At 46.0% G+C, this 71589-nt stretch overlaps 6 protein-coding genes across 6 annotated transcripts; all 6 read right to left on the reverse strand.

Annotated features, from left to right (window-relative positions):
- Positions 1–5732: 5732 nt before the first annotated feature.
- LOC120395398 (olfactory receptor 51G2-like) lies at positions 5733–6668 on the reverse strand. The gene has a single exon (XM_039519762.1). It carries the CDS (start codon positions 6666–6668, stop codon positions 5733–5735), a length of 936 nt encoding a protein of 311 aa, XP_039375696.1.
- A 12463-nt stretch (positions 6669–19131) lies between these two features.
- On the reverse strand, positions 19132–20067 carry LOC120395395 (olfactory receptor 51G2-like). The gene has a single exon (XM_039519759.1). The coding sequence runs from the start codon at positions 20065–20067 to the stop codon at positions 19132–19134; it is 936 nt and encodes a 311-aa protein (XP_039375693.1).
- A 14865-nt stretch (positions 20068–34932) lies between these two features.
- On the reverse strand, positions 34933–35868 carry LOC120395390 (olfactory receptor 51G2-like). The gene has a single exon (XM_039519755.1). The coding sequence runs from the start codon at positions 35866–35868 to the stop codon at positions 34933–34935; it is 936 nt and encodes a 311-aa protein (XP_039375689.1).
- Positions 35869–46215: 10347 nt separating this feature from the next.
- Positions 46216–47154, reverse strand: LOC120395389 (olfactory receptor 51G2-like). Its single transcript, XM_039519754.1, has one exon. The coding sequence runs from the start codon at positions 47152–47154 to the stop codon at positions 46216–46218; it is 939 nt and encodes a 312-aa protein (XP_039375688.1).
- Positions 47155–58809: 11655 nt separating this feature from the next.
- LOC120395392 (olfactory receptor 51G2-like) lies at positions 58810–59745 on the reverse strand. Its single transcript, XM_039519757.1, has one exon. It carries the CDS (start codon positions 59743–59745, stop codon positions 58810–58812), a length of 936 nt encoding a protein of 311 aa, XP_039375691.1.
- A 7442-nt stretch (positions 59746–67187) lies between these two features.
- On the reverse strand, positions 67188–68123 carry LOC120395397 (olfactory receptor 51G2-like). The gene has a single exon (XM_039519761.1). The coding sequence runs from the start codon at positions 68121–68123 to the stop codon at positions 67188–67190; it is 936 nt and encodes a 311-aa protein (XP_039375695.1).
- Positions 68124–71589: the final 3466 nt, after the last annotated feature.

A 71589-nucleotide genomic window follows, 5' to 3' on the forward strand; every position in this document is an offset into this window, starting at 1 on the left:
TTAGGTATGTCTCTGTTTACAGCATCAGCCCTTTCCTTGCCAGCTTCTGTGAGCAGGGCCTGCCTCTGGCTCACAGCTTCACTTTGCTTTATGTTAGCAAAGTCCTGACCATTACTTTAGTTCAGGCCTTACGCCTCATACAGGGCCTCTGATAAGGGTTTATGTTTCAGGGCCTCCTCTTACTAAACTCTCCTCATACGGAAGGTGTTCCATATCCTAATCATTCTTGTTGCCCTTTTCTGAACCTTTTCCAATTCCAATATATCTTTTTTGAGATGGGGAGACCACATTTGCACACAATATTCAAGATGTGGGGGGACCATTGATTTATATAGAGGCAACATGATATTTTCTGTCCTATTATCTATCCCTTTCTTAATTATTCCCAGCATTCTGTTTGCTTTTTTGACTGCTGCTGCACATTGAGTGGATGTTTTCAGAGAACTATCCACAATGACTCCAAGATCTCTTTATTGAGTAGTAACAGGTAATTTAGATCTTGCTGAAATAAATTAATAAGAAGAATAAGAATATAGAACCACATTTCTCCCCCCGGCAGCCTTCTTTCCTGTATTACAAACCCAGGGTGCAGGCCAGAGAAGGGCGATTCCACAAGACTCCATAGATGGAAATTTCCTTTGATTGTTCCAGGAGGGGTGGTCCCTTCCCTTTTCCTTGAATAATGAAAAGGGGGACTGAGGATCCAGGGATCCCCTTAGTTAGGCACAGATCTCAGTGATCCACCGGTAGCTAGACCCCCCCACCCACAATCTCTGGGCCTTCACAACTGGTCTAGGAACCTCTTCAGCTCCCTGCTAGCACAAGTTCATCAGAGATGTGCTACCAGGGCCTGTCACAATAGCAATTTGTAATGATGCTGCCTTTTATGGGACACGACTGAGAGTGTCAGTTCAGGACAAATTGCTTAGAGCAGGGCAGTCACAGCCCAAGGCTGGGAGTCCTTTATTACTAAGGCACCAAACCAGCCAAACAGAGAGGGCTTCGGACTCATCCCACTGGCTAACCAGAAGTCATAAAAGCAATTCCTTCAGACACTCCAGCTTCCCTGTATCACCACCAGCACCACTCCTTGTGGGGATGAATGGTTATGAAAACCAATACCCCAGTAAAAAAAAAAAAAAAAAAGCTTCTCTTAATCCCAAAGAACCAAACCAAGCCAATATACAAGTCAGATCTTACCCACAAATCACACTGTTGCCAATCCTTTAGAATCTAAAAGCTACAGGTTTATGTATAGAAAGTAAGAAATATAAATGAGAGTTAAAATGGGTCAAATGGAATTAATTACATTCAGTAATGGCAAAGTTCTTGGTTCAGGGTTGTATCAGTGATGGAATAAACTGCAGGTTCAAATCAAGTCTCTGGAGTACATCCCCAGCTGGGATGGATCATTCAGTCCTTTGTTCAGAGCTTCAGTTTGCAACAAGTTTCCTCCAGAAGTAAGAAGCAGGATTGAAGACAAGATGGAGGAGATGCAGCAGCATTTTATAGTCTCTTGCCATGTGGCCTCTGCTTTCTTTGTTCCAAAGACAAGCTACCCAGCACATGGAATGGAAAAACCTTAGAGTTCTGTCCATAGGCATGTCCCTGCATGCCTTGCTGAGTCACAGGGTCTATCTGCCTTGTCTCAATGGGTCAGTTGTACAGCTGATGGTCCTTAATGGGCCATCCAGCAGGCTAGGCAGTGCTGATGCCAGATTGTCTGGGGTATCACCCAGAAGCACAGCACAAGTTTGAAATACAGACAGTATAGAGCTAATACTTATAACTTTAAATGCAAAATGATACATGCATGCAGAGAGCATAATCATAACCAGCAAATCACAACCTTTTCATAGACACTTCACATGGCAACCTTTGTACAATATTTGCTGCAAATGTATAACAGTGGTAGCAACAATGACCTATACGGTCACAGTTTCTGTCAATAACATCACACCACTGCCTGCATGATCTGCTGAAGGGGCATTGAACAGGGTGGAGGGGGCTGCACAGAGATGGAGAGGGCTGGTTAGAGTAGCTGACGGGCACAATACCTCAGCCATAGACTGGTCACGAGGTTTCATGCCGAGAGTGCAGCCATAGACTCCGTCAGTGCAACCATTATTTATGCTATGAGGGAGAGGCAGATCAAAAGCCTCCAATTTCTCTTGGGGATCCCAGGCAGCTGCAGCTGGGCAGCATCATGGCAGCTGAGCTTTCAGAGAAAAGTGATCCATTTTCTATGAAAAGTCATCCAAAAAAAATAATGAATAAAAATAAAACATTTTAGTTTAGGTCATAATTTGTCATGGTGGGGGGAAACTCTCTGTTTTTCAGCCCAGCTCTGGCTCAAACAATGAGCCTCTATCTCTCGTATTGCAGGACTACACCCCTAGGTGGCAGCAGTAGCCCCCCCATCAGGCTCCCAAAGAGAGCAACCCCTGGACCTCTGTTAGGGTGGCTATGCCATTTCTATAACACAGGAAGCCCCTGGAAAAGGCTTGTCTTTAGCAGACCATACATGAGTGGAATAATTTAAAAGCCGAAGAACGGACATATTGGATCAGATCAATTTTCCATCCAGTCCAGTGTCCTGTCTTCTGACAGTGGCCAGTGCAGGTATTTCAGAGGGAATTAACAGAACAGGGCAGTTATCGAGTGATCCTGTGACAGATTTCTGTTACCAGTCTGCCAGTGGCATCAGTTGATCAGGCTGATGCCTCAGGATCGTTTGGGGAGGAGATGACATAACACACCAAGTGTCTAAATTTTAATGCTTTATTAATAAAATAATAAAATCACGACACAGAGTGCTGGGAACACTCCCACATCACTCAGGGGTAGAAGGAAAGTGTTAGTGCCCCAAGCCCTAACCCACTTTCATACTCGCACACACACGGCCCAGACTGGCCAAGTTTGGGTGCAATATCAGAAGAAGGGGGAGGAAGGGTGGACGAGGGGGCTGTCCTGGGCCCAGGCCGTCCAAGGATCCACTGTGCTCTCCGAATTGCTCTAGCTCTCAGGAGGGTTTTAAGTCCTGAGCTTCTTTGGGGGTGTTCCATTTCACGACCTCTGTTCCTGGTGCTCTTTGTGCCAGTCCAAGCCGCTTTCTGTGGTCTCTTTCCCTTTCCCCAAACACCCCGGCTTGGCACCGCTCCCTCTCTTGTCGTCCCATCTGTGTTTTCAGATTCTGCAGCCCTGGGCTTTGTTTTCTTCTTTGCTGGCCTTGCTGTCTTGCAGGTGCACGTCTGTGCAGTGGGATTTTTTCTCATGGCTGCTCAGGCAACTTTCAAGCCCCCGTCTTTCTTAGCTCACAGCCAAATACCAGCTGTGAGCTACAACCTTGGGCTGGCTGAAGTGTTGAATTAACTCGTTCTCTGATCTCTTCTTCTTCCCCCACCCCTTCTCGGCCTCTCGTACCCTGTAAAGGAAACTTCCACTCCCCACTCGCACACCTTTGACCCTCCCCAAAATGCTTTGTGATGCTTGCAACAGCGTTAGCAATATACAGTGCTGATCTGCCTTCCCAGGGGACACCTTGAGGGGAGGGGGCCATTGGGTTGTGACAATCCATTCCCTGCATCTCCTCCCAGATTCTGGCAGTCAGGGGTTTAGAGGCTGCTTCCCTGACCATCTTGACTAATAACTATTGATGGACCAATCATCCATGAAATTATCTAATTTTTTTTGACCCGTTATATTTTTGGATTTCACAACATTCCTTGTTAATGAGTTCCTCAGGCTGACTGTGCATTGTGTGAAAAAGTACTTTCTTTTGTTTTTTTTAAACATGCTGCCTACTAACTTCACTGGGTGACCCCTGGTTCTTGTGAAGGAGTAAATAACACTTCCTTATTCACTTTCTCCACTCCACTCATGATCTTAAAGACCTCTATCATATCCCACCAAATCCCACACCCCATGGTGAAAGGAGCCCCGGACTATCTGGAGCCTCCCCTGCTCCAATCTGCTCCGTGCCTCCTCTCCTGAGACCTCAAGCCACGCCATGGGAAAAGCTTGTTTCTTCCCAAAGAACCTCAGTTGTTTATATGTGCCATGCAGGTTCCAGGGCAGCTGAGGAGGTGGTTGTGATGCTACCCCCATATGTTTATGATATAGTTATGATGCATCTTGTACAAAACATGTCTTGTGAGGTGTCTGTGGAAAAATTATGGTTTGCAGAATATGATGATCCTATTTGTGTGTATGTGTCCTTTTTGTATCTGAAGTTATGAATATTGACTATGTATCTGTATTTCAAATATAGTTACAGTGGGTGACACCCACTAGGAAAAATGCTTCCAGTCAGGACAGGTGGTTATAAAGAGCCTATTCAGGGAATCGTTTGCTGAAGCCCCAGAGAGAAAGAGTAAAGTCACAGAAACTGCTTGGGAAATGGGATATTGTCTCTTTAATTCCTCTATAGCAGTGGAAAACAGTCTGCTACCAGGGTGGGTGTGGTTGAGACCCATTCCTATGGCCTGGTGCCCATTTAATTTGGGCTTGAGTAGGGACTGGGAGTGGCTGGCTCACTACAAAACCAATTTTCCCTCTCTTGGTATTGACACCTCCTCATCAGTTATTGGGATTGGACCATATCCACCCTGACTGAATTGGCCTTGTCATTACTGGTTCTCCACTTGTAAGGTAACGCCCTTCTCTTTATGTGCCAGTATATTTATGCTTGTTTCTGTAATTTTCACTCCATGCATCTGAAGAAATGGTTTTTTACCCACGAAAGCTTATGCCCAAATAATTCTGTTAGTCTTTAAGGTGCCACTGGACTCCTCATTGTTTTTTATGGCAGTGGACAAGCACTTTCACAGGGATGAAATACCAGCTACTAACAGGCTCTTTATTATAGTAGGGAAAGGTATAACAAGAACCAGTGGCTGTAAACTGAAGCCAGATAAATTACATTTGGAAATGAGGCACACATTTTTAAACACAACTGTGCTTAACCAGTGGAACAAACGCCCAAGTGAGATGGTGGACTTTCCTGATCCCTCCAGACAAGTCCTGCACGCATTCCTGTAAGAGACGCTTTAGAGGAACACACGTGATGCGTTAGTCAAACACAAGTCATTGGGCTCAATACAGGGGTTACTGGGTGAAATTCTCCAGCCTGTGCTATACAGGAGTCAGACTAGATCGGTGGTTCTCAATCTTTTTTGATCACACCCCCTTCTTTGTGTCTGTAAGAGTTTATGCCCTCTTAATACATATACTCGTTCTTATTATACCTTTCCCTACTATAATAAAGAGCCTGTTGAATAGCCCTGTCCACAGCTGCTGCAGCGCCAATGGATCACACAGCACCCAGAGCGCTAAGGAAGGGATTTTTAACCAGAAACGGGACAGTGACAGGCCAGGTGTAATGGGAAACAGCATCCACATCCCTTCTCTTTATTGACTCTATAGGCAGGAATTCTGAGGTTAGAGAAGCCACTGATACAGCTCTTTATGGGCCAAAATCCCACTGGCCCCACAGCTCTCCACAAACACAGTCACTTTGTAAATGCTGCTGCCTTCCTTCTACCAGTGCAGTAGCCTCCCTCACCAACCCCTCTTCCATTGCTCCAGGCCTTAGATCCTGTCAAACTTCTCTCTCCACAGTGGAGATCATTAGCCCATTCCATCTTGGATGTATGGGTCCGGGATGGAATAGGGGGCGTATGTTTTACACGGCCCATGTCAACAGTGCTGGAGTTAGCTGATGAACTCACTGTTCACTTAAGGAACACCCTGATTATCCTCGCACGAAGGTGTTTGCTTTTCACGCTGTACACGATTGGGTTCATCAGGGGTGGAACCAGCACGTAGATGTAGCCTAGGAAAATCTGAAGCAAGTGAGAAGAGCTGTTCCCAAACCTGTGTATCACAGTCAAGCCGATATGTGGTAAGTAGAAGAGCACAATGGCGCACAGGTGGGAGACACAGGTGTTCAGGGCCCTGAGGCACTCCGCGTGGGATGCAACACTCAGCACAGTTTTGAGGATCATCACATAGGAGACAAAGATGAGCAATGAGTCCAACCCCACCGCTAAGAGTTTAATAGACAAGCCATAGATGATGTTGACTGTGATGTCAGAACAAGCCATCTTCATAACATCCTGGTGCAGGCAGTAGGAATGGGACAGGACATTGGCTCGACAGTATCGGAACCGTTTCAGGAGAAAGGGGAGTGGGAATATTAGGACCACGGATCTTAGCACAACCACCAGTCCCATCTTAGCTATTCTCATTGGGGTTAAGATGGAAGCATATCTTAGTGGATTAGAGATCGCAATGAAGCGGTCAAAGGCCATCAAGAAGAGAACGGAAGATTCAATGTATGAAAGAGAGTCGATGAAGAAGAGCTGGGTGAAACAGGCATTGAGGCTGATCTCCCTTGAGTTAAATAATAATATCCCCAATGTTGTAGGCATGGTGGATACTGATAAGCCAAGGTCTGTGATGACCAACATGGAAAGGAAAATGTACATGGGCTCATGGAGGGTTCGATCTGTTTTTATAATGAACAGAATGACTGAATTTCCTACTATTGAAATAACATACATTAGGCAGAATGGGACAGAGACCCAGAGATGGACGTCTTCCTGCCCAGGTATCCCGGTGAGCAGAAACACTGCAGAGTTGAATTTGGTGTCATTGACACCTGACATAATGTCCTGGGCAGATCCAAGGTGTTTTGAACTTTCCTTCCTGAAAGGAAAAAAAAACAGGAGACTAGATGATATTTAATGAAACATCTTTCTTCTCTCAGTACAAGTCTAGAGGTTCCTAGGAGCTCAAGGAAGATTAGGAAAAACATAGTATTGGATATACACCACTGATAGGAAGACAGGCACTGCCAGACTGGATCAGACCTGCAGTCCATCTAGCCCAGTATCCAGTGGCCAGTTCCAGATGCTGCAGAGGTAGGTGGAAGAAGCCCCAAACAGGCAGCTATGAGATAACTTGCTCCAAGGGAAAATTTCTTCCTGACATCCACAAGTTAGACATATTTTGTGGTATAAATCAGGAAGGTTTAGAGCCCTCCCAAGACTTTTTAAAAACAATCTTCACTAATGTAATTGAATTTTCTAGTTACCCATATAAACATTCCGTCCCTCTTTGAATCTTGCTAAATTCTTGCCCCCCCGATACCTTGTGCCTGGGATTTCCGCAGCACCTCTTCAGCACTGTGTGATTTTGCAATTGTGACCTTCCCACAGACACCCATTCTGGCCTTCCACTTCTGAGTGTGGTCCATTGTATGATGACATGAACCTAAAGAAATGGCCGGTTGAAAACGGTCTTTGCATCTGTGTGTCCTTGACTGAAGATGTTTATAAATGTGTTTAATATTTTATATATAAAATGTATATATAAATTTCTCCACTCCTGACACTTCAAAATTATGCCACTGCCTCTTTGCAGTACATGAGATAAATTCTTATTGCCATTTTCTTAATTCAATAATATTGACTCCAAGTGAGTCACTCCAGATCTACGTGTGTAAATTCAGTCAGAACCGGGTTCTATTTATTTTCCCTTACCAGATGCTCCCAGAGATATACTCTAACCCCAAGAATACCTCCAAGAGAAGCTGAAGTGTTTCCTTGGACAAAGGTGACTGAAGCCAGAGAGTCTGATCATCCTACAGCCTTCTTTTCATCCTCACAGGACCTGCATCCTCTCACCATGAGGCATTTTTAGATATCTGGAAAGTTAACAGAGAGTTAATTCAGCCAGGCCTGGAAGGGGATGGTATTACAAATGGGTGAATAGTGAAAACACTAGGTTTACACTAATATCCAGCTGAGTCTGCAAATTATCCGAGCAATGCTCCTGTAAGAGGTGACGGGTGTAAGTTACATAGAACCACTATTATACTCCCCTTTACTAAACCTCAGCTCTACTCTTTGCGGAAACATAGACCAGCGGTTCTGTTCTCTCAGGAATTTTTGGAAAGTCTTGCACGGGTACTGCAGAGGGATTGTGTTCATGACTCTAAATGTAAGTGTTAGAAACAGCTACTGATCAGTTACCAAGAGACAGTATCATACAACTAGTCACTAGAAATGATTTCATAGCATAAATCCTTTGCAAATAGTATGTGGAGAACTTCTGATATACTTTCATAAGCAAAAGCCGTTAAGCAGTAATGTTACCACTGCTCCTTCCTGTAGAGATTCTAACAACTCTGCTGCTGGCTTTCAATATACAACAATGTCATGAAATATTGGTTTGTAATATTATATTACAATGAAAAGTTTTGCCATAACATTTACACATCTGTACTTTAGCACACACGTGTCAACACATTCTTTCCCCTCTGATCGTCTTTCAGAGATGATTTCTCAAGTTACAGTGGGACTTAAAATGTAGCGTCTCTCATCGGGATTTCTTCAGAACCTGAAAAGATCCCATTGTCTCAGCCCTCATTCAGTCGCTTGTCAGCAAAGAAAAGTCTAGTAGCTCCTCTGTCCCTGGGTTAATAGCTGACTGGTTCTCCTCAGGTTCTGTTCTGTCAGTCTGTAGCCTGTATCCAGAGTGGTAACAGGCATTGGGGTCAGGGTAGAAAATAGCCATTCCCTGAGTTCTCACTTTCTAGTACATAGTAACCTCAGCACTTATTATTCAGGCATGATGAGGGTTTGCAGTTAGTGCCTTTCAAGGTCAAATGCATGAGTATTCATGGAACTGGAACTTCATTTCACACAGGAAAGTCGTCTATTATGCTCTCTTGCTCTCTCTCTCTTTGACTGTCTCTGCCCTGTATTCATAAAATCCGTAGGACCCAGAAACGGCATTGTGACAGACATGGAGCTGAGCTGCCATAATGAATGTGTCTGTTAAACCCAGTTCTTGGGATGCTTGCTGTAGAGCTACATTGGGTTAACTATTGGGATGTTTATGTTATGGCTGTATTGGGTGAAACCTGCACGGCTCATCTTAGTTTAGTAGCAGGATCCTGGGAAACAAGCAGGAAGGGAAGCAACACCTCAAGACAAGCCATCGCTCAGTCAACACTTCAGGGAGGTCAAGAGACAACACTGGAGCTACAAGCTGGGAAGAGCCTATTTCCGGGCTCCAGCCACATTACACAGCTTGTTTTGCCAGTGTTGGTAGCCCGTGCAGAGGTGGGGCAGCTGCTGCTGAGAAGCTCTTCAGACTGACACACACAGACACCACTAGGGATGTCTGAAGGCCCCTGGCCTGCCTGGGTCCCCACCAGAGTGGGAGGGTTTGGGGGTCAGAGACGTGTACAGATTCTTCTTTGAAAACCCTCTTATTCTCCCATGTTACACATTATTTCTACTGTTCAGATTAAGAGTATTTTGGTTCAAGAAGGCTGGCTGGTCTCTCATCTCACCACTAGTCACAGACTCCCAAAGGGAAGAACCACAGGTGCCAAACCCACTGTGAACTCCTGGGCAAGCACAATAGACTCACACTGTGTGGTAGTCCAGGGCCCAGTCTGAGGGTGGGAGTATTGCAGGATTCCACCCCATGAGAGGGCAGGGTCTGAGTCCTGACACTTGGAGACCAGAGCACACGGCACCTCTGTGGTCTGTGATAACAAGTCTGATAGGGCATATGCTAATTTTCTGACTGGCTTAGGGGTCTAGAATCTCCTCAGAGCTACAGGGCACCTCTAGAAATGCGACCCCTGGAGAAATCCTGACTTGGGGCATCGGGGATTTAACAGTCCGAGCTCGCTTTAAAAACCAGATATCTGTGTAGCTTGAATAACCCACTGTGGAGCATGGGCAGATGTATGGGAGGGGTTCACAAGCTACCTAGCACTGCCTGCCCCCAGCCCCATTACTGAGTCATCCCGACAGCCGACCTGAGTCCTCTGCCTCTGCACAGAACATCTGAAAATGGAAACAGCCTGTACCCTTTCCACTTCACTGCGCATTTTAATGATAGTGAAACCTGCCAACGTACCCAATTCCTGCTAGAAGGGAAGCCACTGACACCAGAGATCTTCACCCTAAAGGACAATCAGTCATCAGAGAGGTAGCACAGGCGGCAGGCAGTATCCGTTCAGACAGGGAGGCAATTGACTTTATGAAGCATGTTTGCACATTCCCTTGGGGGCCACTTGGCCATCAGGGAACCTCAGCTGCTTGGCTTAGTTGGCACCAGCTCTAACCACCATAACAGCCAATGACAAACTGGAGGAGGCCAAATCACAGGAGACGAGAGGTGATGCTACCGAATTGGACTGCAGCAGAAACCGAGGTACAGGCTCTATTCCTGGACTCGGGGCTTGTCATATCTGTTTGCATGGTTCCAATTAGTCACATGGCTACCACGATGCTGTCACAGCTGTGATTTTGCTAAAATAAAATAAAATAGAATAATAAATAATAGAATAATATAGGACCCATTTTCTACCTGGCAGCCCCCTTTTCTGCATCACAAACCCAGGGTGCAGGCCAGGGGTGCAGATTCCACATGGATCTGTACATGGAAATTTCCCTTGGATAGTTCCAGGATGTGGATTCTTCTCTCTGAGGAATGAAAAGGGACCCAGGATCCAAAGTTATGCACAGATCTCAGTGATTCACTGGTACCTAGGCCCACCCACCATCTCTGTAACTCCACAACTGCTCTAAGACCCTCTCCAGCTCCCTGCTAGCACAGGTTCATCAGAGATGTGCTACCAGGGCCTGTCACAGAAGCCACTGCCCATGGGATCTGCTGAAGGGGCCTTGTACAGGGTGGGAGGTGTAGCCTGATTTGGGGTGGGTTAGTAGGGACAGTGGAATTTATCCACTTAATTTAGTTTTATTTAATAATTAATTTTCTAATTAATTAGTAATATTAATAATAATTAAAAAATATTAATAATATGGGTATGGCTCGCCAATATGTGTGATCAGAAGATAAAGTTCGTCTTGAATCAGGCTTCACAGAATTTATACAAGGAGATTGGGGTATCTGACAGGAAATTCCACTGAGACAAAATTAGTCAATCAAGACCTTTTATTTAAAATCAATGAAACAAGAAGTAAATGCAAAATGTTAAAAGCAGTTTGAGATTACAAAGTTACAAAATATCACAGTTCTTTAAGAGATATAAATCTATGATAATACACAGTTCTAAATTCACTCTGTGCAGTAGCACTAGAGTGTTCACACCTCTGATAGATAGAGGAAGTGATGAAAAATGGTTATGAACTTTAACCCTATAATGCTTAGACGTAAAGCAGAAATTAAAGTCCTTTTTATACTTACAGCTTTGAAAAGAAATAACCCCACGACTTATCAGTAGTTTGACAGCTTTCGTAGGTGTAGGCAGGTTGAGGCGATGGAAGATAGAAAGATGTATCGCCTGCCTATACATCTGGTCCTTTGAACATTCTTTCCCCCATGGAAATGTTAGGGTACCTATCCCTCATAGGCCAACTAGATATGCGTATGAGTGACAGATATGTACGCAGTCTGTGGTGTACGTGTGAGATTTGTGGGCAGAAATCCCCCACTTTTCACCCTATCTAGGTGAAAGGTTAGCAGACATTCAAAAGTTCCTCAGACATTTACGTGGGTCTGTATTCTATTATTACTTTTCTGAGTAAGGGTCTTAAAGGTTGCTTTCAGCGTCACGCAGGAAATTGGCCAGGGTGTCTGGCCTGGATGTCTATAGGTATCTTGCATTACAGCTTATTATAAAAATTCTATTAATCTATGCAGCCTACACACTTTTATCAAAAAGACATTTTATACAGACCAACAGATTAATCCTCAGGGCTACAGAGGAGCTGCACAGAGATGGGAGGGCTGGTTAGAGAAGCTGATGGGCACAATACCCCAACCACAGACTGTTCGGGAAATTTTGACCTTTCCAGACCCAGAGTGCAGCCAGAGACTCTGTCAGTGCCACCTTCATTTATGTTATGAAGAAGTGAGAGATGAAAAACCTCCTGTTTCTCTTGGGGATCCAGGCAGCTGCAGCTGGGCAGCATCATGTCAGCTGAGCTTTCAGAGAAAAATGATCCATTTTCTGTGAAAACTCACCCCAAAAAATGGATGAAAAGGAAACATTTTAGTTTGCTCAACATTTTTCATGGAGGGAAAATCTCTCTGTTTTCCAGCCCAGCTCTGGGTCAAACCATGAGCCTCTGTCCCTCGTGCTACTGGACCACACCCCTAGTTGGCAGCACTAGCCTGCAATCAGCCTTCCACAGTGAGCAGCACCTGGACATCTGCTGGGGTGGATACGCCAGTTCTATAACAGAGGGAGTCCCTGGAAATGGCCTGTCAGCAGCAGCCCATCCATCAGTGGAACAATTAAAGTATATAATAACGGCCTTGTTGTGTTGGACAAATGGTTTGTCCTGCCCAGTGCAGATACTTCTGAGGGAATGAAGAGAACATGGAATTATCAAGGGATCCATCCCCTCCGTCTCCTCCATTTTGGCTAATTGATAGACCTTTCCTCCATGAACTTATGTTATTCTTTTTTGGACCAGTTATATGTTTGGCCTTCACAACATCCCTTGGCAATGAGTCCACAGGCTGACTGTGCATTGTATGATAAAGTACTTTCTTTTGTGTGTTTTAAACCTTCTGCCTATTAACTTAATTGGGTGACCCCTGATTATTGTGTAGGTGAAAATAACACTTCCTTATTCATTTTCTCCACACCGCTCATGATTTTACACACCTCTATCATATCCCCACTTTGTCATCCCTTTTCCAAGATGAACAGTCCCAGTCTTTTTAATCTCTTCATCTGGAAGTTGCTCCGTGTCCGTAAACATTTTTGTTACCCTTTCTCTGTACTTTTTCCAATTCACATATAGTATATATATTTTTTGAAATGGGGGAATCAAAACAGCACACAGTATTCTAGATGTGAGTGTGCCATGGATTTAACTATCCCTTTCCTAATGGTTCCCAACATGAATGGTGGGTGGAGCCCCCCTTTGGGGAGGGAGGTCCCCTTGGCCCCACACCTTCTGCCAGAAGCTCTCCCCCACCACAGCTGGAGCACTGAACCTCCCCATCCTGGAGAACCCAGAGCCTCCCCACCACCCATGGCTGTAGTCCTGATTTCCCCTCCTACACTTCGTGGATGGAGGAGCCTTGGGCTGGAAAGAGCCTCCCCAGCCTTGCCGCGCCTCTGCTTCTGAGACCCCAATCTGCCCCACGGGGAAAGTATGTCTCTTTCTGAAGAACCTGAACATTTTAAATGTGCCATGCATATTCCAAGACAGCTGAGGAGGCAGTTATGACACTGCCCCCAGTATTCAGCATAGTGGTATCATTATGATATGATTATGATATCATTATAATGCATCTTGTACAAAATGTGTCTTGTGAGGTGCCTATAGAAATGTTATGATTGGCAAAATATGATAACACTATATTTATGCACATATTATTTTTGTATCAGAAGTCATGAATATTGACTATGTACCTGTATTTCAAATGTAGCTACGCCTGGGCAAAATGCTTCCTGTCAAGACAGCTGGTTGTGAGGGGCCTATTCAGAGTAATGGGACATTAAGGGAAACAATAGGCCTGAGGAGCAGCTTATCCCCCTACCCGGTCACCCTTCCTGAGATCGCTCCAGGCAGCCTATGGATAATGGCTGCTATGACTCAGCAGCGCATGCAAGGACATGTGACCAAACCACATGACACTAAACTCCATTTTGGTATGTGTATTTTTCCAATATATAACGTAGAGTGTGAGATCATCTCTTGGCCTCACTCCCCAGACAAGAGAACTCCTGGAAACACCTGAGGAACAAAGACTGAATGGAGGGAAGTGCTGGTCCCAGCCTAAAGGGATTTCTAGCCTGCGTATGGAAACTTGGTGGACAGCTTGTTTCATCAGTCCGGGTGAGAAATTGGTAATTCACATCCAGCCTATCTAGTATGTTAGGCTTAGTTTGTGTTTTTTTGTTTATTTGCTAGGTAATCTACTTTGATCTGTTTGCTATCACTTATAATTTCTTAAAATCCATCTTTTTGTAGATTTTTTTATGCTTAATCTTTACCACCATGTTTTGGGTACAGTGTCTGGGAAAATCTCAAGTCTATGTACAAAGGCTGTCGCATATCTTCCCCGCAGCAGGGGGAAAGTGACCTCTATTAATGAGCTTACGCTGTACAGACACCAGTGCAGAGCAAGACGATACAATTCTGGGTTTATACTCAAGAAAGGGAGCAAGGTGGAGAAGCTGGGAAATTGGCTGTTGTCTCCTGCCTGTCTTTGAGAGGCTTAGGTAAAGCACTCAGGCAGCTCAGCTGGTTTTATGGCACTAACTGCTGTCGTGTTGGGTGATACCAAGGCTTGCAGAGGCTGGCTGTGTCACCAGCAGAGCAGTGTATGATTGGCCAGCCCAGCTGGAGGATTGAGGGGCACAGCAGTTCCCACAGCTCCCAGACTGCACCGTGAGGGTGACAACTTGTCACAGTGGAAAGTGTTATACAGCTTCCTCTGTTCGTCAGTAATCTCCTTGAACCTGGGAAGCTAAGTACCACATACTGCATCCTCTGCCATCTTGGAACCTGCATGGTGCATAATAATAAGCAAAAACTTCCCTGTGTAAATCCCGCAACTGGTGGCCAGCATCCACAGCTGCACCACTGGAGTCTTAGCCTGTCCTGGCCTGTCCTCCGACTATGGTTCTCAATATTCTCTTAGCTTTCTTGGACTGCTGCTGCACATTGAGCAGATGTTTTCAGAGACCATCCACAGTGACTCCAAGTTCTTTTTCCTGAGTGGTAACAACTAATATGGAAACATCCTTTTGTATGTAAAGTGGGGATTAAGTTTTCCAGTGTGCATTACTTTGCATTTATCAACACCGAAATTCGTCTGTCATTCACCCAGTCACTGAGTTTTGTGAGATGCCTTTGTAACTCTTTAAGTTCTGCTTTGAATTTCCCATCTCCCAGCCTTTCACCCTTGCTGAAATGTAAACCTAGAATTATGCCATCTTCTGCTGCACAGGCATTAATGCAAACTCATGAATATAGGTAGCATTACCATAGAAGTGCGAAATATATGCAACAGCCTTTGTTTACAGAGCTGTGATTTTCCCAGACACTTCACACAAAACACACTGATTATGATAGAATATAAAACAAGTGTATTAAATACAGAAAGATAGATGGTGCATGATTATAGGTGACAGCAAACATCAAATCAGGTTAACTAGCAAATAAACAAATCTTCAAATGAAGCCTAATAAACTAGTTAGATTGGATATGAATTAGCAATTTATCTCCCTGACTGATGATACAAGCGGTCCACCAAGTTTCCATACGCAGGCTATAAATCCCTATAGCCTGGGGCCAGCACTTCCCTCTGTTCAGTCTTTGTTCCTCAGGTGTTTCCAGGAGTTCTGCTGTGTGGAGAGGTAGGTCAACAGATGATGTCACTCAACACTTTATAAAGTTTTTCCATATGGCAAGAACCCTTTGTTCTAAGCTAAGTACCCAGACCAGTTTGTGGCGAAATACAGGTACCAAAATGGAGTTCAGTGTCATGTGGTCTGATCACATGCCCATGCATGCCCTGCTGAGTCACAGCAGCCATTACTCAGAGGCTCACTGAAACGTTCACTGGAAGGCGAAGCTCTTCCATGGTCAATTATCTTTGTTGATGAGCCATCAGCACTGTCTAGCGTCTTCATTTTTGTACCTGAGACCATTGCTCCTTGTTATGTCATCTGCCACCACTGAGAACCACGGTCTTGAGTGGATCATTATCTTGGATGAAACTTGAACAAGTTGCTCCTCTGAATGCTGACAGGCAAGAAGAATTGGGATTGTCACAGTAACATTGGGATATATGGTCACTTTATACTAGGTCCTTTTATGTCCTGGGGAGGAATCTCGCAATACTCCCACTTTTCGAGCTGGGAACAACATCCCACCTATGAAACTTTGGAAACCAAAGTGCTCAGCAGTGTCCTTGTTTCAGGGCCAAGCTGTGGAGTTGACTTTTGCATTAAAACTGCTTTCTCCCAGCCAGATTGTCTAAGATGAGTCTCCCATGGCCATTGCTCCATTGCTTGTCGGTTAGACCAATTCAGCCTCTATGGTTTGCAAACGCCGCTCCGGTGATTGTGCTGAAACTCCCGTTGACCCCATGACACTCCAACACTCCCCTCAGAAATCCACTACCTACCCCTCACTGTCACCCCCGAGCACCCCCACATTTGCCACAGACACCAAGGTGCTGGAGTCACGGGGCTTCCCAGAAGCAGCTGTCACAGGAGGCTGTGGTAAGAGGCCATTTATAGACAAATGTCAAAGTTGTTGTTCTTTGGGACACTGATTCGTCCTGATCTTGGGGTCTCAGAGTATCTGAGCACCTTGAATGTATTCATCCTCCCGCCACTGCTGTGAGGCAGGGCAGTGCTACTACCCACCTGTGCAGAGGCTCAGAGACAGCCCATGGCTTGCCCACAGGCACTTAGCAAGGAAATCAAACCCAGATCTATTGAGTCTCAGTGCAGTGCCCAGAGAACAGGACCAACCTGCAGACAGCGGGGATGGCAAGGAGCCAGTTACAGTGGTTTGATTTGCTGGCCTGTTCTCCCCCTGCCTCAGGGGCTGGGGTGACCTCTGCCCGTTGGTAACAGCTTCCAGGAGCACAGCCCATTCTGGCCAAATCCATGCAGATAGGGACCACCCCAGAGTTCCCATTTGGGTACTGAAGTAACCTTGCATCACCCTTACCTTCCTTATAAAGTCCTTGCATTGAATTAATCTCAGCCTGGGATACTTAAAACAAGATTCCCCTTTGCGGGGTTGCATTTATTCAGTCTTCTCCAAAGCACAAGGTCTCCTACCCTCCAACGTGACCAGTCTCCTTTACTCATGAATACTCTATAATTCTTGTTGCTGGTGCCTGCATTGCTTCAGACTTTCCACTTCCCCTGGGGCTCTGCCTCCTGGCCACGCCAGAGCTGGGCCATGGTAAGAGCTTCTGTGATGTTCTCTGATCAAAATATGACCATATATCTAGAGATCACTTTGGAATCACTGTTATATATTTGATACAAATCTTGTACAACATGTGACATGTAAGATTTTGATGAAAAAGTTATGATTTGCTGGTTATTGTTGTGCTATCTGCATTTTGTATTTGAAGGTTAGCTCTATACTCTCCAGCCCCACTTCCTCCTTTACTCACAAGTCCTCCGCTCCCCCTCCCCGACCTCCTTGCTGAGGTCTGCACTGGTTTAGGCTTGTTGGATCCCCTGCTCCACCTTTTCCCCTGAGGCCCTGCCCTCTGCCCAAACTTCAATCACCTTGACATTTTCTGAGAGAGCAATGCAGCAATGCACAGACAATCCAGGAAGTTTTTGGAGAGTGCTGGGGACAACTTCCTGGTACAAGTGACAGAGGAACCAACCAGGGGCTGTTCTCCCCTCGATCTGCTGCTTACAAACAGGGAAGCATTGGTAGAGGAAGTAGAAGTGGGTGGCAACCTAGGCAGCAGTGACCATAATATGGATGAGTTCAGTATCCTGACAAAAGGAAGAAAGGAGAGTAGCAAAATACGGATCCTGGACTTCAGAAAAGCAGACTTTGACTCCCTTAGGGAAATGATGGGCAGGATCCCCAGGGAAGCTAATATGAGGGGGCAAGGAATCCAGGAGGGCTGACTGTATTTTAAAGAAGCCTTATTGACGGTGCAGGAACAAACCACTGTGAAGTGCAGAAAGAATAGCAAATATGGCAGGCAACTAGTTCTGCTTAACAGTGAAATCTTCAGTGAGCTTAAACTCAAAAAGGAAGCTTACAAGAAGTGGAAATTTGGACAGATGGCTAGGGACGAGTATAAAAATATTGCTAGATAATGCAGAGGTGTAATCAGGAAGGCCAAGGCATCATTGGAGTTGCAGCTAGCAAGGGATGTGAAAGGTAACAAGAAGGGTTTTTACAGGTATGTTAGCAAAAAGGTCAGGGAAAATATGGGACCCTTACTGAATGGGGTAGGCAAGCTAGTGACAGGTGAAGAAATAACTGGGCCACCCATCCCCTGTGGAGTATCTGGGGCACCTCACAGTGGTTCTAGCTCCCTGGGAAGCTTTTATCATAGCCCGGCTGTGGCTTCTGGCCTGGACAGTGGTTGGAGCCTCAGGTAATGAGGAGGAGCAAGTGGTGGGGTCTTGGAGGAAGAGGTGGGGCACAGGAAGGGGCCTTGGAGGAGCAGGGGGTTGGGCCTCAAGGGGGAAGAAGAGTAGAAGGGTTGGGTCACAGATGGGATGGGTCTCTTGCATGTGTCCTGCTTTTACCTTTTGAAAGGGGTTAACCTACAATCAGTGGGCTGGGCTGGGATCGGAGAGAGCTGTGCCTCTTTTGGGGAGATGAGGACTGTTTCCACTCCTTGACATTCCTGGGGCAGAATAAACCGAGGGGAGGAGGAGGGAATCTGAGCCTGAGTCTCTTGCCAGGACTCCTGTGTGTTAGATCCTCCCTCACACACGCAGCTCTGCCCTGCCGCTGTGGAAAGTGGGTTCAGCAGGTGCACGGGTGCAGATTCATCAATGGGGAGTGGGGGCTGCGTGAATGGCTCCTCCTGGGACTCAGTCACAAGCCCCTGGCTGAGGGCGTAGGGGAAGGGTGGGTGTTCGTGCCCCTTGAATAGCCCCTGTCCATAGCAGCTGCAGCCCACGTGGATCACGCAGCATCCAGAGCGCTCAGGAAATACCAGAACTGTGACTCCACAACAGCTCTGCAGCTTTTTTTCATGGCCCGTGGATATTTAACCAGAGACAGGACAGTGCCCAGGCAGGTTTAATGGGAAACAACATCCACATCCCTTCTCTTTATTGACAGCATCAACAGGAATTCAGAGTTTGGATCAGCCACCAGTATGGCCCTTTATTAGCCAACATCCCACTGGTCTCCCGGCTCTCCATGAACACAGTCAATTTATAAATGGTGCTGCCTGCCTTGGTCTCCTTTCCCCATGCACTGTCCTCCCTCACCAGTGTTTGGGGGCAGCCCCACTCCCATTGTTCCAGGCCTTAGACCCCATCTGACCCTCTCTCTACAGAGTGGAGATCAGTAGCTCATGTTGTCTTGGATTTAAGTGTCCAGGATGCAATAGGTGACCCATGTCACCAGCACTGGAGCCAGGCGATGAATTGACCCTTCACTTGATGAACATCCTGATTATCCTCGCACGAAGGTGTTTGTTTTTCACGCTGTACACGATTGGGTTCATCAGGGGTGGGGCCAGCAGGTAGACGTAGCCCAGGAGAATCTGAAGCAAGTGAGAAGAGCTATTCCCAAATCTATGTATCACAGACAAGCCAATCTCTGGTATGTAGAAGAGCAGTACGGCGAACAAGTGGGAGACGCAGGTATTCAGGGCCCTGAGGCTCTCCGCGTGGGATGTGACACTCAGCACAGTTTTGAGGATCATCACATAAGAGAGAAAGATGAGCAATGAATCCAACCCCACCGTTAAGAGATTACTAGACAAGCCATAGATTCTATTGACTGTGATATCTGAACAAGCCAGCTTCATGACTTCCTGATGTACGCAGAAGGAATGGGAGAGAACATTAGCTCGACAGTATTGGAACCGCTTCAGCAGAAAAGGAAGTGGTAATACTACGACCACCCCTCTTAGCACACACAGCAGTCCCATTTTGGCTAACCTCGGTGGAGTTAAGATGGAAGCATATCTCAGTGGGTTACAGATTGCGATGAAGCGGTCAAAGGCCATCAACAAGAGGAAGGAGGATTCCATTACTTGAAGCAAGTGGATGAAGAACAGCTGGGCAAAACAGGCATCGAGGCTGATCTCCCTAGAGTTAAACAAGAATATGCCCAGTGTCGTCGGCATGGTTGATATTGATATGCCAAGGTCTGTGACAGCCAACATGGAAAGAAAAATGTACATGGGCTCATGAAGGGTTCGATCTGTTTTTATAATAAATAGAATGACTGAATTTCCTAATATTGAAATAACATACATTAAGCAGAAGGGGATAGAGATCCAGCGATGTACGTCTTCCTTTCCAGGTATCCCAGTGAGCAGGAACACTGAAGAGTTGAATTTGGTGTCATTGACAGATGACATAATGTACTGGGCAGGTCTGAGGAGTTTTGAACTTTCCTTCCTGAAAGGGAAAAAAACAGGAGACTAAATGATATTTAAAAAGATACATTTCTGCTTTCGGTGCACGTCTAGAGACTCCCAGGAGCTGAAGGAAAATCAGCCGAAACATAGTCTTGGATTTACACCAACAACAGGAAGATAGGCACTGCCAGACTGGATCAGACCTACAGTCCATCTAGCCCAGTATCCAGTGACCAGTTCCAGATGCTGCAGAAGAGGGTTGGAAGAAGCCCTGAAATAGACAGCTGTGAGATAAACTGCTCCCAGGGAAAACATCTCCATGACAGCCACTAGTTAGACATATGTAATGGTGTAAATCAGGAAGGTTTAGAGCCCTTCCAAGACTTTTTAAAACAATCCTCACTACTATAATTGGATTTTCTGGTTGCCCATATAAACATCCCGTCCCTCTTTGAATCCTACTAAACTCTTGGCACCCTTGATATCTTGTGGCCGGGAGTTCTGCAGCCTACTTGAACACTGTGTGATTTTGCAATTATGACCTTCCCACAGACACCCTTTCTGGCCCTCCAATTCTGAGTGTGGCGCATTGTATCATGAAATGAGTCTAAACACATGGCCAGTTCATGGTGAAAATGGTTCTGTACCTGTGTGTCCTGGAGTGAAGCTATATATTTATATATATACATAATTTTCTACACTGCCTTGCAGTACATGAGATAAATTCTTATTGCCATTTTCTTAATTGAATAGTATTGACTTTAACGGCATCACTACAGCTCTACATGTGTAAATTCAATCAGAACTGGGCTCTATTTACTTTCCCTTACCAGATGCTCCCAGTGATACACTCTGACCCCCAAGAATCCCTCCAAGAGAAGCGTAAGTGTTTCCCTGGTCAAAGTAGACTGACTCCAGAGAGTTTGCTCATCCTATAGGTGTCTCTTCACCCTCCCAGGACCTGCATCCTCTCCCCATGCAAGTCTTTGTCGATATTTGGCAAGTTACAAGGTAACATAGAGAGTTACTTCAGCTGGCCAGGGTAGGGGACGGCATCACAAATGGGTGAATAGTGCAAATCTAGTGTTTGTACTAATATCCAGTTGAGTGTGCAATTTACTTGAGCAATGCTCCTGTAAGAGGTGATGGGCCCAAGTTACATTCAACCACTATTACACTCCCCTTTCCTATACCTCAGCTCGACTCTTTGCTGAAACACACAGCAGAGCAGGGCTGTTTTTAAGCATAAGCAGCACTGGAAAATTTGGGGCACATCTGGGTCTTAGTGTCCACATTACTGCCTCTTCCTATCCCTGTTCTGACCCTTCCTGCAGACTCCCACCACAGCTGCAGCCTGGTGAGTCTTCCTCTGGACAGGATCTAGTACCTAAAAGAAAAAAAGCCTCCAGCCTGCCAGACCTACTAGCACAACACTGAAACAGTTAAAGAGCCCTTCAAGGGGTAATGAAGCCATTTAACAGGCATTTGCCATAGACTGTCTGGTTCTGAGTTTACTGACAAAACCAGTAGTGCGTTACTGTAGTATTTACTCAGAACATATTAGTCTACAGGACCTTAGTTTAAAATTTGCGTTAAAAATATTTCATTAGTGTGTTCTTGAAGATTATATAATCAGATCTCTCAAAAATCCTTGCATAGATTTTTAGATGCACAGTCTGAGGATTCATCTTTAGCCTTAAATGCTTGAATCTTCAGACATACAGTTTTTTCAATAAATCCTTCAAAAGACCCACCTTATCTAAAATGAACATGAGCCTGGGCTGCTGTTGGGCATAGGGGTACCAGTTAACAATACTGCATAGAGCCCCATATATCCTAAGGACGGCCCTGCACCAACGGTTCTGTTCTCCCAGGAATTTTTGCAAAAACTTGCACAAGTCTTCAAGAGTGATTGAAAGCATGACCAGGAATGTAAGCGTTAGAAACTGCTTCTTGTCTGTTACTAAGAGACAGTATCATACAACTATTCACTGAAAATGATTTCATAGCATAAACCCTTTGCCAACAGTATGTGGAGTGCTTCTGAGATATTTCCAAAGCAAAAGCCATTAAGCAGTAAAGTTACCACTGCTTCTGCCTGTAGAGATGCCAACAACTCTGCTACTGGCTTTCAACATACGGGCATGTCATGAAAGTTTGGTTCATAATATTTGTATTACAATGAAACGGTTCGGCATAACATTTACATATCTGTACTTTGGTACACACATGTCAACCCATCCTTTCCCCTCTGATCTGCTTTCAGAGATGATTTCTCAGGTTACAGTGGAACTTACAATGTGGCATCTCTCAGCGGGATTTCTTCAGAACCTGAAAAGATCCCAGCGTCTCACCCCTCATTCAGTCACTTGTCAGCAAACCAAAGTCTAGTAGATCCTCTTTCCCTGGGTTAATAGCTGACTGGTTCTCCTCAGGTTCTGTTCTGTCAGTCTGTAGCCTGTATCCAGAGTGGTAACAGCCATTGGGATCAGTATAGAAAATATTCATTCCCTGAGCTCTCACTCTCTACTACATAGTAACTCCAGCACTTGTTATTCAGCTACGATGTGGATTTGCAGAAAGCGGATTTCAAAGTCATATGCATGAGTATTCATGGAAATGGAACTTCATATCACACAGGAAAGTAATCTGTTGAAATCTCTCTCTCTCTCTCTCTCTGACAGTCTAGCTACAGTTTTTATAAAATACTTAGCCCCCGGGAATGGCATTGGGACAGACATGGAGCTGAGCTGCCATAATGTTCAACCCAGTTCTTGGGATGTTTGCTGTAGAGCTACATTGGTTAACTATTGGGATGTTTATGTTATGGCTGTATTGGGTGAAACCTTCATGGCTCATCTTAGTTTAGTAGCAAGATGCTGGAAAACAAGCAAGAAGGGAAGCAACAGCTCAATAAAGCCATCGCTCAGTCAGCACTTCAGGGAGGTGGAGAGACAACACTGGAGCTACAAGTTGGGAAAAGCCTATTTCTGGGATCCAGCCACATCACACAGCTTGTTTTGGCAGCCCTCAGAGGCTTTCCAGAAGTGGAAAAGCTGTGGATGGGAAGCTCTTCAGACTGACAGGCACAGACAGCACCGGGGAAGTCTGAAGGCCCTCGAACTACCTGGGTCCTCGTCAGAGTGGGAGGGTTTGGAGGTCAGAGACATGTACAGACTCTTCTTTGAAAACCCTCTTATTCTCTAAGATTAAATTACACATTATTTCTACTGTTCAGATTAAACAGTATTTTGGTTCAAGGAGGCTGACTGGTCACTCGTCTCACCACTACTCACAGAATCCCAGAGGGAAAGAACCTCAGGTGCCAAACCCACTGCGAACTGCTGGGCAAGCACAATCGACCCACAGTGTGCAGTAGCCCAGGGCCCAGTCTGATGTGGGAGGGTCGTGGGATTCCACCCCATGAGAGGCAGGGTCTTATGTCTGACATGTGTCACTCGGAGACCAGAGAGGGGGCAGAGATCCCGGCAGCACTGTAGCTCTGCGGAGGACCCCTCAGCCAGTCAGGAAATTAACATACGCCCTATCAGACCCATTACTACAGACCACGGCAGCTCTGAATTCCTGTGTTCACAATCAAGCCAGAGAATAAAATAGCTGAAAATGCATTTGCTGATTAAATTTCCAGTATTAAATAAACCTGAGGCAATTTGTGAACTAGTCACTGATATTCTGTGGGGTCTCCTCTCACTCAGCCCCTGGCAGGATTGGACCCATAGCACTCTGCGCTTCTAGAAATGGTACCCCCTGATAAATCCTGACTCGGGGCATTGGGGATTTATAACTCCAAGCTCTCTTTGAAAGTCAGTTTTCCGTAAAGCTTTAATACCGCACTGTGGGGCCCAGGCAGATGTAGGGGAGGGGTTCCCAAGCTACCTAGCGCTGCCTGCCCTCCAGCCCCATCACTGAGTCACACCGACGGCCCAGCTGAGTCCTCTGCCGCTGCACAGAACATCTGCAAATGGAAACAGCTTTCAGCCTTTCCCCTTCACTTTGCATTTTAGAGATGGTGAAACCTGCCAACGTACCCAATTCCTGCTAGACGTGGAGCCGCTGACATGAGAAGGCTTCACTCTAAAGGACAAGGAGTCATCGGAGACACCATTCCTTACCATTAATGGACATAACCTCCATGAATTTATCCAGTTCTCTTTTAAACTCAGTTATAATCCTAGCCTTCACAACCTCCTCAGGCAAGGAGTTCCACAAGTTGACTGCGGAGCTGTGTGAAGAAGAACTTCCTATTTGTTTTAAACCTGTTGCCCATTAATTTCATTTGGTGGCCACCAGTTCTTATAGTTCTTATAACAGGCTCTGTTAACTTTCCCTTATCAGATGCTACAGGTGATACACTCTGACTCTCCAAGAATCCCTCCAAGGGAAGCTGAAGTGTTTCCCTGGACAAAGTAGACTGAATCCAGCGAGTCTGATCATCCTACAGGATTCATCCTCACAGGACCTGCATCATCTCCCCATGCAGGTATTTGTAGATGTTTGGCAAGTTACAAGCTAACCCAGAGAGTTACTTCAACTGGGCGGAGGAGGGGATGGCATCACAAATGGATAAATAGTGCAAAAGCTACATTTGCATTAATATCCAGTTGAGTGTGCAAATTATTTGAGCAATGCTCCTGTAAGAGGTGATGGGTGTAAGTTAACACAATCACTACTACACACTCCTTTCCTATATCTTTGCTGAAACAGAGACCAGCGGTTCTGTTTTGTCAGGAACTTTTGGAAACACTTGCACAAGTCTTCAAGAGTGATTGGATGCACAATCCAAAATGTAAGTGTTAGAAACAGCCTCTGATCTTTTACTAAGAGATAGTATCATACAACTATTCACTGAAAATGATTTCATAGCATAAACCCTTTGCAAACAGTATGTGAAATCTGATATACTTTCAAACGCAAAAGCCATTAAGCAGTAAAGTTACCACTGCTCCTTCCTGTAGAGATTTCAACAACTCTGCTGCTGACTTTCAACATAAAATCATGTCATGAAAGTTTGGTTTGTAATAGCTGTATTACAATTAAAAGTTTTGGCATAACATTTACACATCTGTTCTTTGGTACACACATGTCAACCCATTCTTTTCCCTCTGGTCTTCTTTCAGAGATGATTTCTCAGGTTACAGTGGGACTTAAAATGTAGCGTATCTCTTTTGGATTTCATCACAACCTGAAAACATCTCAGGGTCTCAGCCCTCATTCAGTCACTTGTCAGCAAACAAAATTTTAGTAGCTCCTCTGTCCCTGGGTTAATAGCTGACTGGTTCTCCTCCGGTTCTGTTCTGTCAGTCTGTAGCCTGTATCCGGAGTGGTAACAGGCATTGGGGTCAGTATAGAAAATATCCATTCCCCGAGCTCTCACTCTCTAGTACATAGTAACCTCAGCACCTGGCATTCAGGCACACTGAGGGTTTGCAGAAAGTGAATTTCAAGGTCAAATGCAACAAAGAGTCCTGTGGCACCTTATAGACTAACAGGATTCTTTTTGTTTTTTACAGAACCAAACTAACATGGCCACCCCTCTGATACTTGAAGGTCAAATGCATGAGTATTCATGGAATGGAACTTCATTTCACACATGAAAGTCTTCTCTCTCTCTCTCTCTTGCTCTCTCTCCCCCTCTGAGTGTCTACGTCCTCTATTCATAAAATCCATAGCACCCAGGAATGGTATTGGGACAGACATGAAGCTGAGCTGCTATAACGAATGTGTATGTTAAACCCAATTCTGGGGATGTTTGCTGTATAACTATATTGGGTTAACATTTGGGAGCTTTATGTTATGGCTGTATTGGGTGAAACCAGTCAGAGTAATAGGAGGCTGTTAGAAAAGCCAGTAAGAAAAGCCATCTGTCAGTGAGCATTTCAAGGAGACTGAGGGACACTAGAGCTACAAGCTGGGAAAAACCTATTTCTGGGCTCCAGCCACGTTACACAGCTTTTTCACCAGTGATCGGAGTCTGTCCACAGGTGGCGTAGCTATTGGTGAGAAGCTCTTTGGACTGACAGGCACAAACACCGCTGGAGATGTCTGAAAGCCCTCTTCCTGCCAGGGTCCCTGTCAGAGTGGGAGTATTTGGGGTCAGAGATGTGTATAGACTGTTGTTTGAAAACCCTCTTATTCTCCCATGTTAGGCTTTTATTCCTACTATTCATATTAACTGTATTTTGGGTCCAGAAGGCTGGGTGGTCACTCCCCTCACTACTAGTCACAGAATCCCAGAGGGAAGAACCGCAGGTGACGAACCCACTCGGACCTGATGGATAAGCACAATCGACCCACAGTGTGCTGTAGCCCAGGGTCCAGTCTGAGGGTGGGAAGAAAATGGGATTCCACCCCATGAGAGGGAAAGTTAAGAGGCCTGACATCTGGCACTGGGAGACCAGAGATGGGGCAGAGATGCTGGCAATCCTGTAACTCGGAGTGGTATCAACAGGGCTGACATACTGGAGCTATCAGCTAGTCAGGAAATAGAAATATGCTCTATCGGACCTGTTACCACAGAGCAATCAGCTCTGAATTCCTGCCTTCACAATCGAGCCAGAGAATAAAACCTTTGAAAATGCATTTGCTGGTTAAATTCCCATGACCAAATAGTTCCCAAATTTGGGAACTAGTCACTGATATACTGTGGGGTCTCCTCTACCTAATCTCCTGGCAGTATCACGTCCGGAACACAAGAAACCTCGAGAAATGGGACCCCTTGAGAAATCTTGACTCAGGGCATCAAGTTTCTAACACTCTGAGCTCGCTTTAAAAGTCACATTTCTGTGTAGCTTGAACAACCCACCATGGAGCATGGGCAGATGTAGGGGAGGGGTTCCCAAGCTACCTAGTGCTGTCTGTCCTCCAGCCCATCATTGAGTCACCCCAACCACCCAGCTGAGTCCTCCGCCACTGCACAGAACATCTGCAAATGGAAACAGATCGCAGACTTTCCCCTTCACTGCACATTTTAAAGTTAGTGAAACCTGCCAACATACCCAGTTCCTGCTAGAAGGGAAGCCACTGACACCAGAGGTCTTCACCATAAAGGACAAGGAGTCATTGCAGAGGTTGCACAGGCAGCAGGCAGTCTCTGTTCAGACAGGGAGGCAGGTGTCTTTATGAAGCCTGTCTGCACATTCCCTTGGGGGCCACTTGGCCATCAGGGGACCTCAGCTGCTTAGCATAATGTGCACTAACTTTAACCCCAACACGGCCAAGGCAAACTGCAGGAGGCCAAATCACAGGGGATGTGTGGTGATCCTACCTAATTGGACTGCAGCCCAGCTCTCCTGCAGGCTCTATTACTGGAGTCTGGGATCGTCATCACTATTTCAATGGTTCTGATTAGTCACATGGCTACCTCGGGGGCATCCAAGTGGTAACGCTGATGCTGTCCCAGCTGTGATCTTGCTGAAATAAAAAAAAAGATAATAATAATATAGGTCCAGATTTTTCCCCAACAGCCCCCTTTCCTGCATTACAAAGCCCGGGTGCAGGCCAGGGAAGGGAGATTCCACAAGACTCTGTTGTACAGGGTGGAGAGGCCTGCGCAGAGACTGAAGGCTGTTTATACAAGTGGATGGACACAATACGCCAGGCATATGCTGGTGAGGAGGTTTCGACCTTTCCATACCCAGAGTGCAGCCATAGACTCCGTCAGTGCAACATTCATTTACATTATGAGGAAGAGGCAGATGAAAAACTTCCAATTTCTCTTGGGCATCCAGGCAGCTGCAGCTGGGCAGAATCATGGCAACCAAGCTGTCAGCGAAAAATGATCCATTTTCTATGAAAACTCACCCCCAAAAATGGATGAAAACAAAAAATTTCAATTTGGGTCAACATTTTTGATGGGGTTGGGGGAATCTCTCTTTTCCAGCACAGCTCTAGCTCAACCTATGAGCGTCTTTCCCTCATGCTACAGGACCACTTCCCTAAGTGGCAACTCCAGCCTTCCCATCAGCCTCCCACACTGAGCCTGCCCTGGACATCTGGCAGGGTGTCTATGCCATCTCTGTAGCAGAGGGAAGCCTTGTAAAAGGTTTGTCTACAGCATCCCATCCATCAGGGGAATAATTTAAGCACATAAAAATGGCCATATTGGAATAATGGTCCATCTAGCCCAGTGTCCTGTCTTCTGACAGTGGGCAGCACAGATACTTCAGTGGGAATGAACAAAACAGGGCAATTATCGAGTGATCCATCCCCTGTTGTCTGTTCCCAGCTTCTGGAAACCAAAATTTAGAGACACCCGGAGAATGGAGCTGCGTTCAAAACCATCTTGTCTAATACCTATTGAAGGACCTCTCCTCATCAACTTATCTGATTTTTTTTTGGACCAGCTATACTTTTGACCTTCACAACATCCCTTGGCAATGAGTGTGTTGTGTGAAAAAATACTTTGTATAATTTGTGTTAAACCTGCTGCCTTTAACTTCATTTGGTGACCCGTGGTTCTTGTGAAGGGGTAAATAGCACTTCCTTATTCACTTCCTCCACACCACTCATGGTTTTGTAGACCTCCATCATATCACCCCTTAGTCATCTCTTTTTCAAGATGAAATGTCTCAGTTTTATTAATCTCTCCTTATATGGCAGCCATTCCATACCCCTAATAATTTTTGTAGCCCTTTTCTGAACTTTTTCCAATTCCAATATATCTTTTTTTGTGATGGGAGGACCACATCTGTACATAGTAATCAAGACGTGGGCATACCTTGGATTTATATAGAGGCAACATGATATTTTCTTTAATCTTTATCCCTTTCTTAATGATTCCCAACATTCTGTTCGCTTTTTTGACTGCTGCAACACATTGAGTGGATGTTCTCAGAGAACTATCCACAGTGACTCCAAGATCTCTTTTTTGAGTGGTACCAACTAATTTAAATCCCATCATTTTCTATGTATAGTTGGGATTATGTTTTCCAATGTGCATTTCTTTTCACTTATCAATACTGAATTTCATCTGCCCTTTTCTTGACCCATCACCCAGTTTTGTGAGATCCCTTTGTAACTCTTCGTAATCTGCTTTGGACTTAAGTATACTGCGTAGTTTTGTCTCATCAGCAAATATTGCCACCTCAAGTTTTACCTCTTTTTCCAGTTCATCAGTCATTGGGTACCTGATGCACAGCTCAGGAGGTCTCCTCTTTTCTCAGATATGAGACATGCCCACACTGGGTAAGCAGGGCTATGCACATTCTTAATAGAAAGGGGCTTGTCCCAAGCACAGCTTCAAATGCCTGCTGCTAACTTTCTTGGACCCAAACAACCCCCCCCCCCCACAGATCCAGCTGTCCCCAAACTTGTTGATGATGGAAATCTGGATGCAGGGTGTGAGGTCTATCTCCAGTGCTAGAGTGGCTCTCGGTGCTCATGGAGTGGGTGGAGGGTCAGGATCAGACTGAGAGGCAGCCCAGCAGGGCTCTGTTCAGCCAGGCAACGATCTCCAGATCCTTTGCTCTCGGAGGGCACGTCCCAATTCCCCTTCTTGGTGCTGAGCTGCAGGAGGGGCCCAGAACTCCCTCATCAAAGCGGGCTGTGCTGATGACAGACCCCATCACCAAGGGGTGATGGGAAGAGTTCATGTTCTCCACCGTGTGCCCCAAATCGTCGTTATGAGGCACACAGAGCTGAAATTTCTCTAAGACACTTAGCTCTGGTTACAATTCTTGCGGCGTCCAAGCGGCTCTTATTTATCAGTACCACACCCTATGTGGTAGGGCAGTGCTACTAACACCACTGGGCAGACCCGAAGGCCAGAAGGCACCATTGTGATCACCTAGTCTGACAGCCTGCATAGTACATGCCAGAGACCTGCCCCACAATAACTCCCAGAGCAGAGCTGTTAGAACAACCTCCTGCCTTGATTTAACAATTGTCAGCGATGGAGAATCTACCTCAGCCCTTGGTAAATTGTTCCATTGGGTAATTACCCTCATTGTTAAAAATAAAATAAAAATTACACCTTAGTTTGAGTCTGAATTTGTCTAGCTTCAGCTTCCCAGCATTGGATCCTGTTATAACTTTTTCTGCTAGACTGAAGAGCCCATTGTTAGATGATTGTTCCTCATGCAGGTACTTACAGACTGTGGTCAAGTCACCCTTAACCTTCTCTTCATTAAACTAAATAGATTGAGATCCCTCAGTCTATCACAATAAGGCAGGATTTCTAATCCTTTGATCGTTCTCATGGCTCTTCTCTGAACCCTCTCCAATTTTTCAACTTCCTTCTTGAACTCTAGCTCCAGAACTGGCCACAATATCCCAGCAGTGGTCACATGAGTCTCAAATAAAGAGGTGAAATAACTTCTCTGCTCCTATTCAAGATCTCCATCATTGTACGTCCTGGATTGTATAAGGTTTTTTGGCCGCAGCCTCACACTGGGAGCTCTTGTTCAGCTGATTATCCACTATGATGCCCCAGGTCTTTTTCAGAGTCACTGCTTCCCCGGGATTGGGTTCCCCATCTGGTAAGAATGGCCTGCATCCCTTGTTCCTAGCTGTAAACCTTTACATTGAGCCGTATTAAAACACATGTTGCTGAGGCACAGAGGGACTAAGTGAGTTGCCCAAGGTCACAGAAGAAGTCCGTGGAAGAGCCTAGAACTGAAGCCAGTTCTTCTGAGCCCCAGGACAGCACTTTAACCCCGATCCATCCTTCATCTCTTGGCTGGGGAGGAGGCAGCTGGCAGCTCAGCATGCTGAGATTACAAGAAACTCAGGGAATTAAACTCCTGTGACAACACTACACAGGAACCCAAGAACAATTCCTTTTCCTGATGATAAGGCTGAGTCATGCTTTCTCCTGAATCTGCTGAGGGACAAATCCATCGACCAGGGCTCAGAGCAGGGTCATAGTGGACAAGCAACTCCACATGAGCTCCCAGTGTGAACCATGTTAGAATATAGATTCATAGATTCATAGATTCTAGGGCTGGAAGGGATCTCGAGAAGCCATCGAGTCCAGTCCCGTGCCCTCATGGCAGGACCAATATTCAGACCTGCCTGCCTATACTTTCAGAACTTAGGTGTATTTTTATCACTTAACGAGTTACAGGGCTATAAAAACAAAGAATCAAAACCACATCTGCCTGTGTCTGGGCCTTCTCTCACTAGGATAGTCCGAGGCCTGGTTCTTAGGCTAAGGCCTTTGGCTAAGCAGCAGGGACAACCATAAGCTGGGAGGTGAACAATCATGTCCTCACATCCCAAACCTGTCAGACTGAAATAAGTGGGTATTGGGCTGTTAGGAAGATGATTCTGTCCTAATAATGCCCATCACCAGCAGACTTAAAAAAAAAAGAGATTAAGACAGATAAAGAAAACTTAGTTTGCTAGCATCCTGTGTGGCAAGAAACCACTTCTCAATGGTTGTGGTTGTGAAACCTTCATTACTGTATTGTTTTATCGTTATGGCCCCCACTTTTCTATAATTAATCTGTCTAGTTCTCTAATTGTTTCTCTCTGCTGTATAATTAATTTCCTAGGTGTAAGTTAATTAGGGTAGTGGGATATAATTGGTTAGAGTATTATATTATAGTCTGTTAGGATCGGTTAGTTAAATTTGCAGTAAAATGATTGGTTAAGGTATAGCTGAGACTATTAAACTGGGGTCGAACAGGAAGTGGGAGAAGGGAAATTGGAATCATTTTTGCTACGGGGGGGAATGGGAACAGGGAATAGGGGATGGGGAATGGGGACACAGGCAAGGCTCTTCGGTATCAGAGCTGGGAAGGGGACGTGGGGTAAACACTTTGCAGCATCAGACCTGGGATTTGAACACTGGGGAGCAGACTCAGCGTACAGAGATGAGCCCGGATGGTGTGAAGGGTTCGAAATATGCTTGTTTGGAAACCAACACCAATAAACATCGCATTGTCTGCACTTCGTACTTCTGGTTTTTTGCTGCTTGCTGTCTGCGTGACAAGAACCAGGGAAGTGGGAGGGTTGAGGGAAAGCCTTCTAACAACACAAAATGGGTGAATGTGACCCATGGGGACAAAGGCCTGGAAGGGACCTCCTGGGTCAATGACTCCAGACCTCTGCTATGTCAGGTGATCCCGACGTATCATCCAGTGTATAAACCTGTCAAGATCCATCTTAAAACCAGCTGGGTTGTTTGCCCCCCACTGCTCCTGTTAGGAGACTGTTCCAGAACCTCCCTCCTCAGATGGTCAGAAACCTCCTTCTCCTTTCCAGACTGAGTTTAATCCTGGCCTGTCTCTACTTATTTCTTCTTTTGCCAGCACTGTCCTTTAGCTTCACCCTCCCTGGTGTTTACTCCCTCGTCCCCCAGTGTATTTATAGTGCAATCCCTGCTCAGCCTGTGTTGTGTTAGACTAAACCAGACAGGCTCATTAAGTCTCCATGTAAGCCCGGTTCTCCATTGCCCTGACCATCCAAGGAGACCTTCCCTGCACCTCTTCCAGTTTAAATTAATCTTTCTGGAATAGGAGTGACCAGACTTTTACACAGTTTGCCAGAGGAGGTCTCATCAGTGCCTTGTATAAGGATATTAACACTCCCCTATCTCGCCGGACACATTCTAGGATCTCACCTTTATGGCCGGCCTTTGGGGTGGGAGGTATGGTTGGCTGCCCAGGGAAGCCCGAGAAAGAGGGCGCCATGCGCAGGGTTTGTCTCAGGACTGGATTAATAATGGTGCCAATGGTGCCATGTCTCTGGGCCCACACTCAAAATGAGTCCTGGCCTGCTGGCCCGGCCCGGCCCTCCACTTGCTGCTGGTTCCTCTCCACTCCCAGCCCCTCTGCCCCACTCCTCTCGGCCGGCTGGCATGGGGCATCTCGCACACCCAGCCGGCCAGCTGAGAGCTCCTGCCAGTGACGGGGGTGGAGAGGAGCCCTCAGGCTCTGCGGCTCTGCTCCACCCTTACCTCCTCCCCCCAGAAGCTCCGACCACTTGGCAGAGTGAGTGCAAGTTGGGGGGGAGGGGGCTCAACAGGTCCAGGTCAGGGGATTCTGGCCTCTGCACGTTGTGGACAGCTGGGCTCCCCAGTTTCGGCTGTGTGCAACCCCTGCCTCCTCCCTGGGCTCTTGGTCCCCTGCCTGGCCTGGGGCAGCGCTGGTGGGAGGGTGCTGTGCCTGCAGCTCCCCTACTCTGTTCGCCTGCCCCAGCCCCGCCACTATTCGAATGCGGAGGCCTGGGAGGGTGGGGGTCCTGGACCATGCTGGGCAGGAGGCAACACTGGCACTCAGTGAACGGGCACCCTGACCAGTGGGTGCTCCTTGCTACAGGTAACCCCCCTCAGCCTGGGCCCTGCAGAGCAACTGGAGTCTTTTTACCCCATCCCCCCACCAGGGCCCCTGTGGGAGACTTGAGCCCCCTGCTCCCGTGAGATGGTCCAGATCCCCTGGGCTCCAGGCCCAGTGGGGAGCTGCATGCACCAAGCTGCAGACAGGTGTGGAGCAGCCTGATTCAGGTTGGTTTGGAGGAGAATGGGGCAGATCTACAGCAGGGGGTGGCTCTGGAGTTGCGGGAGGGCAAGAGTGGTCTGGCTGGGGATTCAGGGGTTCTGGTTTGGGAATAAAGGTTTGGGAGGAGCCCTGTTCTTGTAGGCAGGGGTCCATCAATAGGGGTGGGGGGGCTGCACAAATGGCTTCTCCTGGATCTCTGGCAATAATCGTATCTCTGACACGACTCAGTCACAAGCACCTGGCGCAGGGCGTGGGGGAAGGGTGGGGGTCTGTGCCCCATGAAAAGCCCCTGTCCACAGCTGGTGCAGTCCCCATGGGTCACACAGCACCCAGAGTGCTCAGGAAGGGCCAGGACTGCAATTGTAGAACAGATCTGCAGCTTTCTTCATGTTCCATAGATGTTTAAGCAGAGACCGGACAGTGACGGGACAGGTTTAATGGGAACCAACATTCACATCCCTTCTCTTTACTGACTGTATAGGCAGGAATTCGGAGGTTAGAGTGGCCACCGATACAGCTTTTTATGGGCCAACGTCCTACCAGTGCCCTGGCTCTGCACGAACACAATCACTTTCTATATACTGCTGCCAGCCTTAGTCTCCTTTCCCCAGTTCACTGTCCTTCCTCACCAACGTGGGTTGGAGGAGGCAGCCCCTCTCATAAGATTTTAAGTGATTATAAGTCAAAACACAACAAGTCAGATTTGGTCAGATGAAATAAAAGCAAAACTCGTTCTAAGCTGATTTTAACACTTTCAATGTCCTTACAAACTTAGAGGCTTCTAACCCCAGGCTGGCTGGTTGCTCTTCAGCCAGGCTCTCCCCTCTGATCAGCGCTTCAGTTGCTTGGTGGTGGTGTCTGTAGATGTAAGTGGAAGAGAGAGGAAGAGCCTGGCAAACGTCTCTCCCTTTTATCATGTTCTTTCTTCCCTCTTGGCTTCCCCCCCCCCCACTTTCAGAGCCAGGTGAGCATTACCTCATCACAGTCCCAAACTGACTAAAGGAAGGGAGGTGACTCACTCGAGAGTCCAATAGATCCCTTGTTGCTGCCTAGGCCAGTGTCCTTTGTTCCTGTGAGGCTGGGCTGGGTTTGTCCCATACATGCCCTGATGAGGTGTGAACTGCCCCTCTGCTCTTGAGGAGTTGTTGTCTGGGCTTGCTTTAATCCATGATGATACATTTTCATCTTCATAACTATATACATGAAATTACAACCTATAACATTATTATAACATTACTGTAACAACAATTACAATAACATCACTATAACAGCAATGCTCAGTGCATCAAGAGCCTTCTGAAGACACTTTACATGACAAACTTTGCACTGGATACAACACAATCATATTATAAGGATGAACATGGAGGTGCAGAGGGTTTCCCTGAGGCACAGAGTGTCAAAACCTTCACTTGACAAACACCCTGATTATCCTTGAACGAAGGTGTTTGCTTTTCACACTGTACACTATTGGGTTCATCAGAGGCGGGACCAGCAGGTAGACATAGCCCAGGAGAATCTGAAGGAAGTGAGAAGAGCTGTTCCCAAATCTATGTATCACAGACAAGCCGATCTCTGGTATGTAGAAGAGCAGGACGGCGCAGAGATGGGAGATGCAGGTGTTCAGAGCCTTGAGTCTCTCTGCGTGGGATGCGACACTCAGCACAGTTTTGAGGATCATCACATAAGAGAGAAAGATGAGCAACGAGTCCAAACCCACCATTAAGAGTTTAATAGACAAGCCATAGATGCTATTGACTGTGATATCGGAACAAGCCATCTTCATGACCTCCTGGTGCAGGCAGTAGGAATGGGAGAGGACATTGGATCGACAGTATCGGAACCGTTTCAAGAGAAAGGGGAGTGGGAATATTAGGGCAACCGATCTTAGCACAAAGAAAAGTCCCATTCTGGCTATTCTCGGTGGGGTTAAAATGGAAGCATATCTCAGTGGGTTAGAGATTGCGACAAAGCGGTCAAAGGCCATCAACAAGAGAATAGAGGATTCAATGTATGAAAGCGAGTGGATGAAGAACAGCTGGGCAAAACAGGCATCATGGCTGATCTCTCTAGAGTTAAATAATAATAGCCGCAATGTCGTCGGCATGGTGGATATCGATAAGCCAAGGTCTGTGACAGCCAACATGGAAAGGAAGATGTACATGGGCTCATGGAGGGTTGGATCTGTTTTTATAATAAACAGAATGACTGAATTTCCTACTATCGAAATGATATACAGGAAGCAGAAGGGGATAGAGATCCAGAGATGCACGTCTTCCTGACCAGGTGTCCCGGTGAGAAGAAACACTGCTGAGTTGAATTTGGTGTCATTGACAGCTGACATAATGTACTGGGCATGTCTGAGGAGTTTTGAACTTTCCTTCCTGAAAGGAAAAAGAACAGGATACTACATTATATTTAGTGAGACATCTTTCTGCCCTCAGTGCAAGTCTAGAGACTCCCAGGAGCTCAAGGAAGATAAGCAAAACCAAAGTTTCGGGTTTAAGAACATAAGAACATAAGAATGGTCATACTGGATCAGACCAAAGGTCCATCCAGCCCAGTATCCTGTCTCCTGACAGTGGCCAAAGCCAGGTGCCCCAGAGGGAGTGAACCTAACACGTATTCATCAAGTGATCTCTCTCCTGCCATCCATCTACACCCTCTGAAAAACAGACGCTAGGGACACCATTCCTTACCCATCCTGGCTAATAGCCATTAATGGACATAACCTCCATGAATTTATCCAGTTCTCTTTTAAACTCAGTTATAATCCTAGCCTTCACAACCTCCTCAGGCAAGGAGTTCCACAAGTTGACTGCGGAGCTGTGTGAAGAAGAACTTCCTATTTGTTTTAAACCTGTTGCCCATTAATTTCATTTGGTGGCCCCCAGTTCTTACAGTATGGGAAAAGTAAATAATTTTTCCTTATTCACTTTCTCCACATCACTCATGATTTTATATACCTTTATCTTATCCCTCCTTAGTCTCCTCTTTTCCAAGCTGAAAAATCCTAGCCTCTTTAATCTCTCCTCATATGGGACCCGATCCAAACCCCTAATCATTTTAGTTGCCCTTCTCTGAACCTTTTCTAATGCCAGTATATCTTTTTTGAGATGAGGGGACAACATCTGTACACAATATTCAAGATGTGGGTGTACCATGGATTAATATAAGGGCAATAAGACATTCTCCATCTTATTTTCTATCCCCCTTTTAATGATTCCTAACTATCCACGATGACTCCAAGTTCTCTTTCCTGATTAGTTGTGGCTAAATTAGCCCCCATCATATTGTATGTATAGTTGGGGTTATTTTTCCCAATGTGCATTACTTTACATTTAGCCACATTAAATTTCATTTGCCATTTTGTTGCCCAATCACTTAGTTTTGTGAGATCTTTTTGAAGTTCTTCACAGTCTGCTTTGGTCTTAACTATCTTGAATAGTTTAATATCTTCTGCAAACTTTTCCACCTCACTGTTTACCCCTTTCTTCAGATCATTTATGAATAAGTTGAATAGGATTGGTCCTAGGACTGACCCCTGGGGAACATCACTAGTTACCCTTCTCCATTCTAATTATTTACCATTATTCCTATCCTTTGTTTCCGGTCTTTTAACCAGTTCTCAGTCCATGAAAGGATCGTCCCTCTTATCCCATAACAACTTACTTTACGTAAGAGCTTTTGGTGAGGGACCTTGTCAAAGCTTTCTGGAAATCTAAGTACACTATGGCCACTGCATCCCCCCGTCCACGTGTTTTGTTGACCTCTTCAAAGAACTCTAATAGATTAGTAAGACACGATTTCCCTTTACAGAAACCATGTTGACTTTTGCCCAACAATTTATGTTTTTCTATGTGTCATCACCAATAGGAAGATAGGCACTGCCGGACTGGATCAGACTTGTAGCCATCCAGCCCAGTATTCAGTGGCAAGTTCCGGATGCTTCAGAGGATGGTGGAAGAAGCCCTGCAATAGGCAGCTATGAGATAACCTGCTCCTAAGGAAAGTTTTTCCCTAACGCCCACTAGTTAGACCTATTTTGTGGTGTAAATCAGGAAGATTTAGAGCCCTTCCGAGACTTTTTAAAACAATCCTCACTACTGTAATTGGATTTTCTGATTAGCCATATACACATCCAGTCCCTCTTTGAATCCTGCTAAACTCTTGCACCCCTTGATATCTCGTGGCTGGGAGTTCCACGGGCTACTTGAGCACTGTGTGATTTTACAATTGTGACATTCCCACAGACACCCTTTCTGGCCATCCACTTCTGGGTATGGCCCATTGTATCATGACATGAGTCTAAACCCATGGCCAATTTATGGTGAAAACGATCTTTGTATCTATGCGTCTTGGATTGAAGCTATTTATAAATGTTTCATATATATATATAATTTTCTCCAGTCCTGTGAGTTCAAATTCTACCACTGCCTTTTTACAGTACATGAGATAAATTCTGCCATTTTCTCAATTCAATAATATTGACTTTAACCCCGACACTCCAGATCTGCATGTGCAAATTCAGTCAGAACCAGGCTCTGTTAACTTTCCCTTATCAGATGCTACCAGTGATACACTCTGACTCCCCAAGAATCCCTCCAAGGGAAGCTGAAGTGTTTCCCTGGACAAAGTAGACTGAATCCAGCGAGTCTAATCATCCTACAGGCTTCATCCTCACAGGACCTGCATCATCTCCCCATGCAGGTGTTTGTAGATTTTTGGCAAGTTACAAGCTAACTCAGAGAGTTACTTCAACTGGGCGGAGGAGGGGACGGCATTACAAATGGATAAATAGTGCAAAAGCTACATTTGCATTAATATCCAGTTGAGTGTGCAAATTATTTGAGCAATGCTCCTGTAAGAGGTGATGGGTGTAAGTTAACACAAACACTACTACACACTCCTTTCCTATATCTTTGCTGAAACAGAGACCAACGGTTCTGTTTTGTCAGGAATTTTTGGAAATACTTGCACAAGTCTTCAAGAGTGATTGGATGCACAATCCGAAATGTAAGTGTTAGAAACAGCCTTTGATCTGTTACTAAGAGATAGTATCATACAACTATTCACTGAAAATGATTTCATAGCATATACACTTTGCAAACAGTATGTGAAGTATGTGGCATCTGATATACTTTCAAACGCAAAAGCCATTAACCAGTAAAGTTACCATGGCTCCTTCCTGTAGAGATTTCAACAACTCTGCTGCTGACTTTCAACATAAAATCATGTCATGAAAGTTTGGTTTGTAATATCTGTATTACAATTAAAAGTTTTGGCATAAAATTTACACATCTGTTCTTTGGTACACACATGTCAACCCATTCTTTCCCCTCTGGTCTTCTTTCAGAGATGATTTCTCAGATTACAGTGGGACCTAAAATGTAGCGTATCTCTTTTGGATTTCATCACAACCTGAAAACATCTCAGGGTCTCAGCCCTCATTCAGTCACTTGTCAGCAAACAAAATTTTAGTAGCTCCTCTGTCCCTGGGTTAATAGCTGATTGGTTCTCCTCAGGTTCTGTTCTGTCAGTCTGTAGCCTGTATCTGGAGCGGTAGAAGGCATTGGGGTCTGTATAGAAAATATCCATTCCCCGAGCTCTCACTCTCTAGTACATAGTAACCTCAGCACCTGTCATTCAGGCATGCTGAGGGTTTGCAGAAAGTGAATTTCAAGGTCAAATGCAACAAAGAGTCCTGTGGCACCTAATAGACTAACAGGATTCTTTTTGCTTTTTACAGAACCAAACTAACATGGCTACCCCTCTGATACATGAAGGTCAAATGAATGAGTATTCATGGAAATGGAACTTCATTTCACACATGAAAGTCATCTCTCTCTCTCGCTCTCGCTCTCTCTCCCCCTCTGAGTGTCTACGTCCTCTATTCATAAAATCCATAGCACCCAGGAATGGTATTGGGACAGACATGAAGCTGAGCTGCCATAATGAATGTGTCTGTTAAACCCAATTTTGGGGATGTTTGCTGTATAACTATATTGGGTTAACCTTTGGGAGCTTTATGTTATGGCTGTATTGGGTGAAACCAGTAAGAGTAATAGGAGACTGTTGGAAAACACGCAGTAAGAAAAGCCATCTGTCAGTGAGCATTTCAAGGAGACTGAGGGACACTGGAGCTACAAGCTGGGAAAAACCTATTTCTGGGCTCCAGCCACGTTACACAGCTTTTTCGCCAATGATCGGAGTCTGTCCACAGGTGGCGTAGCTATTGGTGAGAAGCTCTTTGGACTGACAGGCACAAACACCGCTGGAGATGTCTGAAAGCCCTCTTCCTGCCAGGGTCCCTGTCAGAGTGAGAGGATTTGGGGTCAGAGACGTGTACAGACTGTTGTTTGAAAACCCTCTTATTCTACCATCTTAGGCTTTTATTCCTACTATTCATATTAAACCGTATTTTGGGTCCAGAAGGCTGGGTGGTCACTCGTCTCACTACTAGTCACAGAATCCCAGAGGGAAGAACCGCAGGTGACGAACCCACTCGGACTTGATGGATAAGCACAGTCGACCCACAGTGTGCTGTAGCCCAGGGTCCAGTCTGAGGGTGGGAGGAAAATGGGATTCCACCCCATGAGAGGGAAAGTTAAGAGGCCTGACATCTGGTACTGGGAGACCAGAGATGGGGCAGAGATGCTGGCAACACTGTAACTCGGAGTGGTATCAACAGGGCTGACATGCTGGAGCTATCAGCTAGTCAGGAAATATAAATATGCTCTATCGGATCTGTTACCACAGAGCAATCAGCTCTGAATTCCTGCCTTCACAATCGAGCCAGAGAATAAAACCTTTGAAAATGCATTTGCTGGTTAAATTCCCATGACCAAATAAACCTGAGGTAATTTGGGAACTAGTCATTGATATTCTGTGGGGTCTGCTCTACCTAATCCCCTGGCAGTATCAGGCCGGGAACACAAGGAACCTCGAGAAATGGGACCCCTTGAGAAATCCTGACTCAGGGCATCAAGTTTCTAATACTCTGAGCTCGCTTTGAAAGTCACATTTCTGTGTAGCTTGAACATCCCACCGTGGAGCATGGGCAGATGTAGGGGAGGGGTTCCCAAGCTACCTAGTGCTGTCTGCCCTCCATTCCATCATTGAGTCACCCCAACCGCCCAGCTGAGTCCTCCGCCACTGCACAGAACATCTGCAAATGGAAACAGATCGCAGACTTTCCCCTTCACTGCACATTTTAAAGTTAGTGAAACCTGCCAACATACCCAGTTCCTGCTAGAAGGGAAGCCACTGACACCAGAGGTCTTCACCATAAAGGACAAGGAGTCATTGCAGAGGTTGCACAGGCGGCAGGCAGTATCTGTTCAGACAGGGAGGCAACTGTCTTTATGAAGCATGTTTGCACATTCCCTTGGGGGCCGCTTGGCCATCAGGGAACCTCAGCTGCTTGACTTAGTTTGCACCAGCTGTAACCCCTGTCACAGCCAATGGCAAACTGCAGGAGGGCAGATCACAGGGGATGTGGTGATGCTGCCCAACCAGACTGCGGCGCCAGCCCTGCTGCAGGCTCTACTCCTGCAATCCAGGCTCATCATCATTGTTCTTCTGGTTCCGATTAATCACATGGCTCCCTTGGGGAAGGCCGAGTGGTAATGATGATGCTGTCACCATTGTGATCTTGCTGAAATAAAATGAATAATAAAGAATAATAGTTCATAATATAGGACCATATTTCTGCCCGGCAGCCCTATTTCCTGCATTAGAAACCCAGGGTGCAGCTGGGGAAGCGACATTCCACAAGGCTCCCTGCATGGGAATTTCCCTCAGATCGTTCCGGGTGAGAGGTCCCTTCCCTTCTCCCTGAGGAATGAAAAGGGGGACCCAGAATCCCTGAATCCCCAAAGTTATGCACAGATCTCAGTGATACACTGGTAGCTAGACCCACCTACCCACAATCTCTGGGCCTCCACAACTGCTCTAAGACCCTCTCCAGCTCTCTGCTAGCACAATTTCATCAGAGTTGTGCTACCAGGGCCTGTCACAGCAGCCACTGCCCACAGGATCTGCTGAAGGGGCCTTGTACAGGATGGAGGAGGCTGCACAGAGATGAAAGGGCTGGTTAGAGTAGCTGATGGGCACAATACCTCAGCCATAGACTGGTCGGGAGGTTTTGACCTTTCCATACCCACTGTGCAGCCAGAGACTCTGTCAATGCCACCTTCATTTGTTTCGAGGAAGAGGCAGATGAAAAGCCTCCAATTTCTCCTAGGGATTCAGGCAGCTGAAACTGGGCAGCACCATGGCAGCTGAAATTTCAGAGAAAAATGATCCAGTTGCTGAGCAGCATCATTGGGTCAAAATTGTGTGGGGGAGGTGAGGGGCGCTCTGTTTTCCAACACAATTGTAGCTCAAACCATGAAACTCTGTCTCTAGTGCTACAGGATCACACCTCTAGGTGGCAGCACAAGCCCCCCATTCACCTTCCACACTGAGCACCTCTTAGGGTGACCATATTTCCCAAATTGAAAACAGGAGACACACAGTTTCTCGCCCTAGTCTCCCCGCCTCTGTGCGAAGCCGTCGCCCGTCACTGGAACCCAGTAGGGGCCCCCTCAAGTTTGAGGAAGTTGTCACCTGTGGCTGCAACACTGCGTCCTCCCTCCCAGCTCTGCCTCACCCCCGGCTTGGGGCTGGCATCTCCACTCGCCTACACGAACGCTCCTCCCCTCCCCACTTCCCCACTGTTATGATAGAAGTGGGCGTTTGTCCTGTTTGCTGTTGCCAGCTGATCAGGTCTGCAAGAGCAAACAGGACAAATGCCTCCCTTTGAAAAAACAAAAAAAAGTCAAGTCGGCTTAGACCCTGCTTATAAAGGGGATTGTCCGAGCCGAAATGGGACGTATGGTCACCTTAGCACAGAAGTCTGCTAGGGTGGCTAGCTGAGCGCTATAACAGAGGGAACTCCTGGAAAGTGTTTGGTCCATCTAGCCCAGTGCCCTGTCTTCTGACTGTGGCCAGTTCAGGTACTTCAGAGGGAAAGAACAGAAGGGGGCAATTATTGAGTGATCCATCCTCCCTCGTCTACTCCCAACTTCCGACACTCAGAGACTTAGACGCACCCGGAGCATGGGGTTGCGTCCCTGACCATCTTGTCTTATAGCCACGAATGAACCTCTCCTCCATGAAATTACCTAGGTCTTTTTTTGGACTCAGTCATACTTTTGGCCTTCGCAACATCCCCTGGCAATGAGTCCCTCAGGCTGACTTTGCATTGTGCATTGTGTGAAGAAACGCGGCCTTTGTTCGTTTTAAACCTGATGCATATTAACTTCACGGGTGACCCCTGGTTGCTGTGTTATCTATTTTATAGACCTCTATCATATTGCCACTTAATCATCTCTTGTCCAAGCTGAAAAGTCCCAGTATTTGTAATCTCTCATCCAATGGAAGCTGTTCCATACCCCTAAACATTTTTGTCACCCTTCTCTGTACTTTTTCTAATTCTAATGTATCTTTTTGGAGATGGGGCAACCAGACCTGCATGCAGTATTCAAGGTGTGGGCGTACCATGCATTTATATAGAGGCATCTATTTCGGTCTCATTATCTATCCCTTTCCTAATTGTTTCCAAAATGGGCAGTGGGTGGAGCCCCCTTTTCGGAAGACTAGCCTGCCAGACCCTTTCCTTCTGCCCGAGGCCCTCCCCCCCCACCAGAGTGATGAACCCCCTGGAGAAGCCCAGAGCCCCCACACCCCCTGTGGCTAGAGCCCTGAGCATGGTTTGAGGAGCCCCGGGCTGGCTGGAGCCACCCCAGCCCCGCTGCACCTCCTCTTGTGAGACCCCGAGCCACCCTGGGGAAAAGCTTGTCTCTTCCCAAAGAATCTGAGCTTTTTATATTTGCGTTGCAGGTTCCAGGGCAGCTGAGGAAGCTGTTGGGACATTGCCTCAGATATTCATCACAGTGGTATTATCATGACACCGTTATAATAGATCTTGTACAAACATGTCTTGTGAGGGGTCTATGGAAAAGTTTCAGAGCGGAAGCCGTGTTCGTCTGTATCAGCAAAAACAACGAGCAGTCCTTGTGGCACTTTAGAGACTAACACATTGATTTGGTGTAGTTTCCTTGGGGGCAACAGTTTTAGGAAGAAATCACTGGAGACACGGAAAGCTGTAAACCTTGAAGCAGCCTTTTTATTGCCACACACAGAACTAAAGAACAGCCAGACAGAACTGGCTGGGCCATCCCCTAATAATCTAAGGCGGTTGCCATAGCAACACAAAATTCTATTACCATGACAACCAAATACACAACATTTGGGCATAAGCTTTTGTGGGCTAAAACCCACTTAATCTAATGCATGGAGTGGAACATACATTAGGGAGGTATAAATACACAACATACAAAAGGTGGGCATTGCCTTACCAAGTGTGGGGAGGTCAGTGCTAACGAGCAAATTCAATTAAGGTTGAAATCTCAACAGTTGACAAGAAGGAGAGGAAATCACTTTTGTAGTGTTAATGAGGCCAATGTAAACTAGGTGGCTCATTTGAAACAGTGGACAAGAAAGGGTGAGTATTTAGGAAGGGGAAATTAGTTTTTGTAAAAACAACTAGCAGTACTTGTGGCACCTTTGAGCCTAACACATTGATTTAGTTTCTGTAGTGACCCATCCACTCCCCCTCTATTCAGACCTAATTTGATGGTGCCCAGTTTGCAAATAATTCCAGTTTTGCAGTGTCTCGTTGGAGTCTGTTTCTGAAGTTTTTTTGTTGAAGAACTGCCACTTTTAAGTCTGTTATTGAGTAGCCAGGGAGATTGAAGTGTTCTCCTACTGATTTTTGAATGTTATAATTCCTGATGTCAGATTTGTGTCCATTTATTCTTTTGCATAGAGACTGTGTGGTTTGGCCAATGTACATGGCAGAGGGGCATTGCTGGCACCTGATGGCATCTATCACATTGGTAGATGTGCAGGTGACCAAGCCCCTGATGGTGTGGCTGATGTGCTTAGGGCCTAATGATGGTGTCCCTTGAACACATAAGCAGACATATTTGGCACCGGGGTTTGTTGCAGACTTTGGTTCCTGAGCTAGTGTTTTTGTTGTGTGGTGTGTCATTGCTGGTGAGTATTTGCTTCAGGTTGGGGGTGTGTCTGTAAGTGAGGACTGGCCTGTCTCCCAAGGTCTGTGAGAGTGAGTGATCGTCCTTCAAGATAGGCAATGTGATATATGCAGGGCCGGCCCTGGCTTTTTTGCCACCGCAAGCAAAAAAAAAAAAGAGGGGGGGAGGGGCCGCCGGAGTGGCAAAGCAGGGGAAAAAACAAAACCACAGTGGGGCCAGAGCGGCAAAGCAGGGTCGGGGGACAAAAACGGCGCGGCTGGAATGGCAAAGGGGGACTGCAGCAGAGCCGGAGCAGCAAAGCAGGGAGAAAAAAAGCAAAACAACAACATAAAACCACGGTGTGGCTGGAGCAGTAAAGGGGGAACACGGCGCTGAATCGGCAAAGCAGGGAAGACACTAAAAAACCCTGCCGCACAGCCGGAGCGGTAATGCAGGGTGGGGGAAAAACAAAAAACTCTGCACGGCTGGAGCGGCAAAGCAGGTGAAAAAAAACCAACCTGCGGCGCGGCTGGAGCGGCAAAGCGGGGGTGGGGGAACGGCACAACCGGCAAAGCAGGGGAGAAGAAAACAAAAAAACCCCACAGGGCGGCCGGAGCCAGGGGACTCCCTGTGCTGCAGAGTGCGCGCCCGGTCTAATGGGGGGAGGGGAGGGAGCGGGGGGGGAGAGAGACGGGGGGCAGCCAGGGCTTCAGGGAGGTGCTCACCCTGCGGCCCCGACCTCCGCACTGCCTGCCGGGAGGGCTCCGAGCTGCTCCAGTCGTGGGGGAGGGAAGGACGCAGGCTGCCCTGCCAAATGAGCTGCAGGGCGCTCCCCTCCTCCGCCCCCTACAGGGCGGCCGGAGCAGCAAACAAACAAACAAATTAAACAAAAAAAAGCGTCAGTGCCGCCCTAGGATTGGGTGGAAGCCGCCTCCTAGAATCTGCCGCCCCAAGCACCAGCTTGCTCAGCTGGTGCCTGGAGCCGGCCCTGAGGAAGAGGGAATCTGGGCCTGCGACTCTTGCCAGGTCTCCTGAGTGTCAGACTCTCTCACACACACAGCTCTGCTCTGCCTCAGAGGGGAGTGAGCTCATAGGGAGTGTTGTGTGCAGGATGGGCGTCCGTGCCCCTTGAATAGCCCCTGTCCACAGCTGCGGCAGTGCCAGTGGATCACTCAGCACCCAGAGCACTCAGGAAGGGATGATTAACCAGAAACGGGACAATGACCAGCCAGGTGTAATGGGAAACAGCATCCACATCCCTTCTCTTTATTAACTCTATAGGCAGGAATTCTGAGGTTAGAGAATCCACTGATACAGCTCTTTATGGGCCAAAATCCCACCAGTCCCCCAGCTCTCCACAAACACAGTCACTTTGTAAATGCTACTGCCTTCCATCCACCAGTGCACTAGCCTTCTTCACCAACTCCTCTTCCATTGCTCCAGGCCGTAGATCCCGTCAGAACTTCTCTCTCCACAGTGGAGATCATTAGCTCATTCCATCTTGGGCTAATGATCTCCACTGTGGATGTCAGGGTCCGGGATGGAATAGGGGGCGTGTGTTTTTCATGGCCCGTGTCAACAGTGCTGGAGTTGGCTGATGAACTCACTGTTCACTTAAGGAACACCCTGATTATCCTCGCACGAAGGTGTTTGCTTTTCACGCTGTACACGATTGGGTTCATTAGGGGTGGAACCAGCACGTAGATGTAGCCCAGGAAAATCTGAAGCAAGCGAGAAGAGCTGTTCCCAAACCTGTGTATCACAGACAAGCCAATATGTGGTAAGTAGAAGAGCATGATGGCGCACAGGTGGGAGACACAGGTGCTCAGGGCCCTGAGGCACTCCACATGGGATGCTGCGACACTCAGCACAGTTTTGAGGATCATCACATAGGAGAAAAAGATAAGCAATGAGTCCAACCCCACCGTTAAGAGTTTAATAGACAAGCCATAGATGTTGTTGACTGTGATATCTGAACAAGCCATCTTCATGACCTCCTGGTGTAGGCAGTAGGAATGGGAGAGGACATTGGCTTGACAGTATCGGAACTGTTTCAGGAGAAAGGGGAGTGGGAATATTAGGACCACGGATCTTAGCACAACCACCAGTCCCATCTTAGCTATTCTCGGTGGGGTTAAGATGGAAGCATATCTTAGTGGGACAGATATCGCAATGAAGCGGTCAAAGGCCATCAAAAAGAGAACGGAGGATTCAATGTATGAAAGAAAGTCAATGAAGAAGACCTGGGTGAAACAGGCATAGAGGCTGATCTCCCTAGAGTTAAATAATAATATCCCCAGTGTTGTTGGTATGGTACATATCGATAAGCCAAGGTCTGTGATGACCAACATGGAAAGGAAAATGTACATGGGCTCATGGAGTGTTCGATCTGTTTTTATAATGAACAGAATAACTGAATTGCCTACAATCGAAATGACATATATTAGGCAGAATGGGACAGAGATCCAGAGATGCATGTCTTCCTGACCAGGTATCCCGGTGAGCAGGAAAACTACAGAGTTGAATTTGGTGTCATTGACACCTGACATAATGTACTGGGCAGCTCCAAGGTGTTTTGAACGTTCCTTCCTGAAAGGAAAAAGAACAGGAGACTACATGATATTCAATTAAACATCCTTCTGCTCTTAGTACAAGTCTAGAGGTTCCCAGGAGTCAAGGAAGATCAGCAAAAACATAGTATTGGATTTGCACCATTAACAGGAAGATAGGCATTGCCAGATTGGATTAGACCTGCAGTCCATCTAGCCCAGTATCCAGTGGCCAGTTCCAGATGCTGCAGAGGAAGGTGGAAGAAGCCCTGCAATAGGCAGCTGTGAGATAACCTGCTCCCAGGGAAAATTTCTCCCTGATATATTGTGATGTAAATCAGGAAGGTTTAGAGCCCTCCCAAGACTTTTTTAAAACAATCATCATTCCTGTAATTGGATTTCCTGGTTTCCCATATAAACATCCACTCCCTCTTTGAATCCCACTAAACTCTTGACCCCCTTGATACCTTGTGCCTGGGAGTTCCACAGCCTCCTTCAGCACTGTGTGATTTTGCAATTGTGACCTTCCCACAGACACCCATTCTGGCCCTCCAATTCTGAGTGTGACCCATTGTATGATGGCATGAATCTAAACAAATGGCCGGATGAAAATGGTCTTTGCATCTGTGTGTCCTCGATTGAAGATATTTATAAATGTTTTTCATATATATATATAATTTTCTCCACTCCTGACACTTCAAAATTATGCCACTGCCTCTTTGCAGTAATGAGATAAATTCTTATTGCCATTTTCTTAATTCTATAATATTGAGTGCAAGTGCGTCACTCCAGATCTACATGTGTAAATTCAGTCAGAACAGGGTTCAATTTACTTTCCCTTACCAGATGCTCCCGGTGATACACACTGACCCCAAGAATCCCTCCGAGGGAAGCTGAAGTGTTTCCCTGGCCAAAGGTGACTGAATCCAGAGATTTGATCATCCTACAGGCTTCTTTTTATCCTCACAGGACCTGCATCCTCTCCCCATGAGGCATTTTTAGATATTTGGGAAGTTACAAGCTAACACAGAGTGTTACTGCAGCTGGGCATATAAGGGGATCGTATTACAAATGGGAGAATAGTGAAAGCACTAGGTTTGCACTAATATCCAGTTGTGTGCAAATTACCTAAGCAATGCTCCTGGAAGAGGTGATGAGTGTAAGTTACACAGAACCACTATTACACTCCGCTTTCCTGCACCTCAGCTCTACTCTTTGCTGAAACATAGCCCAGTAGTTCTGCTCTCTCTGGAATTTTTGGAAAGTCTTTCACAGATATTGCAGAGGGATTGTGTTAATGACAGTTAATATAAGTGTTAGAAACAGCTTCTAGTCAGGTATCAGGAGACAGTATCATACAATTGTTCACTGAACAAAGAGTTAATAGCACAAACCCATTGCAAACAGTATGTGGAGCACTTCTGAAATACTTTCTGAAGCAAAAGCCATTAAGCATTAAAGTTACCACTGCTCCTTCCTGCAGAGATTCTAACAACTCTGCTGCTGGCTTTCAATATACAGGCATGTCATGAAAGTTTGGTTTGTAATATTTGTATTACAATGAAAAATTTTGCCATAACATTTACACATCTGTGCTTAAGCACACACACACGTCAACCCATTTTTTCCCCTCTGATCTGCTTTCAGAGATGATTTCTCAGGTTAGAGTGGGACTTAAAATGTCGCTTCTGTCATCGGGATTTCTTCAAAACCTGAAAAGATCCCAGCATCTCACCCCTCAGTCAGTCACTTGTCAGCAAACAAAAGTCTAGTAGCTCCTCTGTCCCTGGGTTAATAGGTGACTGGTTCTCCTCAGGTTCTGTTCTGTCAGTCTGTAGCCTGTATCCGGAGTGGTAACAGGCATTGGGGTCAGTATAGAAAATATCCATTCCCTGAGCTCTCACTCTCTAGTACAGAGTAACCCCAGCACTTGCTTCGAGGATTTGCAGGAAGTGGATTTCAAAGTCAAATGCATGAATATTCATGGAAATGGAACTTCCTTTCACACAGGAAAGTCATCCATTGCTCTCTCTCTCTCTCTCTTTGAATGTCTCTGCCCTGTATTCATAAAATCTGTAGCACCCAGAAATGGCATTGGGGCAGACATGGAGCTGAGGTGCCATAATGAATGTGTCTGTTAAACCCAGTTCCTGGGATGTTTGCTGTAGAGCTACATTGGGTTAACAATTGGGATGTTTATGTTATGGCTGTACTGAATGAAACCTGCACGGCTCATCTTAGCTTAGTAGCAGGATTCTGGAAAACAAGCAAGAAGAGAAGAAACAGCTCAAGAAAAGCCATCGCTAAGTCAGCACTGAGATTTAACACTCCGAGCTCGCTTTGAAAGTCAGATTTCTGTGTAGCTTGAATAACCCCTGAGGAGCATGGGCAGATGTAGGGGAGGGGTTCCCAAGCTACCTAGCACTGCCTGCCCTCCAGCCCCATCACTGAGTCACCCTGACAGCCCAGCTGAGTCCTCTGCCACTGCACAGAACATCTGCAAATGGAAAGAACTTGCAGCCATTTCCCTTCTCTTTGCATTTGAAAGATAGTGGAACCTGCTAACATACCCAATTCCTGCTAGAAGGGGAGCCGCTGACACCAGAGATCTTCACCCTAAAGGACAAGGAGTCATCAAACAGGTAGCACGGGCAGCAGGCAGTGTCAGTTCAGATAGGGAGGGAACTGTCTTTATGAAGCATGTCTGCACATTCCCTTGGGGCCACTTGGCCATCAGGGAACTTCAGGTGCTTGGCTTAGTTGGCACCAGCTCTAAACGGCGTTGCAGCAAATGGCAAACTGGAGGAGGCCAAATCACAGCTAAAGGCTCTCCTCCTGGACTCCGGGCTTGTCATATCTGTTTGCATGGTTCCAATTAGTCACATGGCTACCGTGAGGGTGGCCAAGTGGTAACAATGATGCTTTCACAGCTGTGATTTTGCTAAAATAAAATAAAATAAAATAAAATAAAATAAAATAAAATAAAATAGAATAATAAATAATAGAATAATATAGGACCCATTTTCTATCTGGCAGCCCCCTTTTCTGCATCACCAACCCAGGGTGCAGGCCAGGGGAGGAGATGTACATGGACATTTCCCTTGGATAGTTCCAGGAGGGAAAGTCCCTTCTCTTCTCCCTGAGGAATGAAAAGGGATCCAGGATCCAAAGTTATGCACAGATCTCAGCGATTCACCGGTACCTAGGCCCACCCACCATCTCTGTAACTTCATAAGTGCTCTAAGACCCTCTCCAGCTCTCTGCTAGGACAGGTTCAGCAGAGATGTGCTACCAGGGTCTGTCACAGAAGCTATTGCCCGCAGGATCTGCTGAAGGGGGCATCGTGCAGGGACCTGCACAGAGATGGGAAGGCTGGTCAGAGAAGCTGAAGGGAACAATACCCCAGCCATAGACTGATCGGGAAATTTTGACCTTTACATACCATAGACTCCATCAGTGCCACCTTCATTATGTTATGAGGAAGCGGGAGATGAAAAGCCTCCTGTTTCTCTTGGAGATGCAGGCAGCTGCAGCTGGGCAGCATGATGTCAGCTGAGCTTTCAGAGAAAAATGATTCATTTTCTATGAAAAATCACCGCAAAAAAATGGATGAAAAGGAAACATTTCAGTTTGCTCAGCATTTTTCATGGAGGGAAAATCTCTCTGTTTTCCAGCCCAGCCCTGGCTCAAACCATGAGCCTCTGTCCCTCATGCTACTGGACCACACCCCTAGTTGGCAGCACTAGCCTGCAATCAGCCTTCCACAGTGAGCAGCACCTGGACATCTGCTGGGGTGGATACGCCAGTTCTATAAGAGAGGGAGCCCCTGGAAATGGCCTGTCAGCAGCAGCCCATCCATCAGTGGAACAATTAAAGTATATAATAACGGCCTTGTTGTGTTGGACAAATGGTTTGTCCTGCCCAGTGCAGATACTTCTGAGGGAATGAAGAGAACATGGAATTATCAAGGGATCCATCCCCTCCGTCTCCTCCATTTTGGCTAATTGATGGACCTTTCCTCCATGAACTTATGTTATTCTTTTTTGGATCAGTTATACCTTTGGTCTTCACAACATCCCTTGGCAATGAGTCCACAGGCTGACTGTGTGTTGTGTGATAAAGTACTTTCTTTTGTTCGTTTTAAACCTTCTGCCTATTAACTTAGTTAGGTCACCCCTGATTATTATGTAGGTGAAAATAGCACTTCCTTATTCATTTTCTCTACACCGCTCTATCATATCCCCACTTTGTCATCCCTTTTCCGAGATGAACAGTCCCAGTCTTTTTAATCTCTCTTCATCTGGAAGTTGCTCCGTGTCCGTAAACATTTTTGTTACCCTTTCTCTGTACTTTTTCCAATTCACACACAGTATATACATATTTTGAAATGGGGGAATCAAAACAGCACACAGTATTCTAGATGTGGGTGTGCCATGGATTTATATAGAGGCAATATGATATTTTCTCTCTCCTTAACTATCCCTTTCCTAATGGTTCCCAACATGAATGGTGGTTGGAGCCCCCCTTTAGGGAGGGAGGTCCCCTTGGCCCCACACCTTCTGCCAGAAGCTCTCTCCCACCACAGCTGGAGCGCTGAACATCCCCATCCTGGAGAACCCAGGGCCTGCCCACCACCAATGTCTGTAGCCCTGATCTCCCCTCCTACAGCTCGTGGATGGAGGAGCCTTGGGCTGGACAGAGCCACCCCCGAGCTATGCTGCGCCTCCTCTCCTGAGACCCCAATCTGCCCCATGGGGAAAGTATGTCTCTTTCTGAAGAACCTGAACATTTTAAATGTGCCATGCATGTTCCAGAGCAGCTGAGGAAGCAGTTATGACACTGCCCCCAGTATTCAGCATAGTGGTATCATTATGATTATGATATCATTATAATGCATCTTGTACAAAATGTGTCTTGTGAGGTGCCTATGGAAATGTTATGATTTGCAAAATATAACACTATATTTATGCATGAATCATTTTTGTATCAGAAGTCATGAATATTGACTATGTATCTGTATTTCAAATGTAGCTACGCCTGGACAAAATGCTTCCTGTCAAGACAGCTGGTTGTGAGGGGCCTATTCAGAGTAATGGGACCTTAAGGTAAACAATTGGCCTGAGGAGCAGCTTATCCCCCCACGGGGTCACCCTTCCTGAGAATGCTCCAGACAGCCTATGGATAATGGCTGCTATGACTCAGCAGCGCATGCAAGGACATGTGATCAAACCACATGACACTAAACTCCATTTTGGTACCTGTATTTTTCCAATATATAACGTAGGGTGTGACATCATCTCTTGGCCTCACTCCTCAGACAAGAGAACTCCTGGAAACACCTGAGGAACAAAGACTGAACGGAGGGAAGTGCTGGTCCCAGCCTCAAGGGATTTCTAGCCTGCGTATGGAAACTTGGTGGACAGCTTGTTTCATCAGTCAGGGTGAGAAATTGGTAATTCACATCCAACCTATCTAGTATGTTAGGCTTAGTTTGTGTTTTTTGTTTATTTGCTCAGTAATCTACTTTGATCTGTTTGCTATCACTTATAATTACTTAAAATCCATCTTTTTGTAGATTTTTTTATGTTTTATCTTTACCAGCATGTGTTGGATACAGTGTCCGGGAAAATCTCAAGTCTAGGTACAAAGGCTGTCGCATATCTTGCCCACATCAAGGAGAAAGTGACCTCTATTAATGAGCCTACGCTGTACAGACCCCTGTGCAGTGCAAGGCAGTATAATTCTGGGTTTATATGCCAGCAAGGGTGCAAGGAGGGGGAGGTGGGATATTGGCTCTTGTCTCCTGCCTGTCTTTGAGTGGCTTAGGCAAAGCTCTCAGGCAGCTCAGCTGGTTTTATGGCACTAACTGCTGTTGTGTTGGTTGATACCAAGGCTTGCAGAGGCTGGCTGTGTCACCAGCAGAGCAGTGTATGATTGGCCAGCCTAGCTGGAGGGTTGAGGGGCACAGCAGTTCCCACAGCTTCCAGACTGCACCGCGGGGGTGACAACTTGTCACAGTGGAAAGTGTTATAGAGCTTCCTGTGTTCATCAGTAATCTCCCTTGTCATAGGTTTTCTCCCCCACTTGGAGCTATTGGGTTCCAAGATGGGGACCTGCATGGACTCCTCTAAACTAAAATCCTAGTTAGATCTGGTTCTCGCTGCCACCAGTCAGTTTTAAGTGTCTGACACACTCCCTGTTCCCCCAAAAACTTCCCCTGGGGAACACAGATTCAAACCTGAATCTCAACACAAAGGGAAACAAACCATTTCCCTCCTCCCCTCTCCTAGTGCTTAGGAGAGATACCTGATTCAAACTCCTTGAATCAAACAAAGAGGGATTCACTTTTTCCCCCTCCCCTTCCCCTGAAAATCCAAACAAGGGAAGAAATCAATCAAGTTTTAAAAAGAAAAGATTTTATTAAAGAAAGACAAAAAAGTACACTCTCTCTGTATTACCAGGATGCAAAAATACAGGGTCTAACTTATAAAAACTGGAGAGACTTCCCCCTCCCTCCTCCTCAGAATAATCAGTAACAGTAACAGAAATAAAGAATTTCCTTCAGCAAACACACAATTGCAAATGTAGAAATCAAATTATAAGACTAATTCGCCTTTCTAATACTCACTATACTGGATAGTAGGAAATACTCCAGGAGAACTTGGAGACATGTCTGGCCTCTCTTAGATCCAAAGAGAGCACACAGAGCAAACAAGGAACACAGACAAAGGCTTCCCTCCACAGAGATTTGAAATTATCCTGTCCCTTGATTGGTCCTCTGGTCAGGTGTTCCTCAGGTTACTGAGCTTGTTAACCCTTTCCAGGGAAAAGAGACTTTAACCCTTAACTATCTGTTTATGACATCCCTGAACCTGGGAAGCTAAGTACCACATACTGCATCCTCGGCCACCTTGGAATCTGCATGGTGCATAATAATAAGCAAAAACTTCCCTGTGTAAATCCCGCAACTGGTGGCCAGCATCCACAGCTGCACCACTGGAGTCTTAGCCTGTCCTGGCCTATTACATCCTCCGACTATGGTTCTCAATATTCTGTTAGCTTTCTTTGACTGCTGCTGCACATTGAGCAGATGTTTTCAGAGACCATCCACAGTGACTCCAAGATCTTTTTCCTGAGTGGTAACAACTAATTTGGGAACATCCTTTTGTATGTAAAGTGGGGATTAAGTTTTCCAGTGTGCATTACTTTGCAGTTATCAACACCGAAGTTCATCTGTCATTCACCCAGTCACTGAGTTTTGTGAGATGCTTTTGTAACTCTTTAAGGTCTGCTTTGAATTTAAGTATACTGATTAATTTTGTCTCATCTGCAAATTTTGCCACCTCACTGCTTACCCCTTTTTCCAGATCGTTTATGGATATGTGGAACAGAACTGACCCTCTGGGACACAACTATTTCCATTCTGATAACTGACCATTTATTCCAACCCTTTGTTTCCTACCTTTTAAGCAGTTACTGATCCAGGAGAGAATCTTTCTTCTTATCCCATGACTGCTTACTTTTCTTAACAGCCTTTGGTGAGGGACCTTGTCAGAGGCTTTCTGAAAGTTGAAGTACATTATATCCTCTGGATTACCCTTCACCATAATTTTGTTGACAAACTCAAAGAATTCTAAATGGTGAGGCATGATTTCCCTTTTTCAAAAGCCAGGATGACTTTCCCCAACAAATCATGTTCATGAATGTGTCTGATCATTCTGACCTTTACCATAGTTTCAACCAATTTGCCTCATATTGAAGTTGGGATTAATGGCCTGTAATTTCCGGGATCACCTTTGGAGCCTTTTTTTAAAAATCAGCATCACATTCGCTAGTTGCCAGTGTTCTGAGATAAAGCCTGATGTAAGTGAAAGGCAACATACCACAGTTAGTAGTTCTTCAACATGAGTTCCTTCAGAACTCCTGGGTGAATACAATCTGGACCTGGTGACTTTTACTATTTAATTTATCAGTTTATTCTAAAATCTCTGTGATGGATTGTCACCCCCAGGGTACAATCAGGGAGCCAGTGGAACCGCTGAGATCCCTAACCCTTCAACTGAGCTGGCCTCTCTCACACTGCTCTGCCAGTGACACCGCCAGCCTCTCCAGGCCCTGTTATCACCCTACAAGACAGCAAGTGGGGCTGCACACCCAACTGAGCTACCTGAGAGCTTTATCTAAGCCACTCAAGGACAAACAGGAGACAACAGCCAATTTCCCATCTCCCAGCCTTCCACCCTTGCTGAAGTGTAAACCTACAATTATGCCATCTTCTACTGCACAGGCATTAATGCAAACCCATGAATATAGGTAGCCTTCCCCTAGAAGTGCGAAAGATCTGCAACAACCTTTGTTTACAGAGCTGTGATTTTCCCAGACACTTCACACAAAACACACTGGTTATGATAGAATATAAAACAAGTTTATTAAATACAGAAAGATAGATGGTGCAGGATTATAGGTGACAGCAAACATCAAATCAGGTTAACTAGCAAATAAACAAATCTTCAAATGAAGCCTAATAATCAAGTTAGATTGGATATGAATTAGCAATTTATCTCCCTGACTGATGATACAAGCAGTCCACCAAGTTTTCATATGCAGGCTAGAAATCCCTATAGCCTGGGGCCAGCACTTCCCTCCGTTCAGTCTTTGTTCCTCAGGTGTTTCCAGGAGTTCTGCTGTGTGGAGAGGTAGGTCAACAGATGATGTCACTCAACACCTTATAAAGTTTTTCCATATGGCAAGAACCCTTTGTTTTAAGCTAAGTTCCCAGACCAGTTTGTGAAGAAATACAGGTACCAAAATGGAGTTCAGTGTCATGTGGTCTGATCACATGCCCATGCATGCCCTGCTGAGTCACAGCAGCCGTTACTCATAGGCCGGATGAAACGTTCACTGGAAGGCTAAGCTCTTCCATGGTCCATTATCTTTGTTGATGAGCCATCAGCACTGTCTAGCGTCTTCATTTTTGTACCTGAGACCATTGCTCCTTGTTATGTCATCTGCCACCACTGAGAACCACGGTCTTGAGTGGATCATTATCTTGGATGAAACTTGAACAAGTTGCTCCTCTGAATGCTGACAGGCAAGAAGAATTGGGATTGTCACAGTAACATTGGGATATATGGTCACTTTATACTAGGTCCTTTTATGTCCTGGGGGGGAATCTCGCAATACTCCCACTTTTCGAGCTGGGAACAACATCCCATCTATGATTAAAGTTTATCACCAAGCAGCTCTGACTGGACACCTCAGTCACTTCTGTAGGGAGTTTGTGACCAGGGCTATACAGTCACCTCCACCCTCCTTAAAACTAGGAGGTTTATTAGCAAACAGCACAAAGCATTAGAGAAAATGGTTATAAAATACCAGGCAGTTGCCACACGTCTACACTCATCTATCTCACGTGTCACTCCAAGCTAAGGTAGACAGGCTTTGCTCTGGAGACAGAGAAACAGAACTGGCCCAACTTTCAAACTTCTGGGAAGCCAAGGAGTTCTTGGGGCCCAGCTTATTTTCCCTGTGTCTCTGAGAGCATCTTCCCATCTGTTTGCCCCTTTCTTTTGGAAGAAGTCTTTGGAAACCAAAGTGCTCAGCAGTGTCCTTGTTTCACGGCCAAGCTGTGGAGCTGACTTTTGCCTTAAAACTGCTTTCTCCCAGCCAGGTTGTCTAAGTGAGTTCCCCATGGCCATTGCTCCATTGCTTGTCGGTTAGACCAATTCAGCCTCTATGGCTTGCAAACACCGCTCTGGTGATTGTGCTGAAACTCCTGTTGACCCCATGACACTCCAACACTCTCTTCAGAAATCCACTACCCACCCCTCACTGTCACCCCCGAGCACCCCTACATTTGCCACAGAGACCAAGGTGCTGGAGTCACGGGGCTTCCCAGAAGCCAGCTGTCACAAGAGGCTGTGGTAAGAGGCTTTTTATAGACAAATGTCAAAGTTGTTGTTCTGTGGGACACTGATTCGCCCTGATCTTGGGGTCTCAGAGTATCTGAGCACCTTGAATGTATTCATCCTCCTGCCACTGCTGTGAGGCAGGACAGTTCTGCTACCCACCTGGGCAGAGGTTCAGAGACAGCCCATGGCTTGCCCACAGGCACACAGCAAGGAAATCAAACCCAGATCTATTGAGTCTCAGTGCAGTGCCCAGAGAACAGCACCAACCTGCAGAGAGCGGGGATGGCAAGGAGCCAGTTACAGTGGTTTGATTTGCTGGCCTGTTCTCCCCCTGCCTCAGGGGCTGGGCTGACCTCCACCCATTGGTAACAGCTTCCAGGAGCACAGCCCACTCTGGCCAAATCCATGCAGATAGGGACCACCCCAGAGTTCCCATTTGGGTACTAAGGAATCCTTACATCACCGTTACCTTCCTTTTAAAGTCCTTGCATTGACTTACTCTCAACCTGGGATACTTAAAACAAGATTCCCCTTTGCGGGGTTGCATTTATTCAGTCTTCTCCAAAGCACAAGGTCTCCTACTCTCCAATGTGACCAGTCTCCTTTACTCATGAATACTCTATCATTCTTGTTGCTGGTGTCTGCATTGCTTCAGACTTTCCACTTCCTCTGGGGCTCTGCCTCCTGGCCAAGCCAGAGCTGGGCCATGGTAAGAGCTTCTGTTATGTTCTCTGTTTAAAATATGACCATATGTCTAGAGATCACTTTGGAATCACGGTTATATATTTGAAACAAATCTTGTACAAAATGTGACATGTAAGATGTTGATGAAAAAGTTATGATTTGCTGGTTATTGTTGTGCTATCTGCATTTTGTATTTGAAGGTTGGCTCTATACCCTCCAGCCCCACTTCCTCCTTTACTCACAAGCCCTCTGCTCCCCCTTCCCCACCTCCTTGCCGGGGTCTGCATTGGTTTAGGCTTTTTGCATCCCCCGCTCCACCTTTTCCCCTGAGGCCCTGCCCCCTGTCCAAACTACAGTCACCCTGACATTTGCTGAGAGAGCAATGCAGCAGTGCACAGACAATCCAGGAAGTTTTTGGAGAGTGCTGGGGACAACTTCCTGGTACAAGTGCCAGAGGAACCAACTAGGGGCCATGCTCCACTTCATCTGCTGCTTACAAACAGGGAAGCATTGGTAGGGGAAGTAGAAGTGTGTGGCAACCTAGGCAGCCCCTGTCCACAGCTGGTGCAGCCCCCATGGATCACGCAGCATCCAGAGTGCTCAGGAAATACCAGAACTGTGACTCCACAACAGCTCTGCAGCCTTTTTTTAATGGCCCGTGGATGTTTAACCAGAGACAGGACAGTACACAGACAGGTTTAATGGGAAAAAAACCTCCACATCCCTTCTCTTTATTGACAGCATCAACAAGAATTCAGAGGTTGGATCAGCCACCAGTATGGCTCTTTATTAGCCAACATCCCACTGGTCTCCCGGCTCTCCATGAACACAGTCAATTTATAAATGGTGCTGCCTGCCTTGGTCTCCTTTCCCCATGCACTGTCCTCCCTTACCAGTGTTTGGGGGCAGCCCCACTCCCATTGTTCCAGGCCTTAGACCCCATCTGACCCTCTCTCTACAGAGTGGAGATCAGTAGCTCATGTTGTCTTGGATTTAAGTGTCTAGGATGCAATAGGTGACCCGTGTCACCAGCACTGGAGCCAGGCGATGAATTGACCCTTCACTTGATGAACATCCTGATTATCCTTGCACGAAGGTGTTTGTTTTTCACGCTGTACACGATTGGGTTCATCAGGGGTGGGACCAGCAGGTAGACGTAGCCCAGGAGTATCTGAAGCAAGTGAGAAGAGCTGTTCCCGAATCTGTGTATCACAGACAAGCCAATCTCTGGTGTGTAGAAGAGCAGGACGGCGAACAAGTGGGAGACGCAGGTATTCAGGGCCCTGAGGCACTCCGCGTGGGATGTGACACTCAGCACAGTTTTGAGGATCATCACATAAGAGAGAAAGATGAGCAATGAATCCAACCCCACCGTTAAGAGTTTAATAGACAAGCCATAGATACTGTTGACTGTGATATCGGAACAAGCCATCTTCATGACATCCTGGTGCAGACAGTAGGAATGGGAGAGGACATTGGCTTGACAGTATCGTAACCGTTTAAGGAGAAATGGAAGTGGGATGTGAAGGACCACCGATCTTAGCACAAAGAAAAGTCCCATCCTGGCTATTCTCAGTGTGGTTAAGATGGAAGCATATCTCAGTGGGTTACAGATCGCAATGAAGCGGTCAAAGGCCATCATCAATAGCACGGAAGATTCAATGTATGATAGTGAGTGGATAAAGAACAGCTGGGCAAAACAGGCATCGAGGCTGATCTCCCTAGAGTTAAACAAGAATATGCCCAGTGTCGTCGGCATGGTGGCTATCGATATGCCAAGGTCTGTGACAGCCAACATGGAAAGAAAAATGTACATGGGGTCATGAAGGGTTCGATCTGTTTTTATAATAAATAGAATGACTGAATTTCCTAATATTGAAATAACATACATTAAGCAGAAGGGGATAGAGATCCAGCGATGTACGTCTTCCTGTCCCGGTATCCCAGTGAGAAGGAACACTGCAGAGTTGAATTTGGTGTCATTGACAGATGACATAATGTACTGGGCAGGTCTGAGGAGTTTTGGACTTTCCTTCCTGAAAGGGAAAAAAACAGGAGACTAAATGATATTTAAAAAGATACCTTTCTGCTTTCGGTGCACGTCTAGAGACTCCCGGGAGCTGAAGGAAAATCAGCAAAAACATAGTCTTGGATTTACACCAACAACAGGAAGATAGGCACTGCCAGACTGGATCAGACCTACAGTCCATCTAGCCCAGTATCCAGTGACCAGTTCCATATGCTGCAGAAGAGGGTTGGAAGAAGCCCTGAAATAGACAGCTGTGAGATAACCTGCTGCCAGGGAAAACATCTCCATGACAGCCACTAGTTAGACATATGTAATGGTGTAAATCAGGAAGGTTTAGAGCCCTTCCAAGACTTTTTAAAACAATCCTCACTACTATAATTGGATTTTCTGGTTGCCCATATAAACATCCCGTCCCTCTTTGAATCCTGCTAAACTCTTGGCCCCCTTGATATCTTGTGGCCGGGAGTTCTGCAGCCTACTTGAACACTGTGTGATTTTGCAATTATGACCTTCCCACAGACACCCTTTCTGGCCCTCCAATTCTGAGTGTGGCCCATTGTATCATGAAATGAGTCTAAACACATGGCCAGTTCATGGTGAAAATGGTTCTGTACCTATGTGTCCTGGAGTGAAGATATATATATATAATTTTCCCCACTGCCTTGCAGTATATGAGATAAATTCTTATTGCCATTTTCTTAATTGAATAGTATTGACTTTAACGGCATCACTACAGCTCTACATGTGTAAAATCAATCAGAACTGGGCTCTATTTACTTTCCCTTACCAGATGCTCCCAGTGATACACTCTGACCCCCAAGAATCCCTCCAAGAGAAGCGTAAGTGCTTCCCTGGTCTTAGCCCCCGGGAATGGCACTGGGACAGACATGGAGCTGAGCTGCCATAATGTTCAACCCAGTTCTTGGGATGTTTGCTGTAGAGCTACATTGGTTAACTATTGGGATGTTTATGTTATGGCTGTATTGGGTGAAACCTGCACGGCTCATCTTAGTTTAGTAGCAGGATCCTGGGAAACAAGCAGGAAGGGAAGCAACACCTCAAGACAAGCCATCGCTCAGTCAGCACTTCAGGGAGGTGGAGAGACAACACTGGAGCTACAAGTTGGGAAAAGCCTATTTCTGGGATCCAGCCACATCACACAGCTTGTTTTGGCTGCGCTCAGAGGCTTTCCAGAAGTGGAAAAGCTGTGGATGGGAAGCTCTTCAGACTGACAGGCACAGACAGCACCGGGGAAGACTGAAGGCTCTCGAACTACCTGGGTCCTCGTCAGAGTGGGAGGGTTTGGAGGTCAGAGACATGTACAGACTCTTCTTTGAAAACCCTCTTATTCTCTAATGTTACACATTATTTCTACTGTTCAGATTAAACAGTATTTTGGTTCAAGGAGGCTGACTGGTCACTCCTCTCACCACTAGTCACAGAATCCCAGAGGGAAGAACCTCAGGTGCCAAACCCACTGCGAACTGCTGGGCAAGCACAATCGACCCACAGTGTGCAGTAGCCCAGGGCCCAGTCTGAGGTGGGAGGGTCGTGGGATTCCACCCCATGAGAGGCAGGGTCTTATGTCTGACATGTGGCACTCGGAGACCAGAGAGGGGGCAGAGATCCCAGCAGCGCTGTAGCTCTGAGGAGGACCCCTCAGCCAGTTAGGAAATTAACATACGCCCTGTCAGACCCATTACTACAGACCACGGCAGCTCTGAATTCCTGTGTTCACAATCAAGCCAGAGAATAAAATAGCTGAAAAAGCATTTGCTGATTAAATTTCCAGTATTAAATAAACCTGAGGCAATTTGTGAACTAGTCACTGATATTCTGTGGGGTCTCCTCTCACTCAGCCTCTGGCAGGATTGGACCCATAGCACTCTGCGCTTCTGGAAATGGTACCCCCTGATAAATCCTGACTCGGGGCACTGGGGATTTATAACTCCAAGCTCTCTTTGAGAGTCAGTTTTCCATAAAGCTTGAATAACGCACTGTGGGGCCCAGGCAGATGTAGGGGAGGGGTTCCCAAGCTACCTAGCGCTGCCTGCCCTCCAGCCACATCACTGAGTCACACCGACGGCCCAGCTGAGTCCTCTGCTGCTGCACAGAACATCTGCAAATGGAAACAGCTTTCAGCCTTTCCCCTTCACTTTGCATTTTAGAGATAGTGAAACCTGCCAACGTACCCAATTCCTGCTAGACGTGGAGCTGCTGACATGAGAAGGCTTCACCCTGAAGGACAAGGAGTCATCGGAGAGGTTGCACAGGCAGCAGGCAGTGTCTGTTCATATAGGGAGGGAACTGTCTATATGAAGCATCTCTGCACATTCCCTTGGGGGCCACTTGGCCATCAGGGGACCTCAGCTGCTTAGCATAATGTGCACTAACTTTAACCCCAACACGGCCAAGGCAAACTGCAGGAGGCCAAATCACAGGGGATGTGTGGAGATCCTACCTAATTGGACTGCAGCCCAGCTCTCCTGCAGGCTCTATTACTGGAGTCTGGGATCATCATCACTATTTCAATGGTTCTGATTAGTCACATGGCTACCTCGGGGGCATCCAAGTGGTAACGCTGATGCTGTCACAGCTGTGATCTTGCTGAAATAAAAAAATATATATAATAATAATATAAGTCCAGATTTTTCCCCAACAGCCCCCTTTCCTGCATTACAAAGCCCGGGTGCAGGCCAGGGAAGGGAGATTCCACAAGGCTCTGTTGTACAGGGTGAAGAGGCCTGCACAGAGAGTGAAGGCTGTTTATACAAGTGGAGGGATACAATACACCAGCCATATGCTGGTGAGGTGGTTTCGACCTTTCCATACCCAGAGTGCAGCCATAGACTCCGTCAGTGCAACATTCATTTACATTATGAGGAAGAGGCAGATGAAAAGCTTCCAATTTCTCTTGGGCATCTAGGCAGCTGCAGCTGGGCAGAATCATGGCAACCGAGCTTTCAGCGAAAAATGATCCATTTTCTATGAAATCTCACCCCAAAAAATAGATGAAAAGGAAACATTTCAATTTGGGTCAACATTTTTGATGGGGTTGGGGGAATCTCTCTGTTTTCCAGCACAGCTCTAGCTCAACCTATGAGCTTCTTTCCCTCATGCGACAGAACCACTCCCCTAAGTGGCAGCTCCAGCCTTCCCATCAGCCTCCCACACTGAGCCTGCCCTGGACATCTGGCAGGGTGTCTATGCCATCTCTGTAGCAGAGGGAAGCCTTGGAAAAGGCTTGTCTACAGCATCCCATCCATCAGGGGAATAATTTAAGCACATAAAAATGGCCATATTGCAATAATGGTCCATCTAGCCCAGTGTCCTGTCTTCTGACAGGGGGCAGCGCAGATACTTCAGTGGGAATGAACAAAACAGGGCAATTATCGAGTGATCCATCCCCTGTTGTCTGCTCCCAGCTTCTGGCAATCCAAAATTTAGAGACACCCGGAGAATGGAGCTGCGTTCAAAACCATCTTGTCTAATACCTATTGAAGGACCTCTCCTCCATCAACTTATCTGATTTTTTTGGACCAGCTATACTTTTGACCTTCACAACATCCCTTGGCAATGAGTTCCAGAGGCTGTCTGTGTGTGGTGTGATAAAATATTTCGTATAATTTGTGTTAAACCTGCTGCCTTTAACTTCATTTGGTGACACATGGTTCTTGTGAAGGGGTAAATAGCACTTCCTTATTCACTTCCTCCACACCACTCATGGTTTTGTAGACCTCCATCATATCGCCCCTTAGTCATCTTTTCCAAGCTGAAATGTCTCAGTTTTATTAACCTCTCCTTATATGGCAGCCGTTCCATACCCCTAATAATTTTTGTAGCCCTTTTCTGAACTTTTTCCAATTCCAATATATCTTTTTTTGTGATGGGAGGACCACATCTGTACACAGTAATCAAGATGTGGGCCTACGTTGGATTTATATAGAGGCAACATGATGTTTCCTTCTTACTCTCTATCCCTTTCTTAATGATTCCCAACATTCTGTTCGCTTTTTTGACTGCTGCAACACATTGAGTGGATGTTTTCAGAGAACTATCATCAGTGACTCCAAGAACTCTTTCTTGAATGGTACCAACTAATTTAAATCCCATCATTTTCTATGTATAGTTGGGATTAAGTTTTCCAATGTGCATTTCTTTTCACTTATCAACACTGAATTTCATCTGCCATTTTTTTGCCCCATCACCCAGTTTTGTGATATCTCTTTGTAACTCTTCGTAATCTGCTTTGGACTTAAGTATACTGAGTAGTTTTGTCTCATCAGCAAATATTGCCACCTCACGGTTTACCTCTTTTTCCAGATCATTTATTAATATGTTGAATAGCACTGATCCCAGTACACATCTCTGTGGGACAACACTACTTACCTCTCTCGCATCTAAAAACTGTAAAAGCAGCAAAGAGTCTTGTGGCACCTTATAGACTAACAGACGTTTTGGAGCATGAGCTTTCGTGGGTGAATGCATGCATCCGAAGAAGAGGGTATTCACCCACAAAAGCTCATGCTCCAAAACGTCTGTTAGTCTATAAGGTGCCACAAGACTCTTTGCTGCTTTTACAGATCCAGACTAACATGGCTACCCCTCTGATTCTAAAAACTGATCATTTATTCCTACCCTTTGTTTCTTATCTTTTAACCAGTTACCAATCCATGAGAGGACCTTCCTTCTTATCCCATGATTGCTTACTTTGCTTAAGAGCCTTTGGTTAGGGACCTTGTCAAAAGCTTTCTGAAAGTTCAGATAAACTATATCCAATGGATCACCCTTGCCCACATTTGTTGACCCTCAAAGGAATTCTAATATATTGCTGAAACATGATTTCCCTTTGAAAAGCGATGTTGAATCTTGCCCAAAAAAAGTGTGTTCATCTATGTATCTGAAAACTTTGTTCTTTACTATAGTTTTAACCAATTTGCCTGGTATTGAAGTTTGGCTTACTGGCATGTATTGCCAGGATCACATCTAAAGCCTTTTTTAAAAAATCTGCATCACATTAGCTATCTGCCAGTCATCTGACAAAGAGGCTGATTTCAGTGATCGGTTACATACTCCAGTTAGTAGTTCTGCAATTTCACATTTGAGTTTCTTCAGAAATCTTGGGTGATACCATCTGGTCCTGGTGACTTTTTACTTTTTACTTTATAAATTTGTTCCTAAACCTCCTCTACTGACACCTGAATGTGGGACAGTTCTTCGATCTGTCACCTAAAAAGAATGGCTCAGGTGTGGGAGTCTCCCTCAAATCCTCTGCGGTGAGGATCAATGCAAAGAATTCATTTAACTTCTGTGCAACAGCCTCATCTTCCTTGAGCGCTACTTTAGCTCCTCAGTCGTCAGTGCCCCACTGATTGTTTGCAGGCTTCCTGCTTCTGATGGACTTTGAAAAATAATTGCTTTTATTTGTTGTGACTTTTGCTAGTTCCCCTTTAGATCTCTTCAACTAGGTACACAGTATCACCCAGTGCGGTTCAACAAGTATGAGTCACACCCTACAAATAAAACAATGACATTGGATTAAAATAATGAGATTTTATAATACACTAATCTGGGGTTTGTTTTCATGTGCCTTTGGTTTCTGAGCCTTTGTGGTGCATGTGGTACAGAGATTCTTGCTTTTCTGAAACTCACTTTTTAAAATAAACTCTTTTAAGAAAACGAAAAGCTGAGATTCCTCCGCAGTCTCTGGATCCCAGAAGTTGGGGCTTTAAGAAAGACAGGAAATAGTGCGAATCTCCCAATAAAATCCCAGGAGCTGGTGCTGCTGGCTGTCTCTCAGGCTGAGCACCCACAAACGAAGGCAATGAGGGTTATTTAGTGGGCGTTTCTGGTCACACAGTCCATCAGTGGCGGAGACGCTGTGTCCCTCTGCATTGGGGTACAGAGCCCTGGGTTGTAAGGACCAAGGTTACCCACAGACAACCGGACATAACAGTGATGGGTGCGAAGATGCACTGGGTACCTGATGCACAGCTCAGGAGGTCTCCTCTTTTCTCAGATATGAGACATGCCCACACTGGGTAAGCAGGGCTATGCACATTCTTAATAGAAAGGGGCTTGACCCAAGCCCAGCTTCAAATGCCTGCTGCTAACTCTCTTGGACCCAAACAACCCCCCACAGATCCAGCTGTCCCCAAACTTGTTGATGATGGAAATTTGGATGCAGGGTGTGAGGTCTATCTCCAGTGCTAGAGTGGCTCTCGGTGCTCATGGAGTGGGTGGAGAGTCAGGATCAGATTGAGAGGCAGCCCAGCAGGGCTCTGTTCAGCCAGGCAACGATCTCCAGATCCTTTGCTCTCCGAAGGCACGTCCCAATTCCCCCTCTTGGTGCTGAGCTGCAGGAGGGGCCCAGAACTCCCTCATCAAAGGGGGCTGTGCCGATGACAGACCTCATCACCAAGGGGTGTTGGGAAGAGTTCAGGTTCTTCACCCTGTGCCCCAAATCGTCCTTATGAGGCACAAAGAGCTGAAATTTCTCTAAGACACTTAGCTCTGGTTACAATTCTTGCGGCGTCCAAGCGCCTCATATTTATCAGTACCACACCCTATGTGGCAGGGCAGTGCTACTAACACCACTGGGCAGACCCGAAGGCCAGAAGACACCATTGTGATCACACTGCTTCAGGTAGAATAAACAAACAGATTTATTAACTACAAAGATAATTTTTAAGTGATTATAAGTCAGAGCATAAGAAGTCAGATTTGGTCAGATGAAATAAAAGCAAAACACATTCTAAGCTGATCTTAACACTTTCAGTGTCCTTACAATCTTAGATCCTTCTAACCACAGCCTTTCTGGTTGCTCTTCAGCCAGGCTCTCCCCTTTGATCAGCGCTTCAGTCGCTTGGTGGTGGTGTCTGTAGATGTAGGTGGAAAAGAGAGGAAGAGTATGGAAAATGTCTCTCCCTTTTATCATGTTCTTTCTTCCCTCTTGGCTTTGCCCCCCCCCCATCAGAGTCAGGTGAACATTACCCCATCACAGTCCCAAACTGACTAAAGGAAGAGGGATGTCTCACCTGAGAGTCCAACAGATCCTTTCTTGTTGCCTAGGCCAGTGTCCTTTGTTCCTGTGAGGCTGGGCTGGGTTTGTCCCATACATGCCCTGATGAGGTGTGAACTGCCCCTCTGCTCCTGGAGAGTGTTTTTCTGGGCTTGCTTTAATTCATGATGATACATTTTCATCCTCATAACTATATACATGAAATTACAACCTATAACCTTATTATAACATTACTGTAACAACAGTTACTATAACAATGCTCAGTGCATCATGAGCCTTCTGAAGACACTTTACATGACAAACTTTGCACTGGATACAACACAATCATATTATAAGGATGAACATGGAGGTGCAGGGAATTCCCATGAAGCACAGAGTGTCACAACCTTCACTTGATGAACAGCCTGATTATCCTTGAACGAAGGTGTTTGCTTTTCACGCTGTACACGATTGGGTTCATCAGAGGTGGGACCAGCAGGAAGACATAGCCCAGGAGAATCTGAAGGAAGTGAGAAGAGCTGTTGCCAAATCTGTGTATGACAGACAAACCGATCTCTGGTATGTAGAAGAGCAGGATGGCACAGAGGTGGGAGATGCAGGTGTTCAGGGCCCTGTGTCTCTCCGCATGGGATGCGACACTCAGCACAGTTTTGAGGATTATCACATAAGAGAGAAAGATAAGCAACGAATCCAAACCCACCATTAAGAGTTCAATAGACAAGCCATAGATGCTGTTGACTGTGATATCGGAACAAGCCATCTTCATGACCTCCTGGTGCAGGCAGTAGGAATGGGAGAGGACATTGGCTCGACAGTATCGGAAGCGTTTCAAGAGAAAAGGGAGTGGGATTATTAGGGCCATGGATCTTAGCACAAAGAAAAGTCCCATTCTGGCTATTCTCGGTGGAGTTAAAATGGAAGCATATCTCAGTGGGTAAGAGATTGCAACAAAGCGGTCAAAGGCCATCAACAAGAGCATGGAGGATTCAATGTATGAAAGCGAGTGGATGAAGAACAGCTGGGCAAAACAGGCATCATGGCTGATCTCTCTAGAGTTAAATAATAATAGCCGCAATGTCGTTGGCATGGTCGATATCGATAAGCCAAGGTCGGTGACGGCCAACATGGAAAGGAAGATGTACATGGGCTTATGGAGGCTTGGATCTGTTTTTATAATGAACAGAATGACTGAATTTCCTACTATTGAAATGACATACACTAAGCAGAAGGGGAGAGAGATCCAGAGATGGATGTCTTCCTGCCCAGGTGTCCCAGTGAGAAGGAACACTGCAGAGTTGAATTTGGTGTCATTGACAGCTGACATAATGGACTGGGCATGTCTGAGGAGTTTTGAACTTTCCTTCCTGAAAGGAAAAAGAACAGGAGACTACATGACATTTAGCGAGACATCATTCTGCTCTCAGTGCAAGTCTAGAAACTCCCAGGAGCTCAAGGAAGATCAGAAACCAAAGTCTTGGATTTAAGAACATAAGAATGGTCATACCGGGTCAGACCAAAGGTCCATCTAGCCCAGTATCTGTCTACCAACAGTGGCCAATGCCAGGTGCCCCAGAGGGAGTGAACCTAACAGGTAACCATCAAGTGATCTCTCTCCTGCTGTCCATCACCACCGTCTGACAAACAGAGGCTAGGGACACCGTTCCTTACCCATCTGGCTAAGAGCCATTAATGGACATAACCTCCATGAATTTATCCAGTTCTCTTTTAAACTCGGTTATAGTCCTAGCCTTCACAACCTCCTCAGGCAAGGAATTCCACAAGTTGACTGTGCGCTGCGTGAAGAACTTCCTATTTGTTTTAATCTTGCTGCCCATTAATTTCATTTGGTGGCCCCTAGTTCTTATAATACGGGAAAAGTAAATAACTTTTCCTTATTCACTTTCTCCACACCACTCATGATTTTATATACCTCTATCATATCCCCCCTTAGTCTCCTCTTTCCCAAGCAGAAAAGTCCTAGGGTATGGCTACACTTACAAATCTGCAGCGCTGGTATTTGCAGCGCTGGTCGTCCAGCTGTGCAGGGCCAGCGCTGGTGTGTGGCCACACTCACAGCTACTAGCGCTGGTGTGTGGCCACATTTGCAGCATTTGCAGCGCTGTTAGGAGTGATGCATTATGGGCAGCTATCCCAGCGTTCAAGTGGCAGCAACGTGCTTTTCAAAAGAGGGGGGTGGGGTGGGGCGTAGTGTGACAGGGAGCAGGCGAGAGAGAGAGTGTGGATTTTTGGAGCCAACACTGTGTGTTACCTTCCTGCCTTGAAAAATCAGAACATGTTCCCGATCCCTTACCCTTAACTCTTAACTGCAAACAGCCTGCAGCCAACGGACTCCCTCTCTGCCCTCTGCCCCGTTTCTGTCAAGCAAACACTCACTCCCTGCCTGCCTCATTATCTCGTTTGATTGTTCACAGATTGATCACAGCAAACAGGAGCTGTGTTTGTAGATAAGCAGCTCCGGGATCAACGGATCAACGGAGCTTCGGAGCTCCGAGTTCACAACAAAACAAAGAGAATAATTTATAAAAGCAGTCTGGGATATCTACTAATACCCTGGAGGCCAATAACAGCGCTGGTGTGTGGCCACACTTGATGACCAGCGCTGCAGCACCAGCGCTGCAATCTTTATTCCCCATGCTGAGCCAGGTGTACGGCCAGCGCTGCAGCCAGGGAGTTGCAGCGCTGGATGTGCCCTGCAGGTGTGGACACTTACTAATTGCAGTGCTGGAAAGCCTCCACCAGCGCTGCAACTCGCAAGTGTAGCCATACCCCTAGCCTCTTTAATCTCTCCTCATATGGGACCCGTTCCAACCCCTAATCATTTTAGTTACCCTTCTCTGAACCTTTTCTAATGCCAGTATATCTTTTTTTAGATGAGGGGACCACATCTATACTCAGTATTTGAGATGTGGGCATACCATGGATTTATATAAGGGCACTAAGATATTCTCCATCTTATTCTCTATCCTCTTTTTAATGACTCCTAACATCCAGTTTGCTTTTTGGACTGCAACTACACACTGTGTGGACGTCTTCAGAGAAGTATCCACAATGACTGCAAGATCTCTTTCCTGATTAGTTATAGCTAAATTAGCCCCCTTCATATTGTATGCATAGTTGGGGTTATTTTTTCCAATGTGCATTACTTTACATTTATCCACATTAAATTTCATTTGCCATTTTGTTGCCCAATCACTTCGTTTTGTGAGATCTTTTTGAAGTTCTTCACAGTCTGCTTTGGTCTTAACTATCTTGAATAGTTTAGTATCAACTGCAAACTTTTCAACCTCACTTTTTACCCCATTCTCCAGATCATTTATGAATAAGTTGAATAGGATTGGTCCAAGGACTGACCCCGGGGAACACCACTAGTTACTTGTTTCCATTCTGAAAATTTACCATTTATTCCTACCCTTTGTTCCCAGTCTTTTAACCAGTTCTCAGTCCATGAAAGGATCTTCCCTCTTATCCCATAATAACTTAATTTACGTAAGAGCCTTTGGTAAGAGACCTTGTCAAAGGCTTTCTGGAAATCTAAGTACACTATGTCCACTGGATCCCGCTTGTCCACATGTTTGTTGACCCCTTCAAAGAACTCTAATAGATTAGTAAGACACGATTTCCCTTTACAGAAACCATGTTGACTTTTGCCCAACAATTTATGATCATCCTACAGGCTTCATCCTCACAGGACCTGCATCATCTCCCCATGCAGGTGTTTGCAGATATTTAGAAAGCTACAAGCTAACACAGAGAGTTATTTCAACTGGGCGGGGGAGGGGACGGCATCACAAATGGGTGAATAGTGCAAACACTACATTTGCATGATGGGTGTAAGTTAACACAATCACTAATAAACACTCCTTTCCTATATCTTTACTGAAACAGAGACCGGCGGGTCTGTTTTGTCAGGAATTTTTGGAAATACTTGCACAAGTCTTCAAGTGTGATTGGATGCACAATCCGAAATTTAAGTGTTAGAAACAGCCTCTGATCTGTTACTAAGAGATAGTATCATACAACTATTCACTGAAAATGATTTCATAGCATAAACGCTTTGCAAACAGCATGTGAAATATGTGACGTCTAATACACTTTCAAACGCAAAAGCCATTAAGCAGTAAAGTTACCACTGATCCTTCCTGTAGAGATTCCAACAACTCTGCTGCTGACTTTCAACATAAAATCATGTCATGAAAGTTTGGTTTGTAATATCTATATTACAATTAAATGTTTTGGCATAACAATTACACATCAGTTCTTTGGTACACACATGTCAACCCATTCTTTCCCCTCTGATCTTCTTTCAGAGATGACTTCTCAGGTTACAGTGGGACTTAAAATGTAGCATATCTCTTTTGAATTTCATCACAACCTGAAAACATCTCAGGGTCTCAGCCCTCATTCAGTCATTTGTCAGCAAACAAAATTTTAGTAGCTCCTCTGTCCCTGGGTTAATAGCTGACTGGTTCTCCTCAGGTTCTGTTCTGTCAGTCTGTAGCCTGTATCTGGAGCGGTAACAGGCATTGGGGTCAGTACAGAAAATATCCATTCCCCGAGCTCTCACTCTCTAGTACATAGTAACCTCAGCACCTGTCATTCAGGCACGCTGAGGGTTTGCAGGAAGTGAATTTCAAGGTCAAATGCAACAAAGAGTCCTGTGGCACCTTGTAGACTAACAGGATGCTTTGTTGCTTTTTACAGAACCAGACTAACATGGCTACCCCTCTGATACTTGAAGGTCAAATGCGTGAGTATTCATGGAAATGGAA

The sequence above is a fragment of the Mauremys reevesii genome, linkage group 1 (assembly GCF_016161935.1).
Source record: "Mauremys reevesii isolate NIE-2019 linkage group 1, ASM1616193v1, whole genome shotgun sequence".
Taxonomy (NCBI): Eukaryota; Metazoa; Chordata; order Testudines; family Geoemydidae; genus Mauremys; species Mauremys reevesii.

What these genes read in the sequence shown, in the direction of transcription:
- LOC120395398 (XM_039519762.1), bottom strand. Translation starts at nt 6,668, where the DNA reads ATGTCAGGTGTCAATGACACCAAATTCAACTCTGCAGTGTTTCTGCTC.
- LOC120395395 (XM_039519759.1), bottom strand. Translation starts at nt 20,067, where the DNA reads ATGTCATCTGTCAATGACACCAAATTCAACTCTTCAGTGTTCCTGCTC.
- LOC120395390 (XM_039519755.1), bottom strand. Translation starts at nt 35,868, where the DNA reads ATGTCAGCTGTCAATGACACCAAATTCAACTCAGCAGTGTTTCTTCTC.
- LOC120395389 (XM_039519754.1), bottom strand. Translation starts at nt 47,154, where the DNA reads ATGTCAGGTGTCAATGACACCAAATTCAACTCTGTAGTTTTCCTGCTC.
- LOC120395392 (XM_039519757.1), bottom strand. Translation starts at nt 59,745, where the DNA reads ATGTCATCTGTCAATGACACCAAATTCAACTCTGCAGTGTTCCTTCTC.
- LOC120395397 (XM_039519761.1), bottom strand. Translation starts at nt 68,123, where the DNA reads ATGTCAGCTGTCAATGACACCAAATTCAACTCTGCAGTGTTCCTTCTC.